A 72,089-nucleotide genomic window follows, 5' to 3' on the forward strand; every position below is an offset into this window, starting at 1 on the left:
TCGAGGCGTCCCACACTATGACCATGGCGCAACAAGAGTGGTACGTTTTCAGAAGTGAGTACACCACTCGACGTAATATAGATGTAAACTTGTACAGGCAATAGCAGCGTCAGCTGGCGAGAAATGACTGCCAGTCAGAGCGTGCTGTCCGTGTGTAGAATGGGGAAGGCGTGTGCTCTGTGTGAGTCTGACCGAGGGCGGATTGCGATGGCCCGGAGGCTCGGCACGTGGGTTTCGGAAACTGCATGGCTTGTCAGATGTTCTAGGAGTGATGTGGTGTGCATCTCCAATACTTGGCGAAACAAAGATGAAACCACGTCCAGACGTCGTGGGATTTGACGGCCACTCCCTATTACAAATGTCGGACACTGTAGGCTGGGCGGACTGGTAAAAAGGTACAGGCGGTGAACATTGGCGGTACTAAAATCAGACATTAATACTAGGCAGAGTAGAAGTGTGTCTCAACACACAGTGCACCGAACACTCCTAACGGTGGGCCTCCGCAGCCGACGACTCGTGCATGTGCCAATGTTAACACCACGGCATCGACAACTGCGACTGAAATGGGGGCGTGACTATCGACATTGGCTCACAAGGGGAGGCCGCCAATCGTGAAATTCAGATTCAGTTCATACCGCACATGATAAAAGCTCATGGCCAGAGGTGTAATGTGGCAAAGCACCAAGATGCACTTCTCAGCCGTTGTCGAGAAAATCGACAGTTAAAATAAACCGTTGCGGTGAAATACTCTCAACGATTAATAATTATCGACAGCGTCGTGGCGCAGCGGTAAGCGCTCGGGTTCGTAATCCGAAGGTCGTCGGATCGAATCTCGCGCCATGCAATTTTTTTTTTTTTTTAGTATTTGTTTTTTGTTATTCAAATGTGTCTACACACACACACACACACACACACACACACACACACACACACATATATATATATATATATATATATATATATATATATATATATATAATTCCCGGCAATCAGTTGCAACAATTATGCATATAATAAGTTGTTGAAGGTCGTTTGTCGTGGAAAAACTGACGACTTCGAACATCATTATGTTTTCCGCAAACAAAGTTGTACTTCACAAATGTTATTAATTGTCTTCATAATGTTAACCACGTATAGTTAACGGAAGACGTAGAAACGATATTCCGAAACGAATACGTATAGCGTATGTCAAACGTTCGAATTAGAATAGAAACCCCACGAACACAAATTTGCTGTGGCAGGTATGAAATATAAGCTCCGTTACTCGCTCGTTACACTTGAAGGACAGATGTTGAATGGGCCGAAACGAGCCGCCGCATAAAAGCGTAGTTGCCTGCTAACTTCGAAAGAAGGTAGATGCGGTCCCTAGCGCAACTTATAACATCGTCGAAAATCAGTGCGGACGTGAGAGCTTTGGTACACCCTGTTAAACAAACTGAAAAATGGAGGCGGTACAATTAGAGTGCGATCCGCCTTCACCAAAATGCATAAGCAATTCATTAATAGTATATATATATATATATATATATATATATATATTTGAATTACAAAAAACTAATAAAAAGTATGTTGCATGGCGCGAGATTCGATCCGGCAACCTTCCGATTACAAACCCGAGCGCTTACCGCTGCGCCACGACGCTGTATAAAATTATTAACCGTAGAGAGCATTTCACCGCAACAGTTTCTTTTAACTGTCGATTTTCTCGACAACGGCTGAGAAGTGCATCTTGGTGCTTTGCCACATTACACATCTGGCCATGAGCTTTTATTATGCGCAGTATGAATCGAATCTGAATTTCACAATTGGCGGCCTCCCCTTGTCAGTGTCAGAGCGTTGCATGATCTGATGAATCCCGATACCTTCTTCATTATGCCAATGGGTGGCCGCGATTCCAAAGAAACAGGTCCTTGACACTTGTAGTGCAGCACGGAGACAAACTGGCGGCAGCTCTATTATGCTCTGGGAAACATGCACGTGGGCATCCCAGGGTCCTGCGGAGGTCCTGCAAGCCACTATGATGACCAAGGAGTATGGTATCCTGGTTGCAAACCACGTACACCCCTGCATGACGATCATGTTTCGCAACGTCAGTGCCATTTTTAACAAGATAACGCGTCATATCACAAGGCCACGAGTGTGATTGAGTGGTCCGAGGAACACAGTGGCGAATTCCGAGAGACGTGTTGGGCTTCAACTTGATAGGCCTGAATACGATCGAACACACCTGGGGTGTGATGTTACGTGGCGTCAGAGCTCATCGCCCCCCTCCCAGGAATTTACGGGAATTAGCTGACTTGTGTGTGCAGAAGCTGTGCCACCTCCCTCCAGGGACCTACCATAGCCTCATCGCTTCCATGCCACGACGCGTCGCCGCTGTTGTCTCTGCCAAAGGTGGACATACAGGGTATTAGATAGGTGATCATAATGTTCTGGCTGATCAGTGTACGTTCCGGGTTTTGCCACAGACACAGTTCCGCAGCGGATCGGGACAACAGTTGCCGAAATGGCGCCGCAAGTGGAAACGTACTTGGGAAAGTACGATTCTTGTAAGCACAATGTCTAAACTGCACACAGATTTACCGTAAAATTCTGGCGATGTATGGATCAAAAGCAGTGCTGCTTCCAGCCGTTCTCAAGTCGTGCCAAGTTGACCAGGGGTGCGCAGCCACGAGTGATTCCGATCGGCAAGGAAGGACATCAGCATCGACCAGAAACAGAGAGATCAAAGTCTGGAACGTCTGTGGGCGGGGGGAGGGGGGGTGAGGGGGAAATGGATTTTCCAGTGACCAATGACGAGGGCGTTCACACAGCGGTTCTCTTTTTTTTTCCAAATTTGTGGTAAGGTCATATGGGACTGCAGAAGTCATCGGTCCCTAAGCCTACACACTACTTAATCTAATTTAAACTAGCTTACACTATGGACAACACACACACCCATGCCCGTGGGAGGACTCTAACCTCCGACGGGGGTAGCCGCACGGACCGTGACAAGACGCCCCAAACCAGCGGTTCTCAAATGGCTCCGTGATCGAGGAGCGCCTTTCTACCGTCGAGGAACTGAACGGTTGGAAGAAAGTTCCGGCCGTTGTTCAGAGTGACTTGGTGACTGTTTTCAAAAATAGAATCACATATCAGCCTCACTTCGAAGCGTAGAGCAGCTTTCAGAGAAAGTTACATGCCTGCCGTAATGACGTGTAACTTAGTTTTTGAAGTCGCGTCATAAATTAAAAAAAACCGTGCAGCAAATGCGCTTTTACGTACGTAGAGCCGGCCGCGGTGGTCTAGCGGTTCTAGGCGCGCAGTCCGGAAGCGCGCGACTGCTGCGGTCGCAGGTTCGAATCCTGCCTCGGGCATGGATGTGTGTGATGTCCTTAGGTTAGTTCGGTTTAAGTAGTTCTAAGTTCTAGGGGACTGATGACCACAGATGTTAAGTCCCATAGTGCTCAGAGCCATTTGAACCATTTGAACGTACGTAGAGAGGCTCGTTTCAGGAATTTATTCCCGTTTTCATGTGCAGTGGAAATTTGGATAAGTATTATATTTGATGTGTGCTTGTGTGTTGTTCTGCTTATCTCACCTTGAAATCGTCTTTTTACGGTTTTAAGCTGTTATGCAACTGTCTTCCTGACTTTGTAACAAGTTACGATTTTTAGGTAAGTCAAACAGTGTAATACATGGTTTGCATGCGCATGAATTTCCGCGTGATGGAGGACACACAATAACTTGGACCAAATAAATCGATTGCAAGGCAAGATAATGCGGATAAAGAAATACGCAGACTTTACATACGATATTAATGTAATCTATACAGCACTTGAAAATGAGATAAATTTCTGAAACGCATCGTTTTCTGCATGAAAAGAAGTATCTGGCGCATTAATTTATCACTGCGATCAGTTTGACAAAGGTCGCAGCTCGCTGGGTCTACGGTTGCTCACATCCATTCAAAAAGACCGCCGAACCTAGAAAGCTGCTGAAGTATTGCTACTGTGTCAGACCAATCCATAAGACGAGTGCTGTGTATCTCACAACTATGTCGAGACAAAGAAGCTAAGCAATCAATTGAAACATGTCGTTTCACCACTGCCTGCAAAAGGCGAAGATATGCTGCGTGCTTTTTGGGACTGGCTTGGTGTGGTGCTAACAGATTGTGCTCGTAAAGGGCAAACAGTCGCAGGCGCAAACTACCGAAATCTACACATTTTACGGCATTGTGTACTGTGTATAATAGAGTGAAAGAGAGATAAGATGAGCCGGCCGTGTTGGCCGAGCGGTTCTAGGCGCTCCAGTCCGGAACCGCGTGACTGCTACGGTCGCAGGTTCGAATCCTGCATTGGGGAATTGATGTGTGTGATGTCCTTAGGTTAGTTAGATTTAAGTAGGTCTAAGTTCTAGGGGACTGATAGCCTCAGATGTTAAGTCTCATACTGCTCAGGGCCATTTGAACCATTTTTGAACGGATACGATGACTGTTTGTATCAGCATGACAATACAGAAGGAACTATGAGGCAATGATTTGCGGACAATAGCATTCCTGAAATGGACCTCAACCCAATGGAACTCCTCTGGGATTAGTTAGATCGACGACTTTTCTCAAGATTTCAGCACCCAACATCACTACCTCCTCTGCGTTCTGGTCTGCAGTAAAATGGGCTGTCATTCCTCCACAGACATTCGAACATCTCACTGAAAGTGTTCCTAGCAGAATTCAAGTCGTCATGCAGGCGAAGGTTGGACACACACCATATTAATCTCCACAAAGAGGTGCTCGGATACTTTTGATGAATTAGTGTACGTGTAGATGTACTCACAAACAAAAATAACGTATAATACATAGCCTGTAAACATACTCGTTCTACATTCTTATTTTTTAGTTCGTGCAAATGATTTACGGAGCATATAATTGACTAAGTAAGTACAAATACTAAGTATGTGAACATGTGAGAAAAAATTAGGATTACACAACTGCACATTCTCTCTGAGTTGGGAATTAAGTAAGGAAACGAATACTAAAAGAAAAACAACTTCAGTAAATCTTACACAGCTACCTAATGCTACATACATTATAACAAGCGGTGTCACACTTTCCCATAGCAGGCAGCGCACTATAAAATAAGATATGGACGCCATAGCATTTAGAGGTTAGTGGTTTCAACACTCATTTAAGCACATAAAACTGCGCCGTCAAGTGTGTTAATTAGCAACTAATTCCTGAGTAATCACACCCTGACCAAGTTAAACAAGATATCGTATGCAGTTTGATTAAAATTAATTTTTCTTATCACAAATACAAAACAGATGCCATCCTGGAACAATTAGAACTCCAAGAAGAGCTTCAAATAGGCGAATACCATTGGGGTTTAACGATAAAGTCATTCAAGAGGCGTACTGATCCGCCCCCCCCCCCCCTAATTGTCATCATATCGTGTAGTCTTAAGAAAACATGAACTCGTGATGACTGGGTGTGGAGGTTGGGAAATTACTCACTTACTATATTTAAAAATTCATCTAACGAGTAGAAGGAGTTGCCATTAAGAAATTATTTTAATTTCTTTTTAAATGCCATGTGGCTATCTGTCAGACTTTTGATGCTATTAGGTAAGTGACCAAAGACTTTTGTGGCAGAATAATTTACCCCCTTCTGAGCCAAAGTTAGATTTAACCTCGAGTTGTGAAGATCATCCTTTCTCCTAGTGCCGGCCGGGGTGGCCGAGCGGTTCTAGGCGCTACAGTCTGGAACCTCGCGACCGCTGCGATCGCAGGTTCGAATCCTGCCTCGGGCATGGATGTGTGTGATGTCCTTAGGTTAGTTAGGTTTAAGTAGTTCTAAGTTCTAGAGGACTGATGACCATAGATGTTAAGTCCCATAGTGCTCAGAGCCATTTGAACCATTTGAAAACATGAACTGGGTAAACATGATAAACTTCCCCAACGAATTCCCGATTGACGTGAAACTCCTCCCCGTAGTTAGGCCCACCCTGATGGACACGAAATCGAAGGAAATTTTTCCAGGGATGTCTCTGGCATTGCTTTGAGGCAAAACACAAATCCTGCAAGATGATTGTTTCTTTCCGCTGCTATTAGTCTAGATTCACGAAATTTCATCCGAACCAGGCCAACACCTTTATCTCACTAAGAATGGGGACCATATTTAAAGGAAGCACATGTCGCGTGGAAGTTAGTCGACACATCCCAGTATCCCGCGGCCAATGGTTAATGACATGCAGTCAGATCAAGTCGGCAGGTGTGCTATGAGTGTGTAACCGAAGAGAACACAGTGATTTTTGTGAGCCGAGGGACTGTTCGCAGAGTATTTCCGTAGCGAAATTCGTCCCTTACATGGTTAAAACTGTATTTCATGGGAATTTGTGTTCGACTCGATACAGGAATTCAGTAAACGACAAGAAAAATCACAAGCAAGGAGCGTTCTGGCCGCCCTGGTTCTCCAGTGATGGCACATCGTTTTCCGATGTAAGATTATTGCACTACTGCCAGGACACATGGGAGCTGCAATTTAAGGAACCTCATGAATGTGTTATACCCCGAGAGGTCATTCGTTAGATGCGAACGCTGGCACAAGAATTCTATGATGCAGGCTTTTAATGCCTTGTCGAACGATGGGTTAACTATTTAAGTTTACAAGGCGAGTATGTTGTGAAGGGAAATAAATTTCAGGCTGGTACACGCGGCTCAGATATTTGTATCCCAGTTTGCGACTTATTTATTGACTCACCGACGTAGTAAGCTTTTAAACGGAAGACAAGCTCTGTTGGTCCATTCTGCCAGCTATCTCAAGTATTTAACTGAATACATCACAACATTGTGTTAAAGTTGCAGTACATTTACGAAAGGCATGGTTCACTACATCACTGGCATTGTTTCTGCATAGGAAAAGTTACGTTGAAAGTTATTCTATGTTGTTGAGGTAGTTTAGAGGGACACTGTATTATCTCAAAGACCAGAAATAACAAAGGGAATACAATGTTCTGTTCTTCATTTAAGTGAACTACAAAATGTCTTTCATTTTATCTTGATAAGGAGAAAGAAGTAGTTCTTTCCGTAGATGATGTAAGTATTGTTTTCAAGTAGAGCAAAGGAACCTTATCAGGGAATGTAGTATACACTGTATTGTGAATTGATTTAAATCTTCGGATATACTGGGTGTTTGAAGGTCTTTATATCACACATCTAGGGGTGATAGATCACTTCATGGAGAGAAACGTTTGTTAAGAGACAAGATGTTCGCTGACGCTTCATGGGGACGCTAGGCGTCTTTTTTGAATTCTCCAACCTTGGGACGACGATATTTTGGCGAACTAGCAGGGTGTACCAACCATGTGTGCTACATTTGAATACCATCCACCACACTAAACTCACAGATTTTCGACAAGAAAACGTTAAGAATAAATATCTATAAGCGGAGAAATACGGTTTAGAAGCTATTCCGGAACTTCAATTTTATCTTTTGACGCGGAGCAGATGGCTGGATTAAAAGCAACAGCCATTGCATACGCACGCTGCAAAGTGTCTATGTCCTGCCACCTGTCACGTGCATAATCAGTAATAAAAGACGTCCAGCGTCCCTGGGAAGCGTCAGTGAACATTTTGCCTCCAGCAAAAGTTGTTTCCTATGAAATCTACATCATACTCCGCAAGCCACATAATGGTGTGTGGAGGAGGGTACATTCTGTACCACTACCTGATCCCTCCAACCCTGTTCCACACGCGAACAGTGCGTGGGAAGAATTATTGCCGGCAAGCCTCTGTATTGGCTCTCATTTCTCGAATTTTCTCCTCGTGGTTAATACGAGAGATGTATGTGGCGGGAAGTAATATGTTGTCTGACTCCTCTTGAAAAGTGCTGTCCCGAAATTTCAGTAGTAAATCCCTCCGTGATGCACTATGTCTGCCAGTGGAGTTTGTTTAGTATCTCCGTTACGCTCTCAAGCCAACTAAATGATCCCGTGACGAAACGCGCCGCTATTCGTTGGATCTTCTCTATCTCCTTTATCAGCCCTACCTCATAGAGATTCCAGATGGATGAGCAATACTCAAGAATCGGGCGAATAACCGGCTTATAAGCCACTTCCTTCGTGGATGAGTTATATTTACTTAAGAATCTTCCGATGAATCTGAGTCTTGTGTCTGCTTTTCCCACTATCTGTTTGACACTACTGGCCATTAAAATTGCTACACCACGAAGATGACATGCTACAGACGCGAAATTTAACCAACAGGAAGAAGATACTGTGACATACAAATGATTAGCTTTTCAGAGCATTCACACAAGGTTGGCGCTGGTGGCGACACCTACAACGTGTTGACATGAGGAAAGTTTCCAACCGATTTCTCATACACAAAAAGCAGTTGACCGGCGTTGCCTGGAGAAACGTTGTTGTGATGCCTCGTGTAAGGAGGAGAAATGCGTACCATCACGTTTTGGACTTTGATAAAGGTCGGATTGTAGCCTATCGCGATTGCGGTTTATCGTATCGCGACATTGCTGCTCGCGTTGGTCGGGATCCCATAACTGTTAGCGTAATATGGAATTGGTGGGTTCAGGAGGGTAATAGGGAACGCCGTGCTGGATCCCAACGGCCTTGTATCACTAGCAGTCGAGGTGACAGGCATCTTATCCGCATGGCTGTAACGGATCGTGCAGCCACGTCTCGATCCCTGAGTCAACAGATGAGAACGTTTGCAAGACAACAACCATCTGCACGAACAGTTGAACGACGTTTGCAGCAGCATGGACTATCAGCTCGAAGACCATGGCTGTGGTTACCCTTGACGCTGCATCACAGACAGGAGCGCCTGCGATGGTGTACTCAACGACGAACCTGGGTGCACGAATAGCAAAACGTCATTTTTTCGGATGAATCCAGATTCTGTTTACAGCATCGTGATGGTCGCATCCGTGTTTGGCGACATCGCAGTGAACGCACATTGGAAGCGTGTATTCGTCATCGCCATACTGGTGTCTCACCCGACGTGGTGGTGTGGGGTGCCATTGGTTATACGTCTCGGTCACCTCTTGTTCGCATTGACGGCGCTTTGAACAGGGGCGTTACATTTCAGATGTGTGACGACCCGTGGCTCTACCCTTCATTAGATCCCTGCGAAACCCTACATTTCGGCAGGATAATGCACGACCGCATGTTGCAGGTCCTGTACGGGCCTCTCTGGATGCAGAAAATGTTCGACTGCTGCCCTGGCCAGCACATTCTCCAGACCTCTCACCAATTGAAAACGTCTGGTGAATGGTGGGCGAGCAACTGGCTCGTCACAATACGCAGTCACTACTTTTGATGAACTGTAGTATCGTGTAGAAGCTGCATGGGCAGCTGTACCTGGACACGCCATCCAAGCTCTGTTTGACTCAATGCCCAGGCGTATCAAGGCCGTTATTACGGTAAGAGTTGGTGGTTCTGGGTACTGATTTTTGTCAGGATCAATGCACCCAAATTGCGTGAAAAGGTAATCACATGTCAGTTCTAGTATAATATATTTGTCCAATGAATACCCGTTTATCATCTGCATTTCTTCTCGGTGTAGCAATTTTAATGGCCAGTAGTGTATATGGTCACTCCACTTAAGGTCGCTCTGGATAGTTACGCCTAGATATTTTACGGCAGACGCTGTATCCAGCTGTTTGTCATCAATAGTGTAGCTGTACAGTAGTGGATTTCTTTTCACATGTATGGGAAATATGTTACATTTATTTACGTTCAGGGTCAACTGCCGGGGTCTGCACCATTCATCAATTCTCTGCAGGTCGTTCTGCAAATTCTTACTATCTTCTGGCGTTGCTAATTTGGTATAAACAACTGCATCATCTGCAGATAGCCTTAAAGAGAATCCGACGCTTTCTACTAGATAATTTATATATATTGTGAACAGCAACGGTCCTATCACACTTCCCTGTGGTACTCCGGATATTACTTTTACATCTGTCGATGTAGTTTCGTTAAGAGCGACGTGTTGAGTTCTATCCGCAAGAAAGCGTTGAATGTATACTACGATACTCCGTAAGCTTGTATTTTTTTTAATTAGACGGCAATGAGGGACGGTGTCACACGCCTTACTGAAATCAACGAACACGGCATCAACCTGAGCGCCGTTGTCCACTGCGCTGTGGATCTCATGGAGGAACAGAGCGAGCTGAGTTTCGCAGGATCTCTGTTGAGTTTTATAGGGGATCTGTTCATTTTCCAAGAACGTCATAATTCTTGAGCGTAAAATTTGCTCCATAATTCTACAACGGACTGACGTCAACGATATAGGTCTATGATTGTGTGGATCTGTCTTACGGCCTTTCTTAAAAAAGGGGATGACCTGCACTTTTTTCCAGTCGTTAGGTACCCTTCGTTGCTCAAGCGATCTACGATAAATTACTGCTAGAATGGGGGCAATAATCTTTATAGAATCTTATAGGTATCTCATCTGGTCCTGGAGCCTTTCCACTACTAAGCGATTGTAGCTGCTTTTCCATTCCGCGATCGGTTATTTCAATATCTGCCATTTCGACGTTCGCACGACAATTGAAAAGAGGGACACAGTTACGATCTTCCTCGGTGAAACAACTTCGAAAGACCGAATTCAGTATTTCGGCCTTCTCTCTGTTATCTTCCGTTTCGGTGCCTGTGTGGTCGCTGAGAGAATAAATAAATGATTTTGACCCACCTACTGATTTTACATACGACCAAAATCTCTTAGGGTTTTCACTCAGGTCGGTTGACAACGTCTTACTTTCGAAATCATTGAACGCTTCTCTCATTGCTCTCCTTACGCTCATTTTCGCTTCGTTCAGCTTTTGTCTGACATGATGTATCACCTCTAGACGTTCGACGCAAAGACTTTGAAACAGTCTGTATGTAGTGATGAAAACAATGTCGTAAATCTGGTACAGTATTTACACAGTCCAGCCACATTAGTGTGAGCACCAGCTATGTTCGACGTCAACGTGTAACAACCACTGACAGATGACAGGTGGCAGCACTAGCTGCGGAGGGTATATAAAGCTTGTCGGGGACGTGGAAAACAGAGCAGTCGCTGTCGTAATGTAATATATTGACTATTCCTTGCTACTGTGGTATTATCTTGAAGCTGTGAGAAAGGAGGACAGGCGCTCCAAGGCGCGGAAGCAGAGACGATGCTGAGAGCAGACGAAACTAGGAGAGATATTGTTACGTGAAGTAAACCGTAAGGGGAGAGCCTTGCGAAAATGCACACGCCCCCAGAAGCGGTTCCAGGGTGTTAGCTACTCTTCAAGGAATTAACATGTAACTTCGTATGTCGTCTAGACGCTGTGGTAGGCTGCCACCGTAGAACTTTGTAACCAAGAGGCACGTACTAGCGTATAAAGCCAGCTTGATACCAGCCTTGAGAACAGCAACGTCAGGAGGCTCACAAGGGTTAGAAAGAGAGCGAAAACGACAAAAAAGTGTAGACCTAGCAGTCCCCACTCCGGGGGGGGGGGGGGGGGGCTAAATGACGTTTAACAATTATGTTGCAAGCCTTATTTGCCAGAGCAGTTACGTTTAGCTTTTAGCTGGACAATGTTGATACCAAATATGGACTTAGTGCAACTGCAGTAACATCCCCGCCTTTGGAGCAGTAGAGGGGACCTAACTAAACCGTGATTGGCAGGCGCCTGCAAGAGTCCTGCGGGATTGGCTGGGTGTCTTTAAGGGGGAAAAACAGTGCCCCCACGCGACTCTTTAAATCTCCTAGATTCCGCATTTTGGCGAAATTCTCAGGCAGACGATCCGGGCGTCGAATCCGCGTCCGTCGACTCCAGCCTCGGTCCAGCTTCGCGTAAGTCTGCTCTCACACTTGGAGTGTCTCAGTGAACAGTGTCACATTCAATATGTTTTGTTTTGCAACCAAGTTGTTGCCCTAAGACGCTGCTACTGTTTGATACTGTGGTTAGCACCCACTCCTCGGACTTCTGCACTGGCGTCTGTTGTAACAGAGTCATTAATGCATTTTCTAACCCTAGAACTATCCTCCAGGGTATTAGTTAGTCCTGTCTGGAATAAACAACTCTGTTTGTCCAAGAGTCTCCACAACGAGTTCCCTACCAAGTCTCACCACCTGCATTTCTAGTAAATGCCTGTACCAGGGTTGACTCAGATAGAAGAAAACAATCAAATGCCGTCACTGTGAATCGTCCTTCTGCCTTCTGCTCTGTACCTCTCGGGAGTGCAGACTGACTAGCAACCCCTTTTCTCGCTCTCCCACCTATGTCAGGACACGACAGTAATGCGGAAACGGTGCCACTGATCTGATCCAAAATAGCATGATCATTGGCGTCGGGCCAACGATGGAAGCATTTCCGAAACCGCTAGGTTTTTAAACTGTTCACTTGCCGCAGTAGTTAAAGTACATGGCGAAATGGCGCTGTCCAATGTGGCGCAGAGGCTGCTCTGGTACACCACGAACGTTAAATGGTAGGGGTGAACGCTGACTGCGGAGATATGTATGGACCAATAGACGTGGAACTGTCGAGCAGCTGACCGCCCAGATGAAGGAAGAGGCTGCCAAGATTGGCTCCTCAACGACTGTTGGGCTTTCGCAGCAAGCACCTGGTTCATGCACCCATGTTGACTGCTGTTCAACAGCGACGGAAACTGGAATTTGCACGACAATATAGCAACTGGACGTCTGCTGAGTGGTAACAGGTGACCTTTTCAGATGAATCTCGTTTTATGACCCATCAGACACATGGCGATAAGCGTGTGCATCGTGAAATGTCTGAAAGCAACGACCCTGCAAACAGTCGTTGGGAGGGTCCAAGCTGGAAGGCATTCTGGGGGTTATTTCGTCGTTCTGGAAGGAACAATGGATCAACACGAATATGCATCCATCCTTTGGGGGCAATTTACACCCCTCCATGCAGTATGTTTCTTCTTGGCACGATGGTATCTACCAGCAGGACACTGCAATGTGTCACACAGATCACAGCGTTCGTGTGTTGTTCGAAGAGCGCCAGCATGAGTTTACAGTACTCCCCTGGCCACCAAGCTCCCCGCATTTAAGCCCAATCGAGACTTCGTGGCACCACCTCGGTCGGACGAACGTAAGATGGCAGCAGTGAACGCTGACTGCGGAGATACATGTGGACGAATAGACGTGGAACTGTTGAGCAGCTGACCGCCCAGATGAAGCAAGAGGCTGCCAAGATTGGCTCCTCAACGACTGTTGGGCTTTCGCAGCAAGCACCTGGTTCATGCACCCATGTTGACTGCTGTTCAACAGCGACGGAGGCTGGAATTTGCACGACAACATAGCAACTGGACGTGTGCGAGTGGTAACAGGTGACATTTCAGATGAATCCCGTTTTATGATCCATCAGGAAGATGGCGTTTAGCGTGTGCATAGTGAAATGTCTGGAAGCAAAGACCCTGCTACAGTCGTTGGGAGGGTCCAAACTGGAAGGCATTCTGTGGGTGATTTTGTCGTTCTGGGAGGAACAACGGATCAACAGGAATATGCATCCATCATTTGGGGGCAATTTCCACCCCTCCGTGCAGTTTGTTTTTTTCTTGGCACGATGGTATCTACCAGCAGGACACTGCAAAGAGCCACACAGACTGCAGTATACGTGTGTTGTTCGAAAAGCGCCAGCATGAGTTTACAGTACTCCCCTGGCCACCAAGGTCCCCGCATTTGAGCCCAAGCGAGACTCCGTGGCACCACCTCGGTCGGACGGACCTAAGATGGCAGCAGTGAACGCTGACTGCGGAGATATGTGTCGACGAATAGACGTGGAACTGTCGAGCAGCTGACCGCCCAGATGAAGCAAGAGGCTGCCAAGATTGGCTCCTCAACGACTGTTGGGCTTTCGCAGCAAGCACCTGGTTCATGCACCCATGTTGACTGCTGTTCAACAGCGACGGAGGCTGGAATTTGCACGACAACATAGCAACTGGACGTGTGCGAGTGGTAACAGGTGACATTTCAGATGAATCCCGTTTTATGATCCATCAGGAAGATGGCGTTTAGCGTGTGCGTAGTGAAATGTCTGGAAGCAAAGACCTTGCTACAGTCGTTGGGAGGGTCCAAACTGGAAGGCATTCTGTGGGTGATTTTGTCGTTCTGGGAGGAACAACGGATCAACAGGAATATGCATCCATCATTTGGGGGCAATTTCCACCCCTCCGTGCAGTTTGTTTTTTTCTTGGCACGATGGTATCTACCAGCAGGACACTGCAAAGAGCCACACAGACTGCAGTATACGTGTGTTGTTCGAAAAGCGCCAGCATGAGTTTACAGTACTCCCCTGGCCACCAAGCTCCCCGCATTTGAGCCCAAGCGAGACTCCGTGGCACCACCTCGGTCGGACGGACCTAAGATGGCAGCAGTGAACGCTGACTGCGGAGATATGTGTCGACGAATAGACGTGAAACTGTCGAGCAGCTGACCGCCCAGATGAAGCAAGAGGCTGCCAAGATTGGCTCCTCAACGACTGTTGGGCTTTCGCAGCAAGCTTCTGTTTCATGCACCCATGTTGACTGCTGTTCAACAGCGACGGAGGCTGGAATTTGCACGACAACATAGCAACTGGACGTGTGCTGAGTGGTAACAGGTGACCTATTCAGATGAATCTCGTTTTATGAGCCATCAGACAGATGGCGTTTAGCGTGTGCATCGTGAAACGTCTAAAAGCAACGACCCTGCAACAATCGATGGGAGGGTCCAAGCTGGAAGGTACTCTGCAGCGTGAAACGTCTGAAGGCAAAGACCCTGCAACAGTCGTTGGGAGGGTCCAAGCTGGAAGGCAGACTGTAGGTGATTTCGTCGTTCTGGAAGGAACAACGGATTAACAGGAGTATGCATCCATCTTTGTGGGCCATTTCCACCCCTCCATGCAATTTGTTTTTTTCTTGCACGATAGTATCTACCAGCAGGACAATGCAATGTGTCACAGAGATTGCAGCGTACGTGTGTTGTTCGAAGAGCGCCAGTATGCGTTTACAGTACTCCCCTCGCCACCAAGCTTCCTGCATTTAAGCCCAATCAAGGCTCCGTGGGACCACCTCGGTCGGACGGACCTTAGATGGCAGCAGTGAACGCTGACTGCGGAGATATGTGTGGATGAATAGACGTGGAACTGTTGAGCAGCTGACCGCCCAGATGAAGCAAGAGGCTGCCAAGAGTGGCTCCTCAACGACTGTTGGGCTTTCGCAGCAAGCACCTGGTTCGTGCACCCATCTTAGCTGCTGTTCAACAGCAACGGAGGCTGGAATTTGCACGACAATATAGCAACTGGACGTGTGCTGAGTGGTAATAGGTGACCTTTTCAGATGAATCCCGTTTTATGATCCATCAGGCAGATGGCGTTTAGCGTGTGCGTCGTGAAACGTCTGAAAGCAACAACCCTGCAACAGTCGTTGGGAGGGTCCAAGCTGGAAGGCATTCTGTGGGTTATTTCGTCGTTCTGGAAGGAACAACGGATCAACACAAGTATGCATCCATCCTTTGGGGGCAATTTACACCCCTCCATGCAGTTTGTTTTTTCTTGGCACGATGGTATCTACCAGCAGGATAATGCACAGATCACAGCGTTCGTGTGTTGTTCGAAGAGCACCAGTATGAGTTTACAGTACTCTCCTGGCCACCAGCTCCCAATCGAGACTCCGTGGCACCACCTCGGTCGGACTGTTCGCGCCATGCATTCTCAGCCGATAAAATTAGTGCAGCAGACAACGGCACTGGAGTCGGCATGGCTCCTCATCCCTGTTTTTTTATTTATTCCACAAAAGCAGAAAGAAATATAGCTAGCTTACAATGAAATGACATAAATAAGGTGACAGACAATTGCAGTCATAAATTACAGCATTCAAAGAATGAGGAATGATATTCAGTCTTTAGCAGTAGCACACATTTAGTACCTTCAACTGGTGGTAGCCGTACCTTCCAGAACCTCACTGACACTCTTCCTGCACATCTCGTAGCGGCCAGCGCTGCAAAAGATGGTTATTCAGTCTTTTGACAGGAGGTCAAATTAATGTGACTGGTCAGCGTTGATTCGTCCACTTATGCCACAAACACTACCCAATTAGAAACAAAATGTGTAGGTTTACATGTTATTTTACTTTTTTTCTTTTATTATACATAACTCCTTGCTAAAATGCAGGTCAGTTATTAGTATTCTGTGTTCATACACTAACGACTTTGAGCCGTGTGCCGCTAGCGTTAGTGCCATTGGTAGGTTGATATTGTGTAATTGGGATAGTGGCGTCTCGTTTTCTTCTGTTTACTGGCGCCACTATGTAGCTAGTCTTGTCTGTCCACGAGTGGCAGCATCAGCGTTTATCGATATCTAGTACCTGTACTATCTTTGGATGGACGTGAAGTGTTTTCCGGGTCGGGTGTGCCGGTAGTTCAGTTGGGACGGAGCAGCAGAGAGATCAAGCAGTTTGCAGACATACCAGGACTGCAAGCAGCACACAGGCATTGTCGGATCGAGGGGCTGTAGTTGCGAGGGCCACAATCTCGATGTCCACCGGATCCAGGACGTTGAGCTGAGTGATCATTAACCGAGTAGTGAAACCTCCACTATTTTGTGATCACGCCATTTGTTCGTCCGTTGCTGCTCGCAGGGTCACCATGAGACGAACAGCAACAAGTGGAGCGTGTCGAGTTGGCGGAATCTATTATCTGTCTTCTACAGCCTGTTATTAATTTTGGAATTTTGGAATTTTGTGTTATTGTTACTGAAGTGCAACCAGCGGTATTTTACTGCCTAGTGGCCGCTAACGCCCTAGTTACCTGCCCTGGAGGTTAGTATATTTTTGCGTCAGTGCACTTTTCCTCGTCTTGCCGATGCTGTCCAGTATGACGTGTAGTTTGACAGCCTCCTTGATTGCGGTGTGTAATGTGGTTTCTTTTCCCTTTCGATGTTCTGAACACCGGATTCTGAAGACGCAGTCCTGTCAGTCACTTCGTTCTTGCTTGAATTATTTCGTTGTTGTACTGGTTATCACACGTTAGGTGGATTTGGTAAGAGCATTGACTGGCGTTTAAACTGTACATAGTTTGAGTTGCCATCCTGTTAGGCTGCCTGTATCACCGCTTAAGAAGCTGTAGGGACTTTACTCAGGTCGACCCTTGGAGCACTGTCTGTGGATCATTGTCTTCTTTATTTGGTCTGATTGTGTCAATTGTTTAGAAATAATATTTGTTTAAATTATTCCTATTACTTGTGGTCTTCAGCCGACAAATCATTTGAATTCTTCTTAATAGGGCCTTCAGTTTTCAGTGTAGCTTGTGTTGCAGTCCATTTTTTTAAAAAATGCTTGTTTTAAAAAAATTATTTCCTTAAATAAAGTGTATGTGTTTACTGCAAAACCAACGGTAACTGATTAGGCCCCGTTCTCACCTTTTCCTACTTTCCCTAAGACCCACGTTTAAAACTATTTGCATCTGGTGCAGAGATCGGAAACATAAACTATAGCCTCACAGTACATTTGAGGGTAGATGCAATTTACTGTCAACAATCCATAGGAGTTTGAGAGAAATAGTATTTTCACAAATGCAATACTACGAAGGTTATTCCAAAAGCTCTGCGCACTTTAAAATAGAATTGAAGAAAATAATTTATTTTACAGGCCCTCAATATGATGTCCACTCTTGGTTAATACAGCTTCCGAACGATTTGGCGACTTCAGTATTCCGGGTAGGGCACCTCCATTGTTCAGCTGTCTGTTTACTCGGGTCACCTCACTGGAAGCTTCATCAGTTCCATCAAAACGTTTTACATTGTGACGATTGAGACTTAAGCTCTCGCTCAAAATCTCGTATCCACGTTTTATCAAGTACAACAATCCGTTTCAAAAACTATTTTTCTTTTCGATAACGTTTAAGCAATATTTCTGAGATTATTTTGCGACCTGCTTTCTGTTCCTCACTCATATCATACGGAACCCATGTGGCAACAACTTTTATCATCTTTAACATTTCAGTTATGATTCTGCAAACTGAAGTGACGATATCCTGGCCTCATGTGCAATTTCCTCACATGCTTTTCGTTGTTCCTGTCTCAATATGTCATTAACAATAACTTGAGAGACATAGTCCGTTGCAGTTGATGGTCTTCCACTTCATGGGTTGTCCTCAGTGCCTACCCGACTTTTACGGAAACGAGCAAACCGCCATGATACTACGCTATGATCCTCTACTCTATTCCCACACACCTCTCTTAAAGCGTTGTAAATTTCCGTATGGTTCTCTCCATGAAGGGATTCGATTTTGATGTAGGAACGCCGGTCACTACGTGTAATCCGACTTGACTCGATTTCAGCTTCCATTTCAAAAATGAATTACTCAAGACACAACCAAGCGAACCAGCAAACACATACACGACCCTCACGCCTGAACTCCTGTTCACAACTGGCATACATTTCAACTTTAGCACGTCACCGTAACGGTCGCACATGGGCAGTACGCAGGATTTTTGAACTGACCCTCAATGGAGAGAGTGGCAAAACTCTCTGAGCATCTACTCGCGGAAATAAAATGACAAACTGGTTTCACTTGGGGTTTTAAAATCTTGACAGCTTATTAAACAATCTTTGAACAGCGGTAAGTGGTCACTTACTGTTGATTTTGTGGTGGTCTTCAGTTCTAAGGCTGGTTTGATTCAGCTCTCCACGTTAGACTGTCCTACGCAAGCCTCTTCATCTCTGCATAGCCTATATCCTTTTGAACCTGATGACTGTAGTCTGGCGTTGGTCTCTGTCTACAGGTATTACCCCTCACACTTCCCATCATTTCCAAACTGTTATTTCCTTGATGCCTCAGGATGTGTTCTACTAACCGACCCCTTCTTTTAGTCAAGCTGTATCATGCATTTCTTTTTTCCACAGCTCGATTCAATAACTCTTCATAAACTGTCCGAACCACTCATATAATCTTTAGCATTCAATGTAGCACAACATTTCTAAACTTTCTATTCTCTTCTTGCCTGAAATGTTTATCGTCCACAATTCGCTTCCATACGAGGCTACACTCAAGGCCTGAAAGTGAAATTTATACTCGATACCAACAAAATTTCTCTCACTCAGAAATCTTGCTGTTGCCAATCTATAACTTCTACCCTTTCTGCTTCATCCATCGTCAGTTACTTTGCTGTCCAAAGAGCGAAACTCATCTACAGCTTCTAGTGTCTCGTTTTCTAATCTAATTCCTCAAAATTCTCGTAATAATTTACTTGTAATTGGTCAGCATGAATAAATATATTATTTAATAAATTTATGTGACTGTCCTTCTAGGCAAATTTCCTCGTCACAATATTTATAGTGAGTATGGTTTTCGGAACATATTCTTCCTGACTAAGCAACTGAAAGCACCTGGTCAGAAGGAAGCATTATTGGAAAGTGGAACAAGACCTTTGCGGATTAGACCGATTAGATTAATTTGAATGAGAACTAGATGAACGTGTTGTAGCTAGAAATATACAATATGACAAAGTAACCAGCCTCCGAAGCAACTCCACTCTCTGATGAAAACGTTGGAAACCAAGTAGAGAAAGAAAGTAAAAGAATACACTGGTGGCAACGGCCGTTGCAAACATTGTCGTATGAATTTGACCAGATAGGATCACGCGTACAGTTGTAGGAGAAGTTAAATACTAAAGCTAACCAGGTAAGGTTACCGTGTTTTGTCGCTGTGCCTTCAATACCGTTGCTGGGGCCAACGTACAAATATTTTGTTTCTCGGAAATTTTATAAACAAGTCAACAACGAACAGCAGTATCTTCTTCCGCGAGATCCCTCTGTGTGCACAGTACGTCATAAGATTGTTCAGAGCTCATGCACAATACTGCTTTAAATCTCCCAGTATCAGTGTCTTCAGAGTTTTGCCCAAAGTCATCTGAGTATAATTCTATTGCCACGAGTACCGTGAGCCAGTCGTTGTGGCCGAGCGGTTCTAGGCGCTTCAGTCCGGAACCGCGCTGCTGCTACGGTCACAGGTTCGAATCCTGTCTCGGACATGGATGTGTGTGATGTCCTTAAGTTAGTTAAGGGGCTCCGGAAAGGCTCAAAATAATGAAAAGTTCAATTTTTACTTTTTTGCGTTTTCTGAATCTGCAGACTATTACCTTTTAATAGATATATAATTTATTCAATTCCGAAGACTACAACTATTTTTAAATTTTTTTAAAATGTGTTCTACATGGGCGTGACCCACTGTGGCGCTGTTAAACTGCTGTCAAATGGTGTTATTATTAACGTCCGTGTTCATCAGGTACATTTTAGTGATGTGAGATAAAGTATGTGTTGTGGCTAACCTGTGATGGTTCAATTTATATCGCTGGTGTGATTGTCGATTGTTTCATGTTTATTTACTCTGTCGTTATCTCGAAAATATTCGTAATTAATTCTGTTTCTTGAGTCTCTGTTTTGTTGGAGTATAATAATGAGTAAAAGTAAAGTTATTAGAAATCCTCTGAAGGCTTTTAAGAAAAGGAGAAATGTTGGAAAGCCAAAGGTATGTGTTATTACTGTAAACAATAAAGACGATAACCAAGTGAGTGAACCTAGCCTCTCAAGTACACCTGCCCATAGCAGTCAAAGTGGGAAAGAAAATACTTCACAGAACAAGCTTGGTTCAATGAGTGAAAACTATGAATGTTTTATGGGCGAATCGGATGTGAATGAAATATTTGATATGTCGGTTCTCAAAGGAATTTTTTCAAACTGTGTAAGATGTATTCATTGTAGTGAAGTTGGTCTGGAACTCTCCATAATAAAGCACGTAGGACTTGCTAGTGAAATACAACTGAAATGTGATAAGTGTTCATACATGACCACCTTTTGGAACAGTGTTGCAGTAACTGCAACTGAAGAAAATGGTAGCAAAATCTACGAACACAACAACGAGCGATGCTTGCTTTAGACAAGGAACGCCTTCGGGCTGCAGACAGGGCTGTAAAGAGTCTAGAAATGCAAGCAAGAGTGAACAGGAGGAGGAACAAGAGGAAGCTGGAGGAGGAGATTGCAGAGGATGAAGATAATCCATCCTATGGACCTGGAATGCACTAAAAAGTTAATCCAATCTTTGTCGCTCGATTCCCAAAACTTTTATTTTCTCATACTAATTACACGTTTTCTAAGGATCTTCCAAACATATTTGTTTCAAACTTTCAGTAAATGTTACACAGTACCTTCTGCATAATTTAACACAGCCTTTTTCCAAAAACTGTATATTTTTGAATATATAAATAATAAATTGCAAAAGAATGTTGTGAATTTTCATTACAATTGAAAAAAAATCATCTTTAATAACTGAACTAAAATTTTGTAAAATCCCTGTGTTAAGTTGTAGCCCATATTCCAATAAATAATCTGTAAAAAGTTCAACTTCCTACCTCAAATACTTTGTGAGGAAAGATGTAATTTATAAGCGTTATTTTAACATTGCAAGTATAGGGCGTTCCGGAGCCCCTTAAGTTTAAGTAGTTCTAAGTCTAGGGGACTGATGACCTCAGATGTTATTCCCATAGTTCTTGGAGCCATTTTTGAACGAGTACCACATGATAACCTTCAAGGCGGGCTTTGAGTGAGCAAATATTTACTATTTAATGAGTGAGACCAACACCCGTGGGATAGGGGACTACTCGTATAAAAGCAGACCATTCACAGTTGCAGTAATGATCATAAAGTTACCGCATGGAAGAGAAAACGTTTCTACAGACCATTTTGTATATACCTCTGAACCCTTACACATATGATTATTCGGCTTGGCATTGACTGAAAGAGTTGTTGTATGTCCCGTGAGGGATATCGTGCCAAATTCAGTTCAACTTCCGCATTAGATCATCCAAATCCCGAGCTAGTTGGGGGGCCCTGTCAATAATGCTCCAAATTATCTCAATTGTGGATAGTTCTGCTGACCTTTGTTACCAAGGTAGGGTTTGGAAACCACGAAGACAAGGGTTAGATACTCTCGCCGTGTGCGGAAGGGCATTATTTTACTGAAATGTAAGTTGAGGATACTAGCGAAGGACAACAAAACAGGGCGTAGAATATCGTCGACTTACCGTTGTGCTGTAAGAGTGAACTGACCGGCTGTCGAGCCCCCTCCGTCTAATATGCGTTGCTCATGCATGGTTGTTTACATCTTTGGGTGGGTTTAGTAACATCCCTGAACAGTCAAAGGGACTGTGTCTGTGATACAATATCTACAGTGGACGTCTATCTTCAGAAGTTCTGGGAACCGGGGTGATGCAAAACGTTTTTTGATGCGTGTATATTACATAAAATCCGTGGTCTACTCATATCAATTCAAATCGATCGCCGAACGCAGACTGCAGCGGAAATGTTGCTGTGTTGGGCCAATAAGTATGGACTTTTTAGCTATTTAATCACCGGCCGTCTTACTATGACAAAGGAGAAAAGTAAGCTACGCAAACGTGGTCATTCACAGCTACCGAAATAGGTGTCGAAACCAACCAACGTAAGGTGATGCTGCGTGTTTCTTGGGATTGTCATTGTGTCGTGCTAACCGTCACAGGGATATACTACCAAAACGAATCCTCGGGGATGTACAGGGTGGTTAAATTAAACTTCCACTACTTGAGAGCGTTCCCGTGAAAACGAGTGATTGTAGGGCAATGAAACTTTGTGGAAGCACTCTTAAGGACATGTGAATGAGAAACAGCGAATAAACCATTGAAAGAACGACATTGCACTTGTTAACTGCATCGTATTTACGTTCCAGGTTACAAACGATATTCAATGTGGTGACTATCTGATCCTCCAGAATGAGATTTTCACTCTGCAGCGGAGTGTGCGCTGATATGAAACTTCCTGGCAGATTAAAACTGTGTGCCCGACCGAGACTCGAACGCGGGACCTTTGCCTTTCGCGGGCAAGTGCTCTACCAACTTTTTTTTTTTTTTGCGCTGATATGAAACTTCCTGACGGATTAAAACTGTGTGCCGGGCCGAGTCTCGAACTCGGGACCTTTGCCTTTGGCGGACAAGTGCTCTACCAACTTTTTTTTTTTTTTTTTTTTTTTTTTTTTTTTTTTTTTTTAGACGCTACCCCCTTTTTGGACCACTTTTTTCCCTTAAAAAGCCCATTAGGAAATTGGAACTAAAAAAATAATTAATAAAAAATAAGAAAATAAAAAAGAAACCTAAGTGCCACCGCCACTTGTCATCCTATAACAAAAAAAATCTGATCCACTTCAGGCGTTGGCTCCTGAGTTAGCCCACCCCAGAGAGCTGCCTATAGACCAGGGGAAGTATGGGAATCAAGGTTAGGGCTATTCGTCGCCACTTTTTCTTATCTTTTTATATGATTACATTTAGGGAGCGTGTACAAATGAGAATTCTAGTAAGTAAGTGTTACAAGTAAGTGTTACAACAACAAAGGTGGCATAAAAGAGTAATCAAAAAAAAAAAAAATATAAACCACTGATGTAATTCTAACTAAAAGGTTCTTCAATAATGTAACTGGTTCCACTTGGAGCCTTGCCATCGTTATCTGAAATCTCCAATAGCGCCTTTGAAGGGCATCGGCAACGGAGGCACTCTGCTTCGCTAGTGCCGCAAGGAAAACAGTATCCGTGCAGCAGCTTGTCTCTTCCTTTGGTCATGGCTGACAAGGCAGAACGTTGAGCCGTTAGTGTGATGCGGCACAGCACATTAACCACAGCCTGGCACTCCCCAGCTGAGTGGGGGGTTAACGAAAACGCTGCGTAAATAATTTGCGAAGAGCGTACGGTATTTCGGTGTGCGTTCGAGGGCATTGTGAGCATTTTGTAGGAACCACCAGTAATCAAGCTGCTCTTTCTCTCCGTCGCTAAAGATGTAGGCGACGGTAAGTCCCTTGAACCATGTAAGCGCATGATATTTTGCAGCCGGAAAGTAAGTTTCATCGGGACAGAGTAGGGTCTGCGGGTCAATCATATCAGGTGTAACCCGGAGGTAACACGCCAGTATCTTCTGTGTTAGTCGCCAAACTCCGGACGATGATGCGCAAGTAAAACGATGTTCATCAGTATCCAAAAGGTGACAATCTGGGCAATAAGGGGAGTCTGCCAGTCCGATAGTGTGAAGTCGCTGGCGTGTGGCATATTTTTTGTTGGCGATCTGATACCACTTCGAACGCACCGTGGATGACAGAAAGTGGTGGTGTATCGTTTTCCACACTCTTGGCCAGTGAACCGTAGGGTACTTGTTTTCCACCACGTTATGGTGAACAGCCCGCAGAAGGTTAGTATAAAAATCTTTCGCCTTCGGTGGACGTGTGGCGGAGAGGTTCAAGCTGACATAGCTGTAATCAAGAATGAAGGTCGACACATGGGAGAGCTGTGGTGCGACGTGCGCAACCGACACCGGCGGGACGTTAGAGGCTGGCATCAGAACCTGTAGTAAACGACCCGTGAGAGAGGTATATTGACTTTTCCATCGTTTCCTCATGTTGCTCATGTAAAGGGCAGCTGCTCTCGCCCTGACGTTGACCAATCCCAGCCCTCCTTTGTGCACTGGGAGGGTAAGAGTGTCGTATCGTACTTTAAAGATATGACCTGCGGAAACGTAGTAACTGAAGGCCGCCTGAAGCCGGCGACCTATCTGCAGCGGTAGTGGGAGGACCTGTGCCACGTGGTTGAGTTTGGATGCTACGTGGAGGTTCAAGTATTCAACACGTTGTAGCTGATTCAAGTCCCGGAGCAGGTTCTGTCGCACCATTGCGCGTATGATCTGTAATAACCGTCGGTAGTTTGCTGCAGCTGTTTGACGTACATCTTTCTTGAACGTGATGCCCAAATATCGCAGATCGGAAACTGGTGGGAGGGGAGCGAGGGCTTCCGGTCCGAGACCACGCCCAATGTCCAACGCCGCCGACTTGTTGATGTTCAGAAGACTGCCTGCGGCCTGTCCGTATCGCTCAATCCAGGTTAGTACGCTTTGAACTTCGTCATTGGAACGAACCAGCAGTAGCAGGTCGTCAGCGTATGTCCTATAGCGAAAGGTGACGTCCCGCAGCGTGATACCAGATAGGCGGTGGTTAAGGCCCCCTAGGAGTGGCTCGAGTGCGATTGCATAAAGGTAGGTAGAAAGGGGACAACCCTGTCGTAGAGACCTCTTAATGGGTACTGGTCCTACCGTCCTTCCATTGACCTGGACGTGTGAGCTGGCTGCGGTCCAAAGACGCCGTAGGGTGTCGATGAGGCCCGGGGGGAATCCCATACAGTCCATCACTCGTAGGAGGAAGTTTTGGTGCACTCTATCAAAGGCACGGTTGAAATCGACGGAGACGATCGCCGCTCTCAGACGGCACGCAGAAGCGATCGCTATTAAGTCCCTGCAGTCACCGGTGGCCGTGTGTATGTTGGCTTCTCCCCCCTGCGACGTCTGTTTGGGAGCGAGGATCATCGGCAAAGTCGTCTTAATACGGCTCGCCATAATCCTGGTGAAAATCTTGTAATCGGCGTTCAACATTGTAAGCGGCCGATAGTCGTTAATCGATAGCCCTCCACCTGGCTTGTGTACTGGTATGAGGAGACCTTCTACAAACGCTGGCGGCACAACACAGTCTGGAGACATAAGTTCGCGGAACATTATAACCCAGCGAGGCATCATGAGGTCACGGAAAGTCCGGTAGAATTCGATGGGCAATCCATCAGGTCCAGGAGATTTATTGGCAGCACCTTTGTCCACGGCGTCTTCGACTTCTTCGAGTGAGATTTCCTCTGTTAGTGCATTCACGGTAGCCTCGTCGATAGTACGTGTTATCTGCTGTAACACTTCAGTAGTGGCCTCGTCAATGACGGTTCTTTCCTTGTAAAGATGACGAAAATGATCCTCCACCGCCTTTACTATGGTTGCTTGGGTCGTACATAAGCGACCGTCGTGTGTCCTGAGTTGTGTGATTAAATGTTGACGTTGTCGGCGCTTATCCGCCACAACGTGGTGCATAGTGGGTTCCTCTGCAACCGTTCGGTCGTGCCGTCGCGAGCGGACTACTGCACCTTCTAGTCGACGCTTCGTCAATGATAGTATGTGAGCCTGGATTCTGCTTTGGTCATGTTGTCTCTCCGGGGAAGGGGGTAAGGCGTCGAGGTCCCTGAGTGCCGCGTAGTAAAAATCGAGGGTCTGTCGATGCCACGCAGTCACGTCCTTGCCATATCGCATAAGTGTCCTACGGATTGCTGGTTTGGCACAGAGGAGCCACCACTCCAGGGTCGAGGTGTATCGTGGGTGGCGGCGTTCACAGTCAGTCCACGTTGCTGCAACTTGCCGACGGCAATCCAGGTCCTGGAGATGAGTTATGTTGAGCTTCCAAAAGCCATTGCTGCGCCAGACTTGTTGGGGGCGTAGGTGTATAGTGCAGATATAGGCACTGTGATCGGAATAGGCTTGAGGCCATAATTCGGCGTCCACCACACCTTGTGTGAGATCTTGTGACACATATATGCGGTCAAGTCGGCTGGCCGAATGACTGGTAAGATGAGTGTGGCCAGAGCGGTTACCGTGGACTTTTTCCCACGTGTCGCACAAGTGAAGTTCTTGGATCATCGCACCCAGTTCCGGACAAGGCATGTAATGTGGGGTTTGGTCCTTGGGGTGAAGTACGCAATTAAAATCGCCGGCGAAGACGCTGTGGTCGTATCGTCCAAGGAAAAGGGGAGCGACATCTGTGGAGTAGAATCTGGCGCGGTCGTGACGTCTTGTGGTACCCGACGGCGCGTAAACATTAATGAATCGGGTGTTGAGTGCCGTAAATGCTATTCCTCGCGCGGAGGGAAGAAACGTGACGTCGGTAACTTCAATACCTTCACGCACTAATATCGCCACTCCGGTGTCTGCAGGGCTACCGGGCGTCACATGTGTGGCGTAACCGTAAAAGTGCGGGAGTGCAGTCGTTTTCACTTCTTGTAGGAAAGCAAAGTCAACTCCCATGGCTCGTATGGTTTCTTTCAAAAGTTGGATCTTGACAGGAGAACTGATCATGTTGATATTCATTGTCGCCAGGCGGTAAGCCTGGCAACGCGTTGTTTGGGCGAGGTTATCCATGTTGAAGTTGGAGAGAAGCGAACATCGGAAGTGATGTCACCCCCCGCCAAACGCGGTCCTCCTTGTGCTGCTTATGCTGCATGATCCGGCGGCGCCTCAGCTGGCCGCGGGTCGGGATCTTGTGTCTCGACGTCCTCGGCCCACGAAGCGGGCGCGGATGTCTGTTCATGTTCCATAGCCTCGGAATGTTTGGTAGTAAGGGACCGGGCGACTTCGCTGCCTGCACTGGTACCTTCCCGCTGCTCACTGTTTCTGTCAATGGTCTGATGTTCGAAAGCTGCATGTTTTTCTGTCTGTTCTGCAAGGATGGAGTCAGTGGAAACAGCCCCAGCTTCGCGGCTGGCTTCTTGAGGGGTCAGTTGTTCTTCCCCGGCCGAATGCGAACCGCTGTGTTCCGACACGGTCCGACGACGGCGCTTTCGGCGTTTCGGTGATCGCTGTTTCCGTACATGGCCTTCATTGTCAGAAGACGGCACTGACTCACGCTCCGCCGGAACAAACGCTTCGGTCGGTACAATAAGGGAATCAATTGCCATCTTGCCGGCGTCAATGTCTGTCGCGTTCGGTAGCTCCAGAGTCGCAGTACTATTTTCCACCACTGGCCAGGTCGGCGGATCATCCAGGTTTTTGTCCGTGGAAAGTGATTCTTGTACCGCTGAAGCGGTCGGCCGTGTCTGTTGTGTGGAGAACGTCGTGAGCGCCGCCGCGTAAGTCACGGGTAGAACAGTCTTCGCCGCTGGTGGTGCAACGTCCTTCGGTGGGAGTTGTGTGATCCGACGCTGGAGGCACTCGGAACGAAGGTGTCCTTCTTTGCCGCATCCGGAACACGTCTTCGGCTGGCCGTCATAAATAACTATGGCCCGGCATCCTCCTATCTGTAGATAGGATGGCACGTGTCGTTGGAGATCTATGCGCACTTGGCGTACTCCATTGAGTACGGGATACGTCTTAAACTGGGTCCATTTTTCAGCCACGTGTTCGTGTACCGTGCCGTAGGGGCGGAGCGCCGCTACAACTTCTGCCGCCGGGAGTTCAAATGGAAGTTCGAATACGCGGATAGTCCGCAGTCCCATTGCGGCATGGCCAACCTCGACGTTGCCAACATTGCCATCTGCGTGGCAGAAGCGGAGTTCTTGTTTCATCTCACGAAGCACCTTGTCGCATGTAGTTTCGTTTATGAGCTTTACATAGACCGTGCTACTGACGATCGAAAAATGAATGCCGACAATGTCGGCAGCCGGGATCTTGGCTTCCTCTTTTAAAAAGCGTTCGACTTCGAGCGCCTTTGGTCGGGTAAAGTCGTTCCGAAATGTGAATTTCAAGGTTGATCTTCTGTATTGGTTTGCCATGGTCTTGTAGCGCTACGGCGTCACGTTAGTGTCGGCCGAAGAAAGTAAACAAGGCGCGCGGGCTCTCTCTGACTGCGGAGAGCACACACCGCACGTCTGCTTCGCTCGGCTGCGAGAGCCGCACTGCCCAACTGAGCTACCGAAGTACGACTCAGGCCCGGTACTCACAGCTTTACTTCTGCCAGTATCTCGTCTCCTACCTTCCAAACTTTACAGAAGCTCTCCTGCGAACCTTGCAGAACTAGCACTTCTGAAAGAAAGGATATAGCGGAGACATGGCTTAGCCACAGCCTGGAGGATGTTTCCAGAATGAGATTTTCACTCTGCAGTGTAGTGTGCGCTGATATGAAACTTCCTGGCAGGTTAAAACTGTGTGCCCGACCGAGACTCGAACTCAGGACCTTTGCCTTTCGTGGGCAAGTGCTCTACCAACTGAGCTACCGAAGCACGACTCACGCCCCGTACTCACAGCTTTACTTCTGCCAGTATCTCGTCTCCTACCTTTCAAACTTTACAGAAGCTCTCCTGCGAACCTTGCAGAACTAGCACTCCTGAAAGAAAGGATATAGTGGAGCCATGTCTCCGCTCTCCTGCGAACCTTGCAGAACTAGCACTTCTGAAAGAAAGGATATAGTGGAGCCATGTCTCCGCTATATCCTTTCTTTCAGGAGTGCTAGTTCTGCAAGGTTCGCAGGAGAGCTTCTGTAAAGTTTGGAAGGTAGGAGACGAGATACTGGCAGAAGTAAAGCTGTGAGTACCGGGCGTGAGTCGTGCTACGGTAGCTCAGTTGGTAGAGCACTTTCCCGCGAAAGGGAAAGGTACCGAGTTCGAGTCTCGGTCGGGCACACAGTTTTAATCTGCCAGGAAGTTTCATATCTGATCCTCGATAGCCTAGAATGGTGCTATAGATACAATTTCACAATTGTTCGCAGCACTTTTCGAAGTGTGGACCGTGGAATGTTTAGATGCCGTGGCACAGCTCATGCACTGACTGAAGATCGCACATTGCGTCCAGCATCCTCAACCATGGCAACCGTAACTTCTTCAAAAATATGTGGCGAAATTAGCTGTCGGCCTCTCCCGGGATCAATTTCCAGATGACCAGTTAATTCTAACTTACGAATCATGTTCGTCAACTCCGGTGGGTAAAGAGCACCTCTCCGTATTCCTGTAATGCGTCTATACCCGCGAAGAGCAGCAGCAGAAAAAAATGGTTCAAATGGCTCTGAGCACTGTGGGACTTAACTTCTGAGGACATTACACACATCCATGCCCGAGGCAGGATTCGAACCTGCGGCCGTAGTGATGGCGCGGATCCAGGCTGAAGCGCCTAGAACCACTTGACCACAGCAGCCTGGCATTGACATTTTTCTTTTAGTTTCGATCCGATGATGTGTCTGCCGACACGTGTAATCTGTGTGGACATATAAAGACACTTAATTCTGTACAATCGCTTCATCGTGGTCGCCGACCTCTGTGACGACTTTCTTCCTTCCGTTATCTTCCTCTCACCCACACTCATCTCTAATCAAAGTTGTAACAGAACTGCGTTCTTGGAATGTAAGATTCAGAGAACACACCTTCTTACAATTTGGCTTCTGACAGATAAGGATTCTCCTCGCAGCGATACTTCTAACATTCTCCATCTTTGGTTGGGGCTTTCAGAAGCTGTTTCATTATGATAAACTTAATGTGTAAAGACGGTAATAGAAATTTTTCGTGTTTACGCGTTTTTGCGTAATAGTTCACTCTCTACAGACCTCAAAAATTTTATTACAGATTAGCTTATTGGCCCCCCCCCCCCACCCCATGAACCATGGACCTTGCCGTTGGTGGGGAGGCTTGCGTGCCTCAGTGATACAGATGGGCGTACCGTAGGTGCAACCACAACGGAGGGGTTTCTGTTGAGAGGCCAGACAAACGTGTGGTCCCTGTCGAGGGACAGCAGCCTTTTCAGTAGCTGCAGGGCAACAGTCTGGATGATTGACTGATCTGGTCTTGTAACACTAACCAAAACGGCCTTGCTGTGCTGGTACTGCGAACGGCTGAAAGCAAGGGGAAACTACAGCCGTAATTTTTCCCGGGGGCATGCAGCTTTACTGTATGGTTAAGTGATGATGGCGTCCTCTTGGGTAAAATATTCCGGAGGTAAAATAGTCCCCCATTCGGATCTCCGGACGGGGACTACCCAGGAGGACGTCGTTATCAGGAAAAAGAAAACTGGCGTTCTACGGATCGGAGCGTGGAATGTCAGATCCCTTAATCGGGCAGGTAAGTTAGAAAATTTAAAAAGGGAAATGGATAAGTTAAAGTTAGATATAGTGGGAATTAGTGAAGTTCGGTGGCAGGAGGAACAAGACTTTTGGTCAGGTGAATACAGGGTTATAAATACAAAACCAAATAGAGGTAAGGCAGGAGTAGGTTTAATAATGAATAAAAAAATAGGAGTGCGGGTAAGCTGCTACAAACAGCATAGTGAACGCATCATTGTGGCTAAGATAGACACGAAGCCAATGCCTACTACAATAGAACAAGTTTATATGCCAACTAGCTCTGCAGAGGATGAAGAAGTTGATGAAATGTATGACGAGATAAAAGAAATTATTCAGGTAGTGAAGGGAGACGAAAATTTAATTGTCATGGGTGACTGGAATTCGAGAGTAGGAAAAGGGAGAGAAGGAAACATAGTAGGTGAATATGGATTGGGGTTAAGAAACGAAGGAGGAAGCCGTCTGGTAGAATTTTGCACAGAGCATAACTTAATCATAGCTAACACTTGGTTCAAGAATCATAAAAGAAGGATGTATACATTGAAGAAGCATGGAGATACTAGTAGATATCAGATAGATTACATAATGGTAAGAAAGAGATTTAGGAACCAGGTTTTAAATTGTAAGACATTTCCAGGGGCAGATGTGGGCTCTGACCACAATCTATTGGTTATGAACTGTAGATTAAAACTGAAGAAACTGCAAAAAGTTGGGATGGGACCTGGATAAACTGAAAGAACCTAAGGTTGCACAGAGTTCCAGGGAGAGCGTAAGGGAACAATCGACAGGGGTGGGGGAAAGAAATACAGTAGAAGAAGAATGGGTAGCTCTGAGGGATGAAGAAGTGAAGGCAGCAGAGGATCAAGTAGGTAAAAAGGCGAGGGCTAGTAGAAATCCTTGGGTAACAGAAGAAATATTGAATTTAATTGATGAAAGGAGAAAATATAAAAATGCAGTAAATGAAACAGGCAAAAAGGAATACAAACGTCTCAAAAATGAGATCAACAACAGGAAGTGCAAAATGGCTAAGCAGGGATGGCTAGAGGACAAATGTAAGGATGTAGAGGCTTGTCTCACTAGGGGCAAGATAGATACTGCCTACAGGAAAATTAAAGAGACCTTTGGAGAAAAGAGAGCCACTTGTATGAATATCAAGACCTCAGATGGAAACCCAGTTTTAAGCAAAGAAGGGAAAGCAGAAAGGTGGAAGGAGTATATAGAGGGTCTATACAAGGGCGATGTACTTGGGGACAGTATTGTAGAAATGGAAGAGGATGTAGATGAAGATGAAATGGGAGATACGATATTGCGTGAAGAGTTTGACAGAGCACTGAAAGACCTGAGTCGAAACAAGGCTCCGAGAGTAGACAACATTCCATTAGAACTACTGACGGCCTTGGGAGAGCCAGTCCTGACAAAACTCTACAATCTGGTGAGCAAGATGTCTGAGACAGGCGAAATACCCTCAGACTTCAAGAAGAATATAGTAATTCCAATCCCAAAGAAAGCAGGTGTTGACAGATGCGAAAATTACCGAACTATCAGTTTAATAAGTCACAGCTGCAAAATACTAACGCGAATTCTTTACAGAAGAATGGAAAAACTGGTAGAAGCCGACCTCGGGGAAGATCAGTTTGGATTCCGTAGAAATGTTGGAACACGTGAGGCAATACTGACCTTACGACTTATCTTAGAAGAAAGATTAAGCAAAGGCAAACCTACGTTTCTACCATTCGTAGACTTGGAGAAAGCTTTTGACAATGTTGACTGGAATACTCTCTTTCAAATTCTAAAGGTGGCAGGGGTAAAATACAGGGAGCGAAAGGCTATTTACAATTTGTACAGAAACCAGATGGCAGTTATAAGAGTCGAGGGGTATGAAAGGGAAGCAGTGGTTGGGAAGGGAGTGAGACAGGGTTGTAGCCTCTCCCCGATGTTATTCAATCTGTATATTGAGCAAGCAGTAAGGGAAACAAAAGAAAAGTTCGGAGTAGGCATTAAAATCCATGGAGAAGAAATAAAAACTTTGAGGTTCACCGATGAGATTATAATTCTGTCCGAGACAGCAAAGGACTTGGAAGAGCAGTTGAACGGAATGGACAGTGTCTTGAAAGGAGGATATAAGATGAACATCAACAAAAGCAAAACGAGAATAATGGAATGTAGTCTAATTAAATCAGGTGATGCTGAGGGAATTAGATTAGGAAATGAGACACTTAAAGTAGTAAAGGAGTTTTGCTATTTGGGGAGAAAAATAACTGATGATGGTCGAAGTAGAGAGGATATAAAATGTAGACTGGCAATGGCGAGGAAAGCGTTTCTGAAGAAGAGGAATTTGTTTACATCGAGTATTGATTTAAGTGTCAGGAAGTCATTTCTGAAAGTATTTGTATGGAGTGTAGCGATGTCTGGAAGTGAAACATGGACGATAAATAGTTTGGACAAGAAGAGAATAGAAGCTTTCGAAATGTGGTGCTACAGAAGAGTGCTGAAGATTAGATGGGTAGATCACATAACTAATGAGGAGGTATTGAATAGAATTGGGCAGAAGAGGAGTTTGTGGCACAATTTGACTAGAAGACGGGATCGGTTGGTAGGACATGTTCTGAGGCATCAGGAGATCACAAATTTAGCATTGGAGGGCAGCGTGGAGGGTAAAAATCGTAGAGGGAGACCGAGAGATGAATACACTAAGCAGATTCAGAAGGATGTAGGTTGCAGTAAGTAGTGGGAGATGAAGAAGCTTGCACAGGATAGAGTAGTATGGAGAGCTGCATCAAACCAGTCTCAGAACTGAAGACCGCAACAACAACAGCTTATTCGGGTCCAATGTTCATTCCTGTCCCATAACCGAGTAACATGAGAACTAAGTAATTGTAATAGTATCTGTGATATAAATGGTTGTATCTTTTAAACACTGGGTGTCAACTGTAAAAATGGTTTTTATGTTTCCGGAATCATATTATTAAAAAAACGTATTATCGTCGTTGAGAAGGAGACGTGTTCTAAAGTTTTGTGCTCAACTCATTGAGGATCTCACTGATCGCCTTCAACATTATGTCATTACCTTAGTGCCTCAGTGAATATTTTTATGCGATGTTTTTCACACACATCATCAACACAGTGTACGGGATTTCGCAGTTTATCTTCAATTTCGTTAATTTTTATAACGTCGTCTGTGTACGATAAAATGTTTAAAATTATATCCTCGGTTAATATTGTACCTACGTCAGCTTTTTATTTTCCGCTGTCAACTGTGTCATTTATGTAAATGTTTAAAAAGTGTTTGTGATATGGAACAATTTTTTTGAGTTGTCTCTTATTATTTATTTGATCCCCTTGTTCCTAAACTTATTACTATTTCGTACCTCTATGTAGATTTTTGTTCATCTTTATGACCTTCTTATTGCAGTATTTTTTCCATTTTGTATGTTCCACTTATAATTTATTGAAGACGAATGTTACGATGCTAACCAGTCTATGCTAACTGCACGGAAGCACGAAAAGAGCTGTCGCTAATGTTACGTAACGAATGATTAGTGATGTAACGGTTCATTGTCGTTCGGCATGACAGCAGTATTTGAAACACAAATGAACCGGGAAGTTAAATCAAAATGCCAAATAACTGATTTTTCCTCGAGAGCGCTTTTATCGTTCATTTCCGCCAGTACCAATGGGCAGCAAATGTGTGCTCATTCAGTTATTGCCAACCAGTACGTGCATACAGGAACGATATGACAGCACACATTGGAGATATGTCGAAATTTGAGCCTTGCAGGCTTACACTGTTCAGTGAGACCAGTATTTTGCAACTGCTATGTGAAAAGGACCTGAAAATATTGTTACCTAGCCGTATGATTCTTTTAACCTGTTCTTTCATTTTAACAGAAATACTTGTTATGCTTCCTTTTCGCATTGCTAAGATTGTTATTCCCATTTAAAAATGGAACTATTATCTTGATGTTATTTTTATTTTCTGCCATGTCTACCATCTTCTGGGATACACTTCAAATAAATAGGATTTTTTTCTTTCTAAACTAAGACAGAGAGCTTCATCTAAATCATACAAGTTTTGCTGTTATATTATTCTTCACCTTTTACATAATCCATAGAAGCGAAAGCTATTCTCTCTAGACCTGTGTATCCAGCTGACATTCATTCACATTTTTTGAAGACCATAAATAACCGTTTAATGCTGCTTCTCAAAAATTTCCGGGAGAAATTATTTCAGCTATTTTTTAAGTGAATGTTGCTTCTTATTACCAATGAAGTGTTTGTATAATTTTATTTTTATTTGTTTAAAAAATAGACTAGTGCCCATAAGAAATTATGTCCTTCCAGTGACTATTTCTTTATTTTTTAATAAATAAATGTAAATACATCTGTATATAGTTAAGAAAAGTGAAATGACAAAGCTCTTCGCAAACAACAACGAAAGAAAATGTTATCGAGCGTTGCATATTTCTTGTGTAACCCCCCAGAAAGTGCCATCTGGTAACGAAATGCAGAGTTACAATGCTTCCAACTGTGCTTAGCTAATGGATAACTGAAACGCTGTCAGGTACAATGTGACAAAACTCTTAGTAGTCATGGAATGAGTGCTGGAAATGTATGTTGTTTCAGAGCCGTCCACTGTGACCTAGCGGTTCTAGGCGTTTCAGTTCGGAACCGCGCTGCTGCTACGGTCACAGTTTCGACTCCTGCATCGGGCATGGATGTGTGTGATGTCCTTCGGTTAGTTAGGTTTAAGTTGTTCTAAGTCTAGGGGACTGATGACCCCAGATGTTAAGTCCCATAGTGCTTAGAGCCATTTGAACCACTTTTGTTGTTTCAGAGCAACATTATTAACTAAAGGGATCAAGAATTGGGACTAACACAGAGCAGGTTTACTAATTAAGGAGAAAACAGTGTTCGTAGTGCAAGCAAAATTCTTTTATTGCGTATTCAGCCAGCGGATGTGACCAGAAGCTCAAAAATTTTATGAAGCTGGGTGAAGTTACTGCTACAAACTACGAATTCAAATTTCAGACTTTAGAATAAGTCCGTTGGGACGTCTCAGGGAGGACAGAGCGCTGAGTCGACCCTGCAAAGCAGTGCTAGTACTTGTGAACTCGAACCGTCAGCATGAAATGTATTCAAGTTGCGAATACGGACAACCATCAGCTGTGTAATGGAATGCCGACAGTGAAAATTTGTGCCGGGCCGGGACCCGAACCCGAATTTCCCACTGATCGCGGTCTGTCGCCTTATAATTTTGCTGTCCCAGCACGAGCCACTAAGATGCCCAAACTTCCATCTGCCGGCAGTCTTGTGCCTAAAAGCTATGTTCTTATATCTATTATACATGTTCCTATTCAGAGAAGGTATTTTACTTGAAATTCGCTTGCCTGGTGCCGGTGGATAAATACGATATCGCAGTGCCTGCGTTATTCCAAGTTACGATAGAATGTTCCTTTGGAAGTGCATTGATGAAAGAAGAAACTTTAGAAGTGCTGCTGTATGAATATCAATAACTCAGATGGCAAGCCAGTGCTAAGCGAAGAAGAGAAGCTGAAATTTGGAGGTAGTATATAGAAGCACTGTAAAGGGAAATGAGGCTGAGCACTATGGGTCTTAACTTCAGTGAAAATGAACTTCAACACAATAATATAGAAATGGAGGACGAAGTAAATGAGGAAGGGATACTAAATGTGATACTGCGAGAAGAATTTGATAGAGCACTGACAAAACTATTCCATCAGGTATGCAAGAAACTTCAGGCTTCAAGAAAAATACAATAATTCCAATTCCGAAAAAAAACAGGTACTGACAGGTGCAAATATTACCGAACCATCAGTTTAGAAAGATATGGCTAAAAGTACTGACATGAATTAGTATTTTCAGAATGGAAAACTTGTAGAAGTCGACATCCGATATAAAGATCAGACTGAGTTCCTCCTCCTACCCTCCAATGACCTCGATGTCGACGGGAGTTTAAGCCCCCGTGCTCCAACGACTTATTTTATACTAAAGGAAAGAAGCTCTAGATATAAGCCATTTGTAGTTTTAGAAAAAGGTTTTGACAACGTTGACTGGAATACGCTGTTTGAATTTCTGAAGGGCAGCAGGGATAAAATGTAGGGAGCGAAAGTTTATGTACAACTTGTATGGAATTCCAAAAAAATAGTTCATGCAGAGTAATGACATTTTGGGAATACACTTGTCTAGGTAACATACTTAAGTGATTAACATCGCAAGATCATAGCCTAATGCAAGTGCGAGATAAGCCATTGCAAATGTGAAATGCTGGGACATTAATAACCACTAGAAGGCCGAATGAAAACAAGCGAACGTGCATGCATTGTGCTGTAGAGGTGACAGATATCAGTTTGTGGAATGGCGTTCCATTCCTGTTGCACTTGGTCGGTCAGGCTCAAATGGCTCTGAGCACTATGGGACTTAACATCTAAGGTCATCAGTCCCCTAGAACTTAGAACTACTTAAACCTAACTAACCTAAGGACAGCACACAACACCCAGTCATCACGAGGCAGAGGTTGGTCGGTCAGCACAGGAACAGTTAATACTGTTTGTGGAGTTGTCGACCCATATTGTCCATTGGAGACTGATCTGGTGATCGAGCAGGCCATGTAAACTTGTCGACACTCCGTAGACCATGTTGAGTTTTAACAGCGGTATGTGGACGAGCTTTATCCTCTTGGAAAACAACCCCTGGAATGCTGTTCATGAATGACAGCACAACAGGTCGAATAACCAGACTGATGTAGAATTTTTCAGTCAGGGCGCGTAGGGTAACGACGAGAGGACTCCTGGTGTCACAAGGAACTGCACCCCACACCATAACACCAGATGTAGGCCCGGCGAGTCTAGCACGCAAACATGTTGGCTGCAGGCTCTCAACAGGCCTGCTTCTAATCAGTATACGGCCATCACTGCCACCGAGGCACAACAGCTTTCGTCACAAAACACATCAGATCTCATTTCTGACCTCCAAAGAGTTTGTCCGCAGCTCGTGGTCTCGCGGTCGCATTCTCGCAGCCCGAGGACGGCGTCCCGGATTCGATTCCCTGCGGGGTCAGGGATTTTCACCTGCCTCGAGATGACTGGGTGTTTGTGTTGTCCTCATCATTTCCTCACCATTCATGAAAGTGGCGAGATTGGACTGAACCAAGGTTGGGAATTTGTACGGGCGCTGATAACCACACAGTTGAGGGCCCCACAAACCGAACATCATCGACATCATCCAAAGTGTTCTCGCTTGGCACCAGTGAAGTCTCAAACGGTGGTGGTTTGGGTCAGTGGAACGCACGCTGCAGGGGGTCTGTCTCGGAGCATTCATTGAAGTCACCGATTTGTATCAGTACGTTGTGTCACTGTGATGCCAACTGCTGCTCAAATGTGGTGCTGCAGATGCAGTTAGATGCGCCTGAGCCATACGGCGAACACGGTCTTCTCTCTCGGTAGTACCACGTGGCCGTCCGGAGACTGGTCTTCCTGTGACAGTACATTCTCCCAGCAATCATGTACAGGGTGTTTCAAAAATGACCGGTATATTTGAAACGGCAATAAAAACTAAACGAGCAGCGATAGAAATACACCGTTTGTTGCAATATGCTTGGGACAACAGTACATTTTCAGGCAGACAAACATTCGAAATTACAGTAGTTACAATTTTCAACAACAGATGGCGCTGCGGTCTGGGAAACTCTATAGTACGATATTTTCCACATATCCACCATGCGTAGCAATAATATGGCGTAGTCTCTGAATGAAATTACCCGAAACCTTTGACAACGTGTCTGGCGGAATGGCTTCACATGCAGATGAGATGTACTGCTTCAGCTGTTCAATTGTTTCTGGATTCTGGCGGTACACCTGGTCTTTCAAGTGTCCCCACAGAAAGAAGTCACGGGCGTTCATGTCTGGCGAATAGGGAGGCCAATCCACGCCGCCTCCTGTATGTTTCGGATAGCCCAAAGCAATCACAAGATCATCGAAATATTCATCCAGGAAATTAAAGACGTCGGCCGTGCGATGTGGCCGGGAACCATCTTGCATAAACCACGAGGTGTTCGCAGTGTCGTCTAAGGCAGTTTGTACCGCCACAAATTCGCGAAGAATGTCCAGATAGCGTGATGCAGTAATCGTTTCGGATCTGAAAAATGGGCCAATGATTCCTTTGGAAGAAATGGCGGCCCAGACCAGTACTTTTTGAGGATGCAGGGACGATGGGACTGCAACATGGGGCTTTTCGGTTCCCCATATGCGCCAGTTCTGTTTATTGATGAAGGCGTCCAGGTAAAAATAAGCTTCGTAAGTAAACCAAATGCTGCCCACATGCATATCGCCGTCATCAATCCTGTGCACTATATCGTTAGCGAATGTCTCTCGTGCAGCAATGGTAGTGGCGCTGAGGGGTTGCCGCGTTTGAATTTTGTATGGATAGAGGTGTAAATTCTGGCGCATGAGACGATATGTGGACGTTGGCGTCATTTGGACCGCAGCTGCAACACGGCAAACCGAAACCCGAGGCTGCTGTTAGATCACCTGCTGCACTAGCTGCGCGTTGCCCTCTGTGGTTGCCGTACGCGGTCGCCCCACCTTTCCAGCACGTTCATCCGTCACGTTCCCAGTCTGTTGAAATTTTTCAAACAGACCCTTTATTGTATCGCTTTTCGGTCCTTTGGTTACATTAAACCTCCGTTGAAAACTTCGTCTTGTTGCAACAACACTGTGTTCTAGGCGGTGGAATTCCAACACCAGAAAAATCCTCTGTTCTAAGGAATAAATCATGTTGTCTACAGCACACTTGCACGTTGTGAACAGCACACGCTTACAGCAGAAAGACGACGTACAGAATGGCGCACCCACAGACTGCGTTGTCTTCTATATCTTTCACATCACTTGCAGCGCCATCTGTTGTTGAAAATTGTAAATACTGTAATTTCGAAAGTTTGTCCGCCTGAAAATGTACTGTTGTCCCAAGCATATTGCAACAAACGGTGTATTTGTATCGCTGCTCGTTTAGTTTTTATTGCCGTTTCAAATATACCGGTCATTTTTGAAACACCCTGTACAATGGCTACACATTCCTGCCAAGCCTTTCTGCAATATCGCACAGGGACATCCAGCTCTTCGTAGCTCTATTACAAGACCTTGTTCAAACTATGGTGTTCATAATGGCATATTTGTCGCCTTAAAGGCATTCTCAACTAATATCAACTCACCACATCCAATCGCGAAGACAACTAATGCCCACGACCATTACAGCGTGTAACTGAAGCAAACCTTATTGGCATCCTCATAGTGGCGCTACTAGTACCGCACTTATGCTACTGGCGCCAGAATTTGAATAGACATCATCTTCCAGATGTAGAAACGCTCCTATCAACTTTCGTTTAAGTCGCACAACAGCTTCTGGGTGTTGTGACTTTTTTCCGTCACCGTATACGAAAATGAGAGGGAAACAGTGATGCAGGAGTAAGAGAGACAGGCGTTAAGCCTCTCGGAGATGTTGTGCACTCTGTACATTGAGGAAGGTTTGAAGAAAAATAAGGACAAATTGGGAAACGGAATTAAAGTCTATGGAGGAGATATAAAAACGTCGAGGTATTCTGTTGACACTGCAGTACTGCCTGATACTGTAAACGATTTCAAATAACAACTGAAGGGAATGTATAGTGTCTTGAAATGAGGTTATCAAGTGAGTTTCAATAAGACAAACAAGGATAATTGAATATAATCAAATGTAATGAGGCAATGTTCATAGAATCACATTACGAAATGAGACACTAAAAGTAGTAGATAAGATATGCTGTTTGGACAGCAAAATCAATGATGAAAGGATGTAAAATGCAGACTTGAAAAGGAAAAGCGTGTCTGGAAAAGAGATATTTGTTAATAACGAATGTAAGTTTAAGTGTTAGGGAGTCTTCTTCGAATGCAAATTTCTGGAGTGTAGCATTGTACAGAAGTGAAATGTGTACAATAAACAGTTCAAAAATGGTTCAAATGGCTCTAAGCACTATGGGACTTAACATCTGAGGTCATCAGTCCCCTGGACTTAGAACTACTTAACCCTAACTAACCTAGGGACATCACACACATCCATGCCCGAGGCAGGATTCGAACCTGCGACCGTAGCGGTCGCGCGGTTCCAGACTGAAGCGCCAAGAGCCGCTCGGCCACACCGGCCGGCGTACGGGTATGGAGACAACCTCATGAATCCATGGACCCTGCGTGTCAGCATGGGACTGTTCAAGCTGGTGGAGGCTCTGTAATGGTGTGGGGCGTGTGCAGTTGGAGCGCTATGGGATCCCTGGTACGTCTAGACACGACTCTGACAGATGACACGTACGTAAGAATCGTGTCTGATCACGTGCATCCATTCATGACCGCTGTACATTCCCACGGATTTGGGCAATTCCAGCAGGACAATGCGACATACCACATGTCCAGAATTGCTACATAGTGGCTCCAGGAACACTCTTCCGAGTTTAAACCCTTCCACTGGCCACCCAATTCCCCAGACATGCACATTATTGAGCATATCTGGGATACCTTACAACGTGTGTTCAGAAGAGATCTCCACCCCCCTCGTGCTCTTACGGTTTATGGACAGTCCTGCAGGATGCATGGTGTCAGTTCCCTCCACCACTACTTCAGACAGTAGTGGAGTCCACGCCACGTCGTGTTGCGACATTTCTGCATCCTTGCGGGGGCCATGCACGATATTAGGCCGGTGTACCAGTTTTATTGGCTCTTCAGTGTGTCTATGAGTTTGAGTAACTCAAAACATTTATACGTCAGTATGAAGGAAGCTTTTTCTTTTTTCAAGATGTAACTACTGTCAGCATACCACCCCTCTAAACGGTTGGTGGTAACCCAAAGCTTGAGACAACTGAGTTCGCAGAGGCCTGTGACAGACCAAGCCCATCGAATGCCCGGGGATGCAAAACCAAATGAGGCCCCCAGTCTGTTTACAAATTGATGCATTTGAGTGTACATTTTGAAAAAAATGATAACTATAGATGTAATCAAATACATGTAATGTGTGTATTCTACCTTCAGTAACTGTGTTATACATGCTTGAAGATATAAGTAAGAAACTTAAAATACAAACCAGCATTTTGAACAGCTGCAGTTAGGTAGATTGTAAGGAAATAATAAAGAATTGAATAAGAAAATTAAGTTTTGTTTTATATGTGTGGAAACAATGCCTGAACAGTTATGATATCAATTACTTTAGTAACCTTAGTACGAGATAGTAGTTATTACTGATATTTTTATAGTACATGTTTTCATGACTTTATTTTATTGGAATTGTCAACAATATCGTTGAAATAAAGTTCATTTGAATATTTTATTTCAGTTGATAAAACGAAAGGATTGGCTAGTCGTTCTTGATTCATTGTAGGGAGAAGATAATTTTTTACCAGTTTCAATATAGAAAACTCTTATCGCATGATGTTACTGAGACACATGTGGTCAAGAAGTTTTGGTTTATGAGTGATGTACAGGGTAATGATACACTGAAGTACCATTCCATTATAAAATGAAGGATTTCTTGGGCTCTCCATCTAGCGGCAACTTCCTCACCATTATCGACTGGACGTATATGCCTACGATACCTCTTTATTGCTTGCAGCGCCTGTTCCTCATCGACGTCATGGTAAATTTCTACCAGATTCTTCAGTGTTGCTGCCAGAGCATCATCGGAAGCTTCAAGCATAAATTTGTTTCAAGAACGTGGAGGATTTTTGTGATTCCCTTTTCGACGATGTATCGTTGTGACAATTCTTGTATGATACTAAAATGTAAACATTCACGGCCGGAAATATCATGTCCATTATAATTACCCGGGCTGTTATGCCGTGGTCGGTTGATGAATTCTGTGATGATTCCCAACGCAGTCAGTAGCGAGCCAGTGTGTGTGTTGGACCTCCCATCAAGCTACGGACCCCCTTGAAGATGTCTCCCGCAGTCGGAGACGAAACGTTGGGAATCACCACAGAATTCATCAACCGACCACGGCATAACAGCCCGGATAATTATAATGGACACAATTCTTGTATGAATCGGTCGAGGCATTCAGTGATCGATAGTCCAGCGTGATGAGTTAGTTTACCTGCCATTGTTTTATTTACGCTCCTTCTTCCTCTTTGGAAAATGTTAATGTCCATATTACTACATTTTTAGTGCCAAAAGTAACAGCATTGTAGCACGTTCCATCACAAAAAACTCATTCAGGATTTTTAATTTGGCGAGTCCTTTATCCAAAGTCGTTTTTGAAGACGATAGATATTGTTGGACTAAATTTACTTCCTCCAGTATCCTGTGCCGAAAGATTATGTAGGTCAAGATGGTAAAGTATCACATAGCTGGAAGGAGCAGGCTTGCTGCAGATCTAATAATAAGGTTTGCGTTGGATGGATCTTGAATATGTTCCAAAGTGCTCACAATACAAATCGACGTGAGTTCTGGGGTTTGGAAAGTAAGTGGCGTTCCTTCGTAATTTGTCATCCCTGAAAATGAAGATAATACTAGATGTTTTTCTCTGCACAGCTACCCCTCTTACTAACCTAAATCGACCGCTAATTTACCTTCATTCAACTTCCTTAATTGCTCCTCGTATGTAGAGTTTAGCAAATGACTCGTTTTTATCATATAATTAAAAGATATATTCGAGTCAGAGCCTTTAACAATGAGCCGCTACGGGTTCGTCATTATGTCCCGTAAGCTAAAGACGCAGTCCCGCCAGACGCCACACTAATTTTCATCCAGCTTATTATCAACTACTACTCGCACCCTCCTTCTAATACCACCTGTGAATATTTTGTCCACAACTACAGAAATTTCGCAACATTGCATTGTCTGTAGGTCGGTGAAGTAGATGGGACAAAGAGCTTCAAAGTTGACATTCGTTATCGCCGTAGAAATCAGTGATTGAGTGCCACAGCCAGAGGAAGATGCTTACACGTATTGTTGTGAGTGGTTTTATTTCATTCAAAACGCGTTAAAATATCAGGAAGCCAGTGTGTGAATAGCCCAGTTACATTTTGTTATATCTGTAGAACTTACGTGATAAGTACAAGACGTCGACAATTAACACAGTTTGTGCAGACATTAAATTTTGCTTATTCCGACATGAAGCTCAGAGATCAGAACAAGTCATTAGCTCCACCCTTTTTGTGTTACACATGCGTGGAGCAATTAAAGAAGTTGAATGATGGTAAATTCAAATGCTTGAGCTTCCTATTCCTATGGTATGGTGCGAGCAGAACAATCATGTCCAATACTATTACTTCTGTATGACGAAAATATCGAGATAAAACGGAAGAAACATGATCAAAATCTTGTATCCGAACTTAGATTCGCCGATTACTCTGTCCCTCATGGTCGAGGGTTGCTGGTCTCCTCTCCACTGTCGTCAATGGATACGTTTGAATTCTTTTAACCAGAGGTAAGTCAAGAAAATAGTGAATCTGAGTATTCCATGTGTGGTAGCGAAAGAAACCCGTAATCTATTACTCAAACAGAACTCAACGATATGGTGAAAGACTTGGGACTCTCAAAAGACGCTGTTCAATTATTGGGATCATGTCTGTGTGAAAATAATTGACTTGCACTACATCATATTCAGTGTACAAAAATCGTGATAGGAACTTTAGGGAACTTCTTGTTGAAGATGGCTTAACGGCGTTTCGTAAAGACATTGCCGAATTAGTGACGAAAGTGGGAGCTCAGAAGCATGGAAGTACGCAATGGAGATTATTTATAGATTTTTCAAAGCGAAGTTTGCAAGCAGTGTTGGAAATGAGCTAGGATCAATTCCAATTCCACATTCAGTACATTTAAAAAGATATGCAGTACTACGAAAATACTCTTTCAAAATGTGAAGTATGAAGTACACCAATGGCTTGTGTGTGGTTGTTTAAAATGACGGTCACACTTCTTGGCCAGCAATCAGGGTACACCAAAATGCCTAGCTACATGTTTGAATGGGACAGTTAGAGAATATTATGAGAACTAAGACGCAAAACCTGGTAGCGGGATCGAAGAGCATTGTGAATAAATTATTTGGTTAACCCAGATAACATTTTACTGCCTCCATTGCACATGAATCAGTATGTGAAAGCACTGGACGAAACAGGATACTGTTTACAGTACTTGTGTAGCCAGTTCCCAAATTTATTGTCTCCATAATTGAAAGTAGGAATATTTGTTGGACCAGATATACGAAAGTTGATGTCTGATGACCACTTTCAAAATATAATGACGGAAATAGAACAGCAGGCTTGGAGAGGTTTAAAAATGTTGTGCATCGTTTCTCTTGGCCAGAATAAGAAGCCTGATTACTAGGAAGTTGCAGAAAATATGCTGCAATCATTTAAACAGTTAGGAAGCAAGGTATGTGTAAAACTATATTTTCTAATGTCACACTTACACAATTTTCAAAAAAAATTGGCTAACACATCAGAGCAGCATGGTGAATGGTTCTATCAGAAACTTAAAACTCTGGAACATCGTTATCAATGTCGGTGGGGAATAAGGATGAGTTCTGACTACTTCTGGTGCATCACACGTGAAGGAGAAGTGACGCATAAAAGGAAGAATGTTAAACATTCATTCATAGATAAACTTAAACGGAAGTAATACTTCTACCTGGCAAGTGTCCACCAGAATACTACTTCGTCTGATTCATACGCCTTTCACGATTCTTTTTTTTAACCATTTTAATGTTCCATTTCGTCTCCATCGTCCTGTAATTTCATTCCGATTTCACTGGATACAGATTTCGACGACGACGACGGTGATGATGATTACGATAATGGCGATGATGGTAGTGGTGCAAAACTCTGACGTGTTGTAGAGAAACAAGTTTCAGTTTCGTGATCAGCGAAGTCGATTTAGTGAGAAATTCATATTTTCATGCAAAGCCCAGACTAAAGTCAAAATTTGTCGACCTGTGCAATTGTTTCCAAGTTTTATTTAATGGCTTGAAATGAACTGCAATGCGAACTTCGGGAAGAATCAGATAACCGTTTCAAACTTTTTCTTTTTTCCCCATCATTAAAAATCTTCCGATTATCTTTGTCAATGATCAATAAAATTTTTCTTGGTTTGTGACCGCATTGTCAATATGTACAACTATCGACGTTTCAGTCACTGTTGCCAGTGACCTTCTTCAAGGTGTTTTTGTTTACACCTTGAAGAACGATAGTTTTACAAATTGACAATTCGTCACAAACCCAGAAAAATTCTATTGACTGTGACAACGGCCGCAGAAGTCTACGTCTATGTCTTTGTCTGGTTTCACTAAGTTTCAAACCCGCACAACATGTTTCCATTTTTCTAAATCTGAAAGTTTCTGAGGCTGTGGTTCATGCTTTGATGTATTTGGAATCAATATCTCCAATGACAGAAGGCAGAAATAAATTTCTTTTTCTTTGTATCGCTCTCAGATGTAAATAATCGGCAGCAAAAACAGTACGGTTTCCTTGTTTATGGTGATTATAACATCAATTTCCTTAAATATTTAGTCTTTTTCAAATGTGGGTAACACCACGACGGAGTTAATCAATAATGTGTTTCTTTAGCGTGTTCGCTTGATCTTTCTACAGATTAAAGAGGTCTCTCCTTGTTTTGATGTATTTTACTACCTTTTTCAATAACCATAATTCCGATATGCTTGGAAACATATATTGACCAATGTGCAATATCACTGGATGAAGAAAAGTCGAAGTCAGATGCATCAGAAATATATTCATTCTCAGTAATTTTCTCATCATTACTATCTTCATCATTTTTTTCAGTTCCACACAGATCAAAGCCTTCAATAGACGTTTTATTCGTGTTTGTATTCATAACATCAAACTTACCGGTACGCTAGCGCCAGGTTCAACGGTGTAATCTGCCTTCTCTGTCCTTCGCCATTTTTATTCCCTCCACGAGCGGAAAGGTATTTGGATAAAGATGCAGCGAGCGATTTATCATCTTCAGTCTTTGCTTTTCTTAGCTTTCGTTTTTGAAAGACAAATACGTGAATTCCTTACATTAAAAAAAAAATTCGCAAGCTTATTTTGGTGAAATATCATAGCTTGGTTCAAATGGATCTGAGCACTATGGGACTTAACATCTGAGGTCATCAGTCCCCTAGAACTTAGAACTACTTAAACCTAACTAACCTAAGGACATCACACACATCCATGCCCGAGGCAGGATTCGAACCTGCGACCGTAGGAGTCGCGCGGTACCGGACTGAACCGTCTAGAACCGCTCGGCCACCGCGGCCGGCGAAATATCATAGCCTATATGTCCATGAACAGTGATCTTTTCTCTTCTCGTAGCCTGTAGGCTCGTAGTAAAAGGTATGTGGGTACCATCATGATCATAAATGCATGGCCATTTTCAAATGAATGTTAGGTATAGCGTTTATATTGCGGCAGGCAATAAAATTAGTTTTTTCAGTGGATAATAAGATTATTTTTATTTTACTATTTGATAAGCCATCGTTTGCATGTTCCTCACCATAATTCTACAATTTGTAACACGGTTCGATATAAGAACATAGTGTTATTACTGTAATGTATGCAAAGGATTACAGAAAATTAAATATCCATGCGTTTCTCATCCTCATACTAGGTACAAGAAAATTTCGGGGTAATAATGACCTATGTGGAAATTTAGTACTTAGTTTTTGAGCTCTTTTAAGATTCACGATCGCAAAATCACTGTTCAAAATGGTTCAAATGGTTCTGAGCACTATGGGACTTAACTTCTGAGGTCGTTAGAACCGCTCGGCCACCCCGGTCGGCTCAAATCACTGTTTAACCCTTTTAACATTCCCACCAAAAATAAAAAATACATTAATCAAGTAATATTTCTTATCAAGCTTTATGAAGAATGAAATTAAATGAAGTTGACGTGAAACTCAAGGTAGTACAAAGCGCGTGCAGGGCAGACTTGTTTGGTATTACCCGAGAGTCTCACATGGAAGTCGAAGGAAAGTCCTGCAGCGGCTGCTATATTCATTTGGCCTCCTGGCAAATTATAAGTTGTAAAATGATTTTACTACAATAAGGTTCATATTACAGAAAGTATTTTCTCTCAGGAGTAGAGTGTACGTCAGTATGAAACTCCCTGACTGGTTAAAACTGTGTGCTGGACCGAAACTCGAACTGGCTCCTTTGCCGTACACGGGCAAAGTACTCTGCCAAATGAAGCACCTGAGCATGACTCACGAATCACGTATCTTCCAAACTTCAAAGAAGTTCACAGCAGAATGTTCACATTCATGCCTTCGTTTATATTCTTCATAATAATTACGTGTAACCTTTGAAAAAGTAACTTTTAGATTGTAATACTTTGTTTACATAATTAATAAATTACTCGCAAGCTTTTTACTGTACTTAAGTGCGCCTGTGTAGGCGTTTCACGTAGGATACTTGCGTCTGGCAGACAGCTGTTTATCATTCTACAGTTTTTAAGTTTCGTGTAACATTTTACAAAAATCTTACAAATTCTGTACGTATGTACTGACAGTTGTTATGGTCCGATAAAGGTAAGTAGATACCTGTGTTTATATTTTGCATGCCTACGGTGCCTGGAACTCCAGATCGCCTCTTATTTACTGAACATATGTTGTCCCTGTTTGGAATTTGCTTAAAAATGGTATTATTCAGGGCCTCAAGATTTGGAGTCTCCTCCCCCGTCCCACCAGGACCAGATGCTGGAGGCGGGTTGGCCCTTACATCCCCCAGCCCCCAGACCCCCTTAGTCCGCCACTGGCTGAAATGGGAGTTCTATTGGATTAGAAGGCTGCTATCTCTGGCTCACAGACACAATAGCGTCCCGCCATCTGGACGGCTGACGGCGCAGACCAAAGCCTTATCTCCATAGAACTACCGCTAACAATGGCCGCAGCTAAGACACGTCAACTGCCATCTGGCGGTCATAAGTAAAGGCATTACAGTCTGCGATGTTTGGGCTCCACTGATACTGGTGATAAGTTCTGTGTAATGTTCATAAATATTTGCTAATAATGGTCAAATAGTTGAAAACCACAAAACACATTTTCTTCTTCTTCTTTCTTCAGTATCTCTTATTATTTGTGGTTTGTTTGTATTGCACCGTTCCAACTCTTTCTCACCCTACTTATTGTTTTTTTCCCACTTTGGTGATAATTCATTATTATTTTTGACGTCCTGCTTTCATTCATTCTTGTGACATGATGTATTTGCTTACTTCTACACTTACTGTCTGTACATTTACGCTTCTAAGTCCTATATGTTGACTAATTGTCGTGTTCTTTATCACATCAGCTATTCTACAGACCGCTGTTTTTTTCTTAAAAGCCTCGTTTTGGCAACTTTCGTCCTTTCTTCACTTCCAGCTGTTGTTTTACAAGTCTCACTGCCATAAAATATGGATGGCATTGTCATCATTTTGTAGAATTTTATTAGAGCTCCTTCTTCAATATTTTTTCATTGTTCTGTACATAGTCTCGTCAGCGTAGCTGAATATTTAAACTGATTTTTCGATACGCCTTTTTCGTTTGTGAAGAAGGTGGTGTATCTCAAGAAACTGATGTGATTCACTCTTTCGTTTTCTGGTTGTTTATTAGAGTTTTACTTGGGAACGAGTTTGACTGCTAAAAGTCACAAATTTTGCTTCTTGGGTTGAGATTGTTAAGTTACAGCTCTCTTGGTAGTTATATTTAATCCGCAAATGGCTTTTTGAAGGGCGTCCTGCCGTGGGTAACGCTTATTTCACAATACTTCCCGCAAACGTGACGTCATTTGACGTCACGCCCAATATCGACGACCGCATGATCAGCTATCGACCTCGTTAGCATTCGATATGGGCCTCTCACAAGATTTTTTGTGCACATACCGGAGATTTACAAAAGCACGTCATTCCTGGAATGATTTACTATAATTATTGCTATAATAAGATGTCACATAACGATTTATCGACGGTTAATGCCTTCATATAAGAGTACTCTTTTAGGAGTGAGTTATTATCGTCGATAATTTACAAAATTAAGGATGAAACACATTTTTTTACAGTTTGCAGTATGGCGCTTCACTGTAAGGCGGCACTGAAAGTTTATCACAAACACATCATCATTATCATTAAATGCTACTTTATAATGCATTAACGATACAAGCTTTCAATATAGAATATGATAACCAAGACCATAGTTATACGTAGGATGGTTAAGTGTTAGCATAATGAATAAAGTCGTGGTTTCTGGAGTCGAAGGTTGTTGGTTCGCATTTCGTTATGTGTATTTTTTTCATGTTAGCGTTGTTAACACGTTCAGTTACTGCCTTATGAATGTAATACACGTATGTTCAGCAATATTAGATTTATTTCCAGTCAGTCGAACTTGGGAACGAAGAATGAAATAAATATTTAGCGATTTCTGAGTATGTGGTTATCCAGGAACTTAAGAGGTTAGCTTAAATTTCTGGGTCGGAAACGAGCAACCACAAAATTCGTATTCTTCCGTCTCACAAATATTTGGCTCTTTGTTTCAGAGTATGTGCCGCCTTTCGAGTGTGTGGTTAGGCAAGAACCTAAGAGCACAGCTTAAATTTCTGCGTGTGAATCAAGGAGCAGTAATATTAATATTCGTGCTTGTCACAAAGTCGATAACCGATCAGGTGGTCGTCGAAATTACACGTGACATCAAAATGACGTCACGTTTCCGGGAATTTTTGCGAAAAGAACATTACCCTTCCACTCTCAGCTGTGAGAAGTCGATCGTCAGCAAAGAGTGTTGTCATTATATAACTTCTTTGGTTAAAGTTACGGGTGTAAAACCATTATCTCACAATATCGCCAATAGAAATAATAAAAAGTATCGGAGATGAAGTGTATCCATACCGTGAACCTAGATTTGTTATTACTTTAAAGTTCCCTTTTGCAGCAGTGACAATTTTCGGGTCTAGGTACAAGTCGTTAAAGGATACGTACCAGAAATGTAAGTTGCCTACAAATTATTGCGGCTGTAAAACTGGTTTTAGTTGAAAGAAGAGTAATAGAAGGGGAGCTTTCACAATTATTTACGCAATGTCTGCTGAAGAACACAAGGAAAAGAAAACTGAAACAAACCTCTAATTGGTTTACCTCAGATGGATGGAGCAAACAAGACACAATTTTTTTTAAAAAAAGAAAAAAGAACAATAGACATAACTGCCTCCCATTCGTGCTCAATACTCACTAAACATTTTCAGCTACGGCACAGAAAAGCATTGGATCAAGCAAAGGGACAAGCTCAGTTTAGAACTGGGATAGCGCAATGGACCATTTGCAGACCGAGATCACAACCCTAGAACAGGACAGTGGATATGAATGACCGCTTTGCCTTGGAGGAGTACATTTTACGGAAGCTTCTTTGGTCTGGTTTCAACATAATTTGTAGTAGCAGCCTAAGACAAAGAAGATTCAGTCTGTTTTTACATATTGAAATATGTATGCAGTAGTGTGCAAAGCAAAGATGGAAGAGCCAGCCGGTGTGGCCGAGCGGTTGTAGGCACTTCAGTCTGGAACCACGCGACGTCTACGGTCGCAGGTTCGAATCCTGCCTCGGGCAGGGATGTGTGTGATGTCCTTAGGTAGTTCTAAGTTCTAGGGGACTGATGACCTCAGATCTTAAGTCCCATAGTGCTCAGAGCCATTTGGACCATTTTAAAAGAAGGAAGAACGTAAACATCGCTTGATGTATCACTGCCAAGTATTACAGTTCGATGAGACGTAGAACACACATAGAAAGAGTTGCAGTATAGTACGGAAGGTAACAGAAGGAAAAACGCTATGAGACGAACATAAATGACACTTTCATTCAACGACAGTTATTACACTGTCTCACCGAGATTCATTATGTTCCCCTAGACATTACAGAAGGTGGGTCATGGTACTTACAGTACTGTCCATTAAAATTGCTACACCAAGAAGAAATGTAGATGATAAACGGGTATTCATTGGACAAATATACTAGAACTGACATGTGATTACATTTTCTCGCGATTTGAGTGCATAGATCCTGAGAAGTCAGTACCCAGAACAACCACCTCTGGCCGAAATAACGGCCTTGATACGCCTGGGCATTGAGTCAAACAGAGCTTGGATGGCGTGTACAGGTACAGCTGACCATGCAGCTTCAACACGATACCACACTTCATCAAGAGTAGTGACTGGCGTATTGTGACGAGCCAGTTGCTCGGCCACCATTGACCACACGTTTTCAGTTGGTGAGAGATCTGGAGAATGTGTTTTCCAGGGCAGCAGTCGAACATTTTCTGTATCCAGAAAGGCCCGTACAGGACCTGCAGCATGCGGGCGCGCATTATCCTACTGAAATGTAGGGTTTCACAGGGATCGAATGAAGGGTAGAGCCACGGGTCGTAACACATCTGAAATGTAACGTCCAGTGTTCAAAGTGCCATCAATGCGAACAAGAGGTGACCGAGACGTGTAACCAATGGCACCCCATACCATCACGCCAGGTGATAAGCCAGTATGGCGATGACGAATACACGCTTCCAATGTGGGTTCACCGCGATGCCGCCAAACACGGATGCGACCATCATGATGCTGTAAACAGAACCTGGATTCATCCGAAAAAATGACGTTTTGCCATTCGTGTACCCAGGTTCGTCGTTGAGTACACCATCGCAGGCGCTCGTGTCTGTGATGCAGCGTCAAGATTAACCGCAGCCATGGTCTCCGAGCTGATAGTCCATGCTGCTGCAAACGTCGTCGAACTGTTCGTGCAGATGGTTGCTGTCTTGCAAACGTCCCCATCTGCTGACTCTGGGATCGAGACGTGGCTGCACGATCCGTTACAGCCATGCGGATAAGATGCCCGTCATCTCGGCTGCCAGTGATACGACGCTGTTGGGATCCAGCACGGCGTTCCGTATGCCCTCCTGAACTCACCGATTCCATATTCTGCTAACAGTCATTGGATCTCGACCAACGCGAGCAGCAATGTCACGATAAGATAAATCGCAGTCACGATAGGCAACAATCCGACCTTTATCAAAGTCGGAAACGTGATGGTACGCATTTCTCCTCCTTACACGAGGCATCACAACAACGTTTCACCAGGCAACGCCGGTCAACTGCTGTTTGTGTGTGAGAAATCGTTTGGAAACTTTCCTCATGTCAGCGCGTTGTAGGTGTCGCCACCGGCGCCAATCTTGTCCGAATGCTCTGAAAAGCTAATCATATGCATATCACAGCATCTTCTTCCTGTCGGTTAAATTTCGCGTCTGTAGCACGTCATTTTCGTGGTGTAGCAATTTTAATGGCCAGTAGTGTAATGAGATGCGTGATCACATCGGACGGCAGTCTATGCTCTGAAACGTACTCCCACGGTGCCCGCAAGTCTGGTATGGAGGTCTTGTGTTAGGCTGTTCCATTCTGCCGCCAGTATGGATGACAACAGCTGGACGGTTGTTGGTGAATGTGGACGTGCTGCAGTATGTCTGCCTAACGCATTCCACACGTTTTCGATAGGATTTATGTGTTGAACGAGCAGGACAGTCCATTCCTCTCGTCCCAAGAGATCCACCACGTGCGCTCATGGATGCAGTCGTACACTGTCGTCCATTGAAAATTAAGTCAGGGCCGAATGCACCCCTGAAAAGGTGCATATGAGGAAGGAGTACAGTGTCCCGATAACGTTCTCTCGTTTGGAGGTCAGCACACCCATGCAGCATTATGCCCCGCTACACAAGATAAAACAGGGCCACCAAAACAACCATGTTAGTCAATGTTTCTGGGCGTATTTGGTGTTGCTACCTCTCCGTATAGGAGGATACGCCCAGAATCATTACTCAGACAGAGTCTGCTATCATACGAGAAAAGCACGCGACAGTAGTTCTACATCTATATCTACATGGATACTCTGCAAATCACATTTAACTGCCTGGCAGAGGGTTCATCGAACCACCTTCAAAATTCTCTATTATTCTCGTATAGCGGCAGAAAAAATGAACACCTGCATCTTTCTGTACGAGCTCTGATTTCCCTTATTACATCGATGTCGGTGTATTTTCGCATTCGGAGGAGAAATTTGGTGATTGGAATTTCGTGAGAAGATTCCGTCGCAACGAAAAACACCTTTCTTTTAACGATCTTCAGCGCAAATCCTATATCATTTCTGTGGCACTCTCTCCCATATTTCGCGAAAATACAAAACGTGCTGTCTTTCTTTGAACTTTTTCGATGTAATCCGTCAGTTCTATCTGATCAGGATCCCACACCACGCAGCAGTATTCTAAAAGAGGACGGACAAGCGTAGTGTAGGCAGTGTCCTTAGTTGGTCCGTTACATTTTCCAAGTGTGCTGCCAATAAAACGCAGTCTTTGCTTAGCCTTCCCCACAACATTTTCTATGTGTTCCAGTTTAAGTTTTTCGTAATTGTAATACCTATGTATTTAGTCGAATTTACTGCTTTTAGATTAGACCAAAGTTTAACGAGTTCCGTTTAGCACTCATATGGATGACCTCACACTTTTCGCTATTTAGCGTCACCTGCCAATTTTCGCACCATTCAGATATCTTTACTAAATCGTTTTGCAGTTTGTTTTGATCTTCTGATGACTTCATTAGTCGATAAACGACAGCGTCATCTGCAAACAACCGAAGACGGCTGCTCAGATTGTCTCCCAAATCGTTCATATAGATAAGGAACAGCAAAGGGCCTATAACACTACCTTGGGCAACGCCAGAAATCACTTCTGTTTTACGCGATGACTTTCCGTCAGTTACTACGAAGTGTGATCTCTCTAACAGGATATCACAAATCCAGTCACGTAACTGAGACTATATTCCATAAGCACGACATTTCACTACGAGTCGCTTGTGTGGTACAGTGTCAAAAGCCTTCCAGAAGTCTAGAAATACGGAATCCATTTGAAATCCCTTGTCAATAGCACTTAGCACTTCATGCGAATAAAGAGCTATTTATGTTTCACAGGTACGATGTTTTCTGAACCCATGTTGGTTGTGTGTCAATAGACCGTTTTCTTCGAGGTAACTCATAATGTTGGAACACAATATACGTTCTAAAATCCTGCTGCATATCGACGTTAACGATATGTGCCTGCAATTTAGTGGATTACTGCTACTACCTTTCTTGAATATTGGTGCGGCCTGTGCAACTTTCCAATGTTTGGGTACAGATTTTTCGTCCAGCGAACGGTTGTATATGACTGTTAAGCATGGAGCTAATGTATCAGCATACTCCGAAAGGAACATAATTGGTATACAGTCTGGACCAGAAGACTTTCTTTTATTAAGTGATTTAAGTGATTTAAGTTGCTTCACTACTCCAGGGATATTTACTTCTACGTTATCATGTTGGCAGCTGTTCTCGATTCGAATTCTGGAATATTTACTTCGTCTTCTTTTGTGAAGGCATTTCGGTAGTCTGTGTTTAGTAACTCTGCTTTGGCAGCCCTCTCTTCGACAGTATCTCCATTTCTATCGCGCAGAGAAGGCATTGATCGTTTCTTGCCGCTAACATGCTTCATATACGACCAGAATCTCTTCGAATTTTCTGACAGGTTTCGAGACAAAGTTTCGTTGTGGAAACTGCCATAGGCATTTCGCATCGAAGTCCGCGCTAAATTTCGAACTTCTGTAAAGGATCGCCAATCTTGGGGATTTTGCGTCTGTTTAAATTTGGCATGTTTGTTTCGTTGCTTGTTGCAACAGTGTTCTAACCCGTTTTGTGCATCAAGGAGGATCAGTTCTGTCGTTCGTTAATTTATTTGTTGTTGTTGGACCAGTCCCTATGCTCTCGGCACCGCCGCAAACGATGCCGCCGATGTGTGGGTGTCAACGGAAGACAACATATTGTCGCCGTGCCACAGTGGAGCTTGATATTGCGTGCCTTGGAGTCCCGTTGAATGAGGATGCACTGCACCCGCTGTTTCACGTGGGTCCCTACTTGCCAGTTCCACAATGTGGCGGTCGTCCGCTGCTGTAGTTGACCGTAGTCGATCACTTCCCCTCCTTGTCTCGGGTTGGGGACCCTCACCTTGCACGTGAAAAATCCACAGTACCAAACTCCTGTGCTACCCCCGTCACATTTCGTCCTTCTTAGAGTTTCCGGATGACTCTTCCCCATACGAAGTCTTCCGTATGTTGTCTCTGGCCGGCCGCGGTGGTCTCGCGATTCTAGGCGCTCAGTCCGGAACCGCGCGACTGCTACGGTCGCAGGTTCGAATCCTGACTCGGGCATGGATGTGTGTGATGTCCTCAGGTTAGTTAGGTTTAAGTAGCTCTAAGTTCTAGGGGACTGCTGAGCACAGACGTTAAGTCCCATAGTGCTCAGGGGCATTTGATCCATTTTGTTGTCTCTGGGCCACGTAGTAATGAAGAGCTCCACCACGATGCTACATAACTGCTCGCTCATTGACAGACACCGTCTTTTCACGTTCCATCAACTGCCTAGCGTCGAGGGCCAGCCACATTTGGTGCACTAGTCACCCTGACTTCACTTCTGGTGACGTCCAGTTTTCTGTACACGACTGGGAGACATCTGGCAACACGCTCCCACAATTTTCATCATTTCAACCGAGTTGTTAATGTGTTGTGTTACTTTATCTACAGGGTAGTAATTATTGAACTACATGAAAAAACGTAAATTAGTTACAAACTACGAAGTGCACACACTTTATTCAACATGTACTCGTCAACGATACTACAGGTATTCGGATGTAGGTTGTGACATGTTCGATATGCCTTCCATCATTAGCGATGATGTAGCACAGACGAATAGCGAGATTCTGCATGATCTGCTGAAGTGTCAGAACATCGATGCTGTCGATGACCTCCTGAATGGCTGTGTTCAGTTCAGCAATGGTTTTGGGGCTATTGCTGAACACCTTGTCTTGAATACGAGCCCCACAAAAAGGAGTCGCATGCTTTCTGATTCGGAGAATATGGCGACCAACCGAGGCCCATGCCAGTGGCGTCTGGTTACTCCAGAGCCAGAATGCTGTACCCGAAGTGCTCCTCCAGGACACCAAACACTCTTCAGCTTCGATGAGGTCGAGCTCCGACTTGAATGAACCGCATCTGGTCGAACTCAGGGTCACTTTGGATAATGGGTATGAAATGATCTTCCAAAACCATCAAGGAGTATCGCACAGATTATTCCGTGACTGGACACTGCACACTACACAGTCATCCATTTAGGGTGAAGAGACTTCTCGATCGGGAAATGCGGTATCTCAGCCACACAAATGCGCCAATTTTGCTTCTTGGTGAACCCATCCAAATGAAAGTGGGATTCGTCGCTAAATCAAACCATACTACTTCCCATCATGCCCCGCGGCCAACCGTGCAGTTTGAATGTCCTTCAATAAACTGTTCGGACGTTTTCAGGCTTTTGTTTCACATAGATCAATAGTTGTCATCCTGTATCTTGTCCTTACGTTTCACTCAGCTCTGTATATCAATGATATAGCTTCGATTAGACTTGAGCAAAGCAAAGGGAAATTCAGAATTGAATGAGCATTCAAGGCAAGTCGATTCAGCATCTTCAAACTGTCATGCTTTGAGCTCAATGGGGTCGTAAGGTTACACGAAAGTTATCGCTTTCCCATCAGTACCGTTAACCTAGATATACCAGTAGTCAGTTTTTATATCCCTAGCGCAATAATATTTCGCTGCGTCGCATAGTCAAAAATATCATATATTCATAACGATGGGTTTACATCCAGTTTGGTGATTTTGCTCAGCTGCCGGTAATCGACGCAGGAACACCATATGTCGTCTTTCTTCCTCAAGAGGGTCAAAAGGAAGGAATAAAGACTCTCTGGCGGCTAAATAATCATCTTCTCCACTTTCTCCTGAATTGTACGTCATCCAGCTTGAGACACATTTAGGGAGAGTTGGTGGGAGTGTACAGCAGTAATTCACCACCATATGACAGTTGTTAGGTGCTGCTGACTTTGAGGTCAGACGAGTCTGAATGACGAAGAACGTAGTGGCTGACCATCTCTCGGCAAAGAACCGGCAATGCCAAGGAAAGCGGAGACCGTGGTGCTAACAATCGAGGCTATAGTGGGAAAGTGAAAATCTCATGTTCCACATTTTAAGCCTGGCAGAGGTCGCCGCTCGCTGAGTCCCGGGGCTGTTCACATCCATTCAGAAAGCACGCTGAACCGAGACAGCAGTGGATATGTTGCGGGCGTAATCGGACAAGCCATACGGCTTCTTTAGCCGCCTCATCACATTGAACGAGAGGTGGGTGTACTACAGAGATACCAAGATGGTTAAAATGTTTAAATGGCTCTAAGCACTATGGGACTTAACATCTGTGGTCATCAGTTCCATGGACTTAGAACTACTTAAACCTAACTAACCTAAGGACATCACACACATCCATGCCCGAGGCAGGATTCGAACCTGCCATCGTAGCAGCAGCGCGTTTCCGTACTGAAGCTCCTACAACCGCTCGGCCACAGTGGCTGGCAGATACCAAGACAAAGGAGCAAATGAAGCCCAAACTCACTGTGCAAACATTAGTGCACAACCAAAAATACCTGGAGGCCTACTGAGGAAATAGATGTGTTACAGATTACATTGGAGTGAACAAGAACTCTGCTTCTTTAGTGCAAGCGATTAACATCTTCAGAGGATGTGACGTTTTCGGCGACCATTATTTGGTTGTGGCCAAATCAGCAGTATTAATAAGGTCGAAGAGACTCAAATGCTCAAAGTAAGATTTTTGAAATGTCCTTAAACTTCAAATCTCTACCGACAGAGATTGTTTCATAAAAAAACCCTCAGAAAACTATATGAACTTAGGTGGGGAAACGTAAAATATAGTACAAGTGTAACAGAAGGTAAAGCCTAGGAAAAGAATATAAATGACAAAGGGAAAAAGGACTTAAAATCTGGATTGAAGAAACTGATGAAATAATTAAAGAAAAAGAAATAACAAACGTGTGTTTTCTGCAACCTCCAAATGACCAAACAAGAGAAAACTACTGACTGATGAGAATAAAGGAAAATCACTGATAAGAAAGGCTCATCGAAATAGTTGAAGTTAATTTGTAGTAAAGATACAACATGGTGCATACTGCAGTCAAGACTACGCTTTCAAAATAATAATACACTTGCATAGCTCTGAGAAATATATAGCACAAATAAATGCAGTAAGTCAGGAACAATAGAGAGAACATCACAAGAATCTGTAGTATAATCCAAAGGCAAGTAGTCATTACTAAAATATAGCTATGATGCTAACGCAGATTTAATTACCTTACAAGAAATCGAAGATATAATTAAAAAACTAAAAATGCAAGAAATGCCCGGGACCTGACAGGATTAATACAGAGTTAATTGAAAGTAGTAGATTACTGCTTAAGGTGAGAACTTTACATCTGATCAATGCCTGCTGGCTAAACACTATAAACCCACAAGATTAGCTTCCAGCAAAAGTATTATCAATGTTTAAAAAGTAGATAGCAGCAAAACGTCAAAATAGAGAGGTGTCAGTATGTTAAATACTGCCTACGAAATATATTCACGTGTATGAAATAATTACAGAAGCTCTATTTCTAGAAGATCAAAGCGGCTTTATGAAAGCTAGACCATGTAACGATAATATATTTACTATGAAACAAACGACAAGGAAAGGAGAAAATTTACTCTAATTTACCGATGTAATTGGGTTTCACTGATTCTGAAAGAGCGTCTGGCAGGGTGGACAGAGAGAGCGTGAGGGATATCGAAAATCACTGAATAAACTGCTTCGATAGTCTATATAGTACAACTTATACTTCACAGGGTAAAAGATTTTAATAAACCAAGGTATGAGACAAGGGCGTAGAAAAATTAATGCCACCTACTAAATTTAATTCGAAAGGATTATAATTTTATGGTAGTAGTACATAAAACTACGGCAATGTCATTCCATGGGAAGTACGAATCGAAACTGTAATCGAAGATCAGGATCTAGAAGAAATTCTGCACTTCGATTACCACGGGAGCTATATTACTTTTAACGAATAAGAGACAAAGAAAGGTAATACTATAATCTGCTGGGAAGAAATCCTGGGTTATGAAGATTTTGGATATGTTCAGGTATTTAAAATCAAATTCTCACGAGCAGTCGAAGGTTGCACTAAGTTAGACAAGGTTCCTAATGAAAACATTAAACAAGATCTGAATTTTTTGCAGTAAACGACAAAATAGAAGGACACGAAAAAAAACTGAAAGGAATATCTGGACCGAATGGAAGAAACAAGGATTCCAAAGATGGTCTCGCAATAAAATCCCACACAGGGACAAAAGACAGGCAGTTAAAAAGAGAACGCGCGCGCAAATGACGATAGTCAAAAGTTAATAGGGATTCGTGCGTCTCCGGAAAGATGTATACGCGAAGCAAGCAACAACTACTACGGTCAAACCTTAATAAAAGATCTGGAAGAAAACCCGAGAAAATTGTGATCCTATGTAAAAGCGAAAACCGGGTCTAAGGTTTCCATTCAGTCCCTTGTCGAGCAGTTTGGTGTGGCAGTTGAAGATACCAAAACGAAAGACGAAGTTTAAAATTTTGCGTTTAAGAAATCGTTCACCAGGAGAATCGAACAAGCATACCGTTGTTTGACCATCGAACAGACTCCTGTTTGGACGACATAGTAATAAGTATCCCCGGCGCAGAGAAACAACTGAAAGAGTTAAAAAGAAATAAGTCACCAGGTCGGGATGCAATCCCAGTTCGGTTTTACAAAGAGTACTCCGCGGCGTTGGCCCTTGCCTAGCTTGAGCTTGCGTCTATCGTGAATCTGTCGCCCAGCACGAAGTTGCAAGCGACTGGAATAAAGTGCAGGTGACTCCAGTATATGAGAAGGGTAAGAGAACGGACCCGCAAAATTACAGAGCAGTATCCCTAGCTTCGGTTTGCTGCAGAATCCTTGAACATATTCTCAGATCGAACATAATAAATTTCCTCGAGACCGAGAAACTTTTATCTACGAATGAGCATTGTTGTAGAAAACATCGCTTGTGCCTTTTCTCACATGATAAACAGAGAACTATGGATTACGAGCAAGAGGCAGAAAGCATTTGACATGCTGCAGACTGTTCAAATGTCTCTAAGCACTATGGGACTTAACATCTGAGGTCATCAGTCCCCTAGACTTAGAACTACGTAAACCTAACTAACCTAAGGACATCACACACATCCCTACCCGAGGCAGGATTCGCATCTGCGACTGTAGCAGCAGCGCGGTTCTGGACTGAAGTGCCTAGAACCGCTCGGTCACAGCGGCCGGCTCGCTACACGATCATATGGAATAGGTTCCCAGATATGTGAGTGGCTCGAAGACTTCTTAAGTAATAGAACGCAGTATGTTATCCCCGATGACGAGTTTTCGTCTGAGATGAGAGTATAGTTAGGAGTGCCCGAGAGAAGTGTGATGGGACTGCTACCATTTACTACATACAGGGTGTTTCAAAAACGACCCGTATATTTGAAACGGCAATAAAAACTAAACGAGCAGCGATAGAAATACACCGTTTGTTGCAATATGTTTGGGACAACAGTACATTTTCAGGCAGACAAACTTTCGAAATTACAGTAGTTACAATTTTCAACAACAGATGGCGCTGCGGTTTGGGAAACTCTATAGTACGATATTTCCCACATATCCATCATGCGTAGCAATAATATGGCGTAGTCTCTGAATGAAATTACCCGAAACCTTTGACAACGTGCCTGGCGGAATGGCTTCACATGCAGATGAGATGTACTGCTTCAGCTGTTCATTTGTTTCTGGATACTGGCGGTACACCTGGTCTTTCAAGTGTCCCCACAGAAAGAAGTCACAGGCGTTCATGTCTGGCGAATAGGGAGGCCAATCCACGCCGCTTCCTGTATGTTTCGGATAGCCCAAAGCAATCACACGATCATCGAAATATTCATTCAGGAAATTAAAGACGTCGGCCGTGCGATGTGGCCGGGCACCATCTTGCATAAACCACGAGGTGTTCGCAGTGTCGCCTAAGGCAGTTTGTACCGCCACAAATTCACGAAGAATGTCCAGATAGCGTGATGCAGTAATCGTTTCGGATCTGAAAAATGGGCCAATGATTCCTTTGGAAGAAATGGTGGCCCAGACCAGTACTTTTTGAGGATGCAGGGACGATGGGACTGCAACATGGGACTTTTCGGTTCCCCATATGCGCCAGTTCTGTTTATTGACGAAGCCGTCCAGGTAAAAATAAGCTTCGTCAGTAAACCAAATGCTGCCCACATGCATATCGCCGTCATCAATCCTGTGCACTATATCGTTAGCGAATGTCTCTCGTGCAGCAATGGTAGTGGCGCTGAGGGGTTGCCGCGTTTGAATTTTGTATGGATAGAGGTGTAAACTCTGGCGCATGAGACGATACGTGGACGTTGGCGTCATTTGGACCGCAGCTGCAACACGGCAAACGGAAACCCGAGGCCGCTGTTGGATCACCTGCTGCACTAGCTGCGCGTTGCCCTCTGTGGTTGCCGTACGCGGTCGCCCTACCTTTCCAGAACGTTCATCCGTCACGTTCCCAGTCCGTTGAAATTTTTCAAACAGATCCTTTATTGTATCGCTTTTCGGCCCTTTGGTTACATTAAACCTCCGTTGGAAACTTCGTCTTGTTGCAACAACACTGTGTTCTAGGCGGTGGAATTCCAACGCCAGAAAAATCCTCTGTTCTAAGGAATAAACCATGTTGTCTACAGCACACTTGCACGTTGTCAACAGCACAAGCTTACAGCAGAAAGACGACGTACAGAATGACGCACCCACAGACTGCGTTGTCTTCTATATCTTTCACATCACTTGCAGCGCCATCTGTTGTTGAAAATTGTAACTACTGTAATTTCGAAAGTTTGTCCGCCTGAAAATGTACTGTTGTCCCAAGCATATTGCAACAAACGGTGTATTTGTATCGCTGCTCGTTTAGTTTTTATTGCCGTTTCAAATATACCGGTCCTTTTTGAAACACCCTGTACATAAATGATCTGGCGGACAGGGTGGCTTGAGGTTGTCTGGTGGTGATTCTCTGTTGCACGGTAAGGCGTCGTCGTTGAGTGATTGTAGTAGGATACAAGATGACCTAGACAAAATTTCTAGTTTGTGTGATGAATGGCAGCTAGCTCTAACTATAGAAAAATTTAAGTTGATGAGGATGAGTAGAAAGAAAGACGATCATGTTCGGATACAGCATTAGTAATGTCCCGCTTGACACAGTCACGTCTTTTAAATACCTAAGAGTAACGTTGCACAGCGATGCGAAATGGAACGAGCGTGTCAGAACAGTGACAGGAAACATGAGTGATCGACTTCGGTTTATTGGGAGAACGTTAAGAAAGTGTGGCTCACCTGTAAAGGAGATGTCATGTAGGGCTCTAGTGCGACCTGTTCTTGAGTACTGCTAAAGGTGTCTAGGATCCGTTCCAGGTTGGATTAAACGCAAACATCGAAGCAATTCATACGCAGGCTGCTAGATTTGTTACCAGTACGTTCGAACAACGTGAAAATATTACGGAGGTGCTTCGGGAACTCAAATGGGAATCGCTGGAGGGAAAGCGAAGTTCTTTTTGAGAAACACTATTGGGAAAATTTAGAAAACCGGCATCTGAATCTGGCAGCATAATGATTCTACTGTCGCCAACATACATTTCGCGAAGGAGCCAAGAAGATAAGATACGAGTAATTAGGGCTCGTACAGAGGCATATACGTAGTCATTTTTCCCTCACTCTATTTGGGGGAAATGACTACAAGTGGTACAGGGTACCCTCGGCCACACACCGTACGGTGGCTTGCGAAGTATGTATGTAGATGCAGATGTAGAAAAGATGGAACTGAGGCCAGAACAGATCGATAGGTCTAATCTGCGAAAGCTAGAAGAAAATAAAAACAAACCATTCATGTCCCTGATATATTTCCTGCCATGTGCTGCTTAAATCGCCTGACTTGTGTGAAAGTGATGATATTCACTTACTTAACGCAGTTCTCAGGATTTTTGCCGTAACTCTAGACAGTGGCCTGTAAAGAAGTCACTACTACACTAGACAAGTTGTCTGGTTATAGATACTCCGTGCAACCTGTACGAAGCTGGAGTGAGTTGCTACTTTTTCTATAAACACCTGACAGTGCTAGAGTTCTTTTACTGAAGAAAGCACGTAGCAGCATTGCTCCCTCGATAGGAGTACTTGTTCACAACTTTATCGTTCCGAATTTAGATGTTGTGAAAGTCGTTACTCTCTTTATTAGTAATCATCACCGAATAATAATCTGTATTAGGTATACTGTCCATTCACTGCGGTTACCTCGTTTGTGAACCTTAACACTGCTATCCGTTCCCATTCAATTTTTGTTCCTCTTCCGAAAATTTCAGTCATTTTCTTCGTTGCTCCTTCCATTTGTAACTTGAGCGTCAGAAGCGGCAAGCTGCTACTCTACCTTGCACCATTCCTAACACGAACTTCCTTTCCACTTTTATTATTCCCCTTGGTATTTCTAAATATTGTAGAGTATTCGTCTGTCTCTACAACTTAGACCAAATCTTCTAAAGACTGTGAACAATTGATTCATTTCTCATTGATGAGATTTTGAAAGTTGTCTGTTATATTTCTATAGTTACTAACTTCCATAAATTCAGTTTGTTCTATGTCGATTATCTGCGAGTGACTTCAATTGCATCTTTAGGACCACTAATCGACTTTTATTACCGTCTCTGCTACGTAGTGTACTTGATGAGATTCTTTGGCCAATGAGGTGCTTAGGAGTGCAGTCGCTTGCCATGATTTTGCAAATTTCGAAGCAGAACGATAACGATGGCTTCTTCCGATTCCGTTCGTGACCGTGGCAGGTATAAGGTGTTATTTATTATGGAATGAAATGGTGTCCTATTGAAAGTGGCTGCATTTGTACACGCCGAGGAAGGGAGAGGGAGATAAGAAAACGACGCACCAAGAAAGAGTTATGCATATAGGTCGCAAATTGGTATTCATATAGGTATTGAAGAAAAATGAAAAACTGTAAACTCTGGTGGCTGATGAATGATTGTGTGACGCTGCAGCGTAGCTAACAAGGATAGTAAACAGGGGACATGTCGATATCAAGGCATAAACACTACGAATTTCATTCCGTGTGCTCAGTTGGACTGTAATTATGTCTCACAGACAAGCACGTGGACAATATATGCAGATGTTAGTATTTGAGAGGGAACGTGTGGTTGGGCTGGTTGGGCTCAAATAAGTTGGCTGCGGTAATCGGCGAAATCTCGACATTTGAAGAGGGGCAATGCCACTATTTGAAGATGTTGGGAGGAATGGGTGAACTATGACCAAACACAGCTTCAAGAAGGAAGTGGTCGACCTAGAGAGACGACGGAATGTGGGAACAGAGCAATCGTTAAAGAGGCACTCAGAGCATCGGATTTATCATTATCATTATCCGACGTGCCAGTGGTACTTCAGTAACCGCAAGAACCATTAGTAGGCGGTTCACAGAAGAGGACTGAGCTCACGGTGCCCTTTACGCCGACTATCACTGACCATTGTACACCAACAAGTCCCTTTGTAGTGGGTCGGGCACAATCGGCCTGGAATCTGACTGGTGGACAACTGTCCTCAGAGAGGAGTCCCGCTTCGAACTGAGCGCCGATGACCAGCGAAAACGTGTCTGGAGAAGCCCTGGACAGTGGTGGGTTACCAGCCTGGCTAGAGCCCACCATATGGCCTGACAGCCAGGAGTCATGGTCTGAAGTGCCATATAATTTCATAGGAAGACCTTTTGGTTGTCATCAGCGGCACCCTTGCAGCACAGCGTCGGTCGACCATATTCTACGCCCAGTTATGTTGCCCTTCCTGCAAGCCATCCGGGACTTAAATTTCCGCAAGATATTGCCCCCCCCCCCCCCCCCCCCAAACACGGCGAAAGATTCTATTGCTTGTTTTCGTGCTTGCCATACCTTACCTCACCCTAATTGAGAACTTCTGGAGCACTACGAATACGGACCTCCAATGAGGTCGGGATTTTGACGTTCTAACGCGGCAGTTAGACATAATTTGGCACCATATCCCTAAGGAAGACATACAACAACTCTATCAATCAACTGCAAGCCGAATAACTGCTTTCATAAGGGCCAGAGTGGACAAACGCGTTATTGACATGCTCAATTTGTGTAGCTCTTTCTGCTGGCCTGAGTAGCCGAGCGGTTCTAGGCGCTTCAGTATGGAACGGCGCGACCGTTACGATCGCAGGTTCAAATCCTGCCTCGGGCATGGATGTGTGTGATGTCCTTAGGTTAGTTAGGTTTAAGTAGTTCTAAGTTCTAGGGGACTGATGACCTCAGATGTTAAGTCCCATAGTGCTCAGAGGCATTTGAACCATCTGAAGCTCTTTCTCTTGAATAAACCATCTATTTTTCTGAAATTGTAATCATTTGTTTGTCTGCATACATCACATCTACCGATTTCCGCCCATTCGGATAACTCTTTAGTTGTGCGTCGTTTTTTGTCTTACAGTCTATCCAGGTGACAGCAGCAATGCATTGCGCGTGTGAGATATTTTATTGAAACAAAGTTCCTCTCGTGAAACGACTCTGGATAAAAAGGTAATGGAGTTACATTGCTAAATTCGGACAAGCTATTTTGGCTTGTCGAAATCTGACGGTCTCAGATATTGAATATTGTGGCAGATTGACTCTCGCAAATTAGACTCAGGTGGCTTGGGGAATATGACGTGGATGTGTATATAGATTGTTTCTTGTCAGTTTGTGAAATGCATTTGCGTCACGATCTTGTTTAGCAAGGTGGTATTTTATTCATCAAATAGGCTGCATCATAAATGATTTGTCAATATATGTTGCACAACTGATCTTGTTTGGGTATGTTAAAGTCAGCACGTTCTTCATGTCTCTTTCATCGATGTGCAGTACGCAGGTTTTGTATGTATGAGGCAAAATAAATCCAAGTTGACCTAAATCTTATACCTTTTATTTCAAACCCATACCATTCACATACACACATTAAAAAAGTTTTGTATCACCTCGGTTCCGAGAGTTCAGGAATTTGTACAGAAAATTGGAATAGAGAACAACATAAACATCACTCCCGCTCCTTTTATTGCTCATGAAAACCACACATAGCATATTGAACCACCATACAGCGAGACCTTCAGAGGTGGTGGCCTAGACTGCTGAACATACCGGTACCTTTAATACCCAGTAGCACGTCCTCTTGCATTGATGCGTGCCTGCTTTCGTCGTGGCATACTATTCACAAGTTCATCAAGGCACTGTTGGTCCAGATAGTACCATTCCCCAACGGCGATTCACCGTAGATCCCTCAGAGTGGTTGGTTGGTCAAGTCGTCCATAAACAGCCCTTTTCAATCTATCCCAGGCATGTTCGATAGGGTTCACGTCTGGAGAACGTGCTGGCCACCCTGGTCGAGCGATGTCGTTATCCTGAAGGACGTCATTCACAACATGTGCTCGACAGGGGTGCGAATTGCCGTCTATGAAGACGAATGCCTCGCCAATATGCTGCCGATACGGTTGCACTATCGGTCGGAGGATGGCATTCAAGTATCGTACAGCCATTACGGCGCCTTCCGTGACCACCAGCAGCGTACGTCGGCCCCACATAATGCCACCCCAAAACAGCAGGGACCCTCCACCTTGCTGGACTCGCTGGACAGTGTGTCTAAGGCGTTCAGCCTGATCGGGTTGCCTCCAGACACGTCTCAGACGATTGTCTGGTTGAAGGCATATGCGACACTCATCGGTGAAGATAACGTGATGCCAATCCTGAGTGGTCCATTCGGCATGTTCTTGAGCCTATCTGTACCGCACTGCATGGTGTTGTGGTTGCAAAGATGGGTCTCGCCGTGGAAGTAGGGAGTGAAGTTGCGCATCATGCAGCCTATTGCACACAGTTTGAGTCTTAACACGACGTGCTGTGGCTGCACGAAAACCATTCTTCAACATGGTGGCGTTGCTGTCAGTGTTCCTCCGAGCCATATCCGTCGGTAGGGGTCATCCACTGCAGTCCTTGGGTGGCCTGAGCGAGGCATGTCATCGACAGTTCCTGTCTCTCTGTATCTCCTCCATGTCCAAACAACATCGCTTTGGTTCACTCCGAGACGCCTGGAGACTTTTCTTGTTGAGAGCCCTTCTTGGCAGAAGGTAACAATGCGGACACGATTGAAACGCGGTATTGACCGTCTAGGCATGGTTGAACTACAGACAACACGAGCCGTCGACCTCTTCCTGGTTGAATGACTGATCTGCTGCCGGACCCCCTCCGTTTAATAGGCGCTGCTCATGCATGGTTGTTTACATTTTTGGGAGGGTTCAGTGACATTCCTGAACAGTCAAAGGGACTGTGTCTGTGATACAATATCCACAGTCAACGTCTATCTTGAGGATTTCTGGGAACCGGGGTGATGTGAAACTTTTTTTGATGTGTGTATTTAGTTAAATGAATTACTATTCTTTAGAGATAAAACACACGAGAAAATATAAAGCCTTGTATGAATGCTTGGTGTGGTAGTAACTGAACTAAATATTTTTGTGGCCAGTCCACCTTATATTTCATTCAGCATAACTTTTGCTCATAACGAAGATTCAGAAATAAGCCACTCTTTGTATTATTAAGCTTGTTTCCAGGCACATGAGGTCAGTCACTTCGAGAACTTCGAAAAAGCAGCTGCATCACCTTCTGATCACAGGTTTTGTGATGCGGTGGTATTAGAAGCTCGCCACGGTGAAAAGTAATCATGCTACATACGACTGCACAAATTTGGACCCGTATCGTACTAATTAGACAAAAGATAAATTTTAAGAAGATTCAATCTGTTTTCAGCAAAAGGAAAGTTAGCCAGTGGGACATTAAATTACATCAAGTATGAAATGTTATGTCCGTTGCGCTATTTAAGTATCGGTATCTGAGAACCATAACTGAGAGTAGTCAGATTGCATTATGTTAACTGGGGCTTATTCATTTTTGCAGAAAGGACAACCTTTACGTGAGAGTTAATCACCTACAAGTGTTACAGCACATTAAAATACAAGCAAACATCTTCACTATACACCATTTTCTAGGTCTAGAAACTCTAAGAAGATAGCCTGCTTTTCTTTCTTCCTTTCTTTTCATTTTTTTATTCCGCATTCCATTATTGTGCCCAATGTCAGAAATGCTTCTCTGACATCTTTTTCATTCCTGAACGCTATTTCATTTTCTGTTGATTTCGGTGCGGGTTCTTGGTGATAACCGACCCAACTCACATCACGAACTCCCAGGGCACATTGTGTCAGTTGGGTTGCCTACCTTAAAATACACGAAATTTTTCTGAGCCAGTCTTATTTTGCCCACCGTGTATAATTTGGACGGCAGAAGGGACAAACTGCAACAACGCCTTAGACCTTCTTATCACGAACATGTATTCCACTTTTACTACTTCTACTTAGGTTTTGTAAATGTTGTGGGTTATTCATCTGTCTCTATACTTTAAACCAAATCTTCTAAAGATTTTGAACACTGGGTCCAATCTGCCTTCCACTATGACGCCCAATGTCAAAATTGCTTGTCTGATATGTTTTCCATTACCGAAATCAAACAGATTTCTTGTTGGTTTTGCTATGGCTACTTGATTATACATGTGAAAAAAAAATTTTCCCACCTTTTGCATTAATTATTTATTTTTGCTATAAATGTTTCGTATTATGAGCCCACTGTTTAAAATAACTGACAAATATGTTGTGCTCAATGGCGCAAACATAAACAGCAAAGAAATTCCTAGTATCAAAGAAGATTATTATTATTACTAAATGGTAAGTAATTATAAAGTCCTCGAAACGTCTTAAAAATCATAAATGACTAAAAATAACATAAAAATGATACAGTAGGTGAAAGACAACTTCTCAAATTGCTTTTTGAACGTTATATTGACAAATTAGTTTGGAACGTCGCGGGGGCACAACTGACGTTAATTGCTGGAAATGGCGACGAACCAGGCAGAGAAATTATTCTTTGAGATAGGATTTGCCCGTTGCCAAACAGTAGTGAGTGCGCAAAGCGCTTTCTGTGCAAGTTTCGTAAAACACCACTAGTTCGAAACCACATAGCGAAGTTGTACAAGAATTTCGAGTGGGATGGTTCTTTGTGCGATGCAAAATATTCGTGCGGACCGGGTGTGTCAGAGCAGAAAATGGACCCTGTAAGGGACGTGATGTTACGAAGTCCCACAAAGTCTTTCTGTCGAGCTAATGTGGAATTGAAAATCCCTCAGCCAATGGTTTGGAAAATCCTTCTTAAATGATTAAGAATGAAGTTTTACAAATTACAGCCTCTGCAAGCCATAAGCCACAACGACAAACTGCGACGTCTGATATGCACAATGACGACTTCGCGAGAAAATTAATCATCACTGACGTAGCCACATTTCATCTTTCGGCAAAGATATGGGAGAGAGAGAATCCACTTTCCATTGTGGAACACACGTCCGAGATTCCCAGAAAGTTAACGGTTCTGCGTCGTGTACATCAAGACAGTCTATGGACGATTCTTCTTCTCTGAGAGAACCGTCAATGGTATCATCAGTCTCCGCATGCCGGAATTGTGGCTCAAGCCACAACACGAAACGTATAGCAGAGATTTCATTTTTCGACAAGATGGCGCCCCTCCACATTTCACCAACTGTGTTCGAGATTAACCTGAATGAGACGTTGCCACATCGCTATATAGGATGTGTTGCGGCTGCTGATCTGGCGCTGCTCGAATAGCTACTTCAGTCACTGGACTTGAAGGTTTGCGAATTTTTTTCTCGTGAGATTACAGCAAGGATAGCGTTTATTTTCCACCTCAAGCACAGAACCTCGAAGACTTCCGACACCATTTTGCAGTAGCTATTCTGACCCTCATTCCTGGTATGCTGGGACAGAGCTGCACAGAATTGTAGCACCGATTAGTTGCATACCGTGTAACGAAGGATAAATAAATAGAACATTTACAAACATTGCAAAAAACTTTGGGAGCTTCTTTCACATATTGTATCAATTGATACCTTATTCTTGGCCATTTATCTGCCCCGAGTTTAGGAGGTGTTTCATGGACTTTATGATTACCCTGTATACAAAATAACACACTCTCAACACGGCACACTAACATAAATTTAAAAAAACCATTACTTGGCAAAACATATGTGGATTGGGCAAACAATCAGGTTTGGCAGTATCAAGAATTAGAGAGGAACAAAGGTCTGTTTGTTCACTCAGCAGCTGTTGAAGATGGTTCCTGAGAGGCCACCTCGTCTTCAGTATTTCGTGTAGTGACAGCTTCTGCACATTGTGCCCAGAGTACAGTATTTCTACATATACTACGTAGCCGTGTCTGGTTTCTCGACAATTTATAGCAAAATTGGTCTGATCCACTCCATTTTGGTTCAATGGGGACTGCTTTTCTTTGTGGTTAAGCAGCAGACATTTGCCTTCTGTCTCTGTAGAACTGCAGGTCACAGAATTTTTCTTTTCCATCAGAATAACGCTAAATGTGGTAGATAATTTCCCAACAAACGGTACTATACATGTCTTTCTAAAGGCCGTATGGGACATGCTGATGGATAAGCTAGTGTTTTAGCTTGATTTTTTTAAACTTTTTCTTAAGAATGCTGTTGATAAGAATGCGTCGGTAACCATTATTTACATTATTGTTTTGGCTGGTTGTAATTATTAATCAAAGTCAGTGGAGTACGTTAGAACTGACAGTAAATGGTGGATCATACATGTCTTTAGGAGGTAGACAATGGTCTAGTAATCCGAAATCTAGGCAGCGAAAAAGAAAAGAAAGTGAAACGGATGGCAAAAATAGTGTTTTAACCAAATAAACTGATTTTCGTTCAGTGCGTTTTGAAAAATACTTTCTATTTATGTGTATATTATTTTGGTCACTAGTCTAGAAACATGACCTGCCAGAGTAATCGTAAAAGTTCTCAAGTTTTTTCGCACGTGGCTTCTGTGATTATGTGTTAATTCTTTACTGGAAAACTGAGGGCGAGTCGCCGATTTCATGGAGTTTTGAGACCAATTCCAATAAGATTCTGCTTCTTGCACTTCCTAAAGACTTTAGCGGATCGGACTGTTATTCACTGCTCTGTCCAACTCCTGTCGCATTACTTATCACCTGCCCCGCGGAGTGGCCGCATGGTTTGAGGCGTCATGTCGCGGATTGCGCGGCCCGTCCCGCCGGAGGTTCAAATGGTTCAAATGGCTCTGAGCACTATGGGACTTAACTGCTGTGGTCATCAGTCCCCTAGAACATAGAACTACGTAAACCTAACTAACCTAAGGACATCACACACATCCATGCCCGAGGCAGGATTCGAACCTGCCGGAGGTTCGA

This window comes from Schistocerca serialis, chromosome 7, assembly GCF_023864345.2.
Source record: "Schistocerca serialis cubense isolate TAMUIC-IGC-003099 chromosome 7, iqSchSeri2.2, whole genome shotgun sequence".
NCBI lineage: Eukaryota > Metazoa > Arthropoda > Insecta > Orthoptera > Acrididae > Schistocerca > Schistocerca serialis.